Source organism: Clarias gariepinus, chromosome 21, assembly GCF_024256425.1.
Source record: "Clarias gariepinus isolate MV-2021 ecotype Netherlands chromosome 21, CGAR_prim_01v2, whole genome shotgun sequence".
NCBI classification, from domain to species: domain Eukaryota; kingdom Metazoa; phylum Chordata; class Actinopteri; order Siluriformes; family Clariidae; genus Clarias; species Clarias gariepinus.
The window spans coordinates 25,593,263-25,654,210 of NC_071120.1; the positions used below are offsets into that span (position 1 = coordinate 25,593,263).

General features: G+C 39.1%; 2 protein-coding genes and 1 pseudogene across 2 annotated transcripts; all 3 read right to left on the reverse strand.

Moving 5' to 3' along the window:
• Window positions 1-8,909: 8,909 nt before the first annotated feature.
• hscb (HscB mitochondrial iron-sulfur cluster cochaperone) lies at window positions 8,910-14,742 on the reverse strand. Its single transcript, XM_053481319.1, has 6 exons — window positions 14,259-14,742; window positions 12,609-12,705; window positions 10,702-10,791; window positions 9,640-9,784; window positions 9,275-9,322; window positions 8,910-9,141 (listed from the first exon to the last, which is right to left on the reverse strand). Exons 1-6 carry the CDS (start codon window positions 14,504-14,506, stop codon window positions 9,047-9,049), a joined length of 723 nt encoding a protein of 240 aa, XP_053337294.1. The 5' UTR covers window positions 14,507-14,742; the 3' UTR covers window positions 8,910-9,046.
• A 5,264-nt stretch (window positions 14,743-20,006) lies between these two features.
• On the reverse strand, window positions 20,007-29,099 carry LOC128509087 (uncharacterized; annotated as a pseudogene).
• Window positions 29,100-40,615: 11,516 nt separating this feature from the next.
• LOC128509785 (U3 small nucleolar ribonucleoprotein protein IMP4-like) lies at window positions 40,616-60,501 on the reverse strand. The gene is made up of 9 exons (XM_053481621.1): window positions 60,418-60,501; window positions 50,777-50,885; window positions 49,330-49,413; window positions 43,891-44,000; window positions 43,630-43,762; window positions 43,380-43,534; window positions 41,905-41,999; window positions 41,108-41,181; window positions 40,616-40,742 (listed from the first exon to the last, which is right to left on the reverse strand). Exons 1-9 carry the CDS (start codon window positions 60,418-60,420, stop codon window positions 40,630-40,632), a joined length of 876 nt encoding a protein of 291 aa, XP_053337596.1. The 5' UTR covers window positions 60,421-60,501; the 3' UTR covers window positions 40,616-40,629.
• Window positions 60,502-60,948: the final 447 nt, after the last annotated feature.

Genomic DNA, 60,948 nt, shown 5'->3' on the forward strand with positions numbered 1-60,948 from the left:
CGCTGGACTAAAATTTAAGACATTCTTTACTAAATTAAGTATGGTTAAAATTTCATTTCAAATCGGATTTTAATTGTGTAGTTTTCTGGTTGTATTTACTGATAAGATTCAAACTACTGACAGGTAAAGTGAATAATGATGGGTATCACAATGGCCCCTGTCAAGGGGTTGGATATATATATACTGTATTAAGCAACAAGTGAAGCCAGTTCCCAAAATTTAACATCTCTGCCGGCTAGATGACTGAGTCAGAACATTTCCAAAACAGCAGGTCTTGTGGAGTGTTCCCAGTATGAAGTGGCTAGTACCTACCCAAAGTGCTCCAAAAAAAGCCAAAACCAGTAACAGGGTCGTGAGAGCCCAAGGCTAATAGAAAGTGCCCATGCTGACCCCTGTACACCACCTACAATGGGCACATGAGCATTAGAACTAGAACATGGAGCAATGAATGAAGATCCATGATTCTGATTTGATGAATCACATTTCTCTTTTACATCATATAAATGGCCGTGTGTGTGTAACATACCTGGGGAAGAGATTGCACCTTGGGAAGAATCTGAGCCGGTGGAGGCAGTGTGATGCTCAGGGCAATGTTCTGTGGGAAGACCTTATTTTCTGGTGTTTAGGTGGATGTTACTTTGACACTTTGACACATACCTTATCAATGTTGCAGACCAAGTACCCTCCTCCATGCCAACATTGTTCCTTAATGGCAGGGGCCTCATTGAGTAGGATAATGTGCCATGCCACACTGCACAAAATTTTTAGGAATGGTTTGAGGAATATAAACAAGTTCCAAGTCCCATGTTTAATTTGCAACTATGGAAACAAAAATTTACTGTAATGAGCACAATGATTCAAAACTTGCATTATGTTCTACAGCTATCACAGAAAATTAATCAGCACCTTCAGACTAATCAGGATCAAGAATTCGACACCAGTGCTAAATAAAGAGAAAATAATAGATGGCCTAAAACAGAACCTTGTGGAACACCTTGAGATGCTCTACAACAAGAACCACAAACATGCATTCAGCCTGTAAGATATGAAGTTTTCATCCCTAGATTTGACTCCACCCAACTATAGGATCAAGACCGACTCCAACCCCTAAACACTTTTGTTCTTAAATTGACTATAATGGTCCAAATTTACACATTTATTAAACCAGAAATGTATTATTCTTTTTTTATTATTATTATTCACCTGGATCCACACAAGTCCTCAAGCTTGCAATGTTGCATGTAATGTCTTATTTTTATAGCTGTAAATGGAGTCAGAATATGACATTTGCACATTTTAAGGATATTACAGATTACTACAGAAATCTGGATATTTTTCAAGCCAAAAAAAGAAACAATGGTCTATGATTTTTAATCAAATTTTATGAGTCCTGAACTGCTTGTGTTAATGTCTGAAAAGAAGAAAAAAAACATCAAAACACATTCAAATTAAAGGAAGGATTTTGTAAACCTCCTAAGCCCACTGTCTAAAAAGCCAGAGTAGAAAAAGAAAAAAAAAAAGGTTGGAGATGAAAGCAGAGATTTTGCAAGGGGATTTGCATTGAGAGAAATCAATCAAGGCAAATTGAATTAAAGGATTTAATTTTTTTTTTCAAGAATACATACCCCTAAAATACTCTGAATGTGCTTTGCATTCGAAAGGTAATAAGACGACTGATCACAGAATGCCACACAACACACTTATTATCCTCTTTTCTTTAGAGAAAGGCTTTTCATTTTCATCTCCTCGAGTCCCAGATATAACCAGAGGCTGGAGAAACGCTTTAATTTCTTTCATAAGTACATCTTTTTTTCTTCCCCCTTCATTCTTTCCTCCTACAGTTTTAAAAAAGAAAAAAAAATCTATGGATATTCATCTGATCCGTTAGCAGCTTGGTGCTCTGCCAATCTTTAATTAAAATCAGGGACTGCATTCCTCAAGGCTCGTGCACACACAGGAAGGGGTGTTTCCCTGTCACATTTCCAGATGTTTCATACTTTTTTGCCTCTAAACGCTGCATTTCCCCACCGGATTGTCGTCAATCGATTTTGCGGGCTGTTAATTTCACTTTGCAACCCCGCCGGCTTAGGGTTATTGATTAACGTTACAGTTCAGGTGAGTAGGTGTAGCTTGCTCCGGGATCTTTTTTAATAAAAAAGGAAATGGATCTGGAAAGCGTAAATACTAATTTATTATAAAAAGAAGAAAAAGTCTAAGACTGTCTTTTAATATTGAGAGAAACTAGTGCTGTTAATCGATTTAAGATTATTTAGTTAATCACAGTCAGACTGTAATAATATATCTTAAGACTGTAATAAAATAATCTTAAGTCAGACTGTGATTAATCACAATTTTAAAATACTTAAATTTACTTGTATTGTAAACATGCAATGTTCAAATAAGAAAATACATGACAAACTAGTTAGAGGAAACAGATTATGCAGTTTTATAATTATCTTAAGGCCCTGAGTCACTGATCAGAAGGTCGGTGGTTCGAGGCCCATCTCCACCAGGTTGTCTGCTCCAGGGGCGCCATAAAAATGGCTGACCCTGTGTTCTGACCCCAGCCTACCAATAAAGCTGGGATATGTAAAGAATAAAGAATTTTACTGTGCAGAAATTTAAATCTCTCGAATAGTACCAGCATTGGCTGGGTAGTATAGGCGGGCATGTGGCAAGCCCCTGACACGGGGCTCGAACCTGCATCCTCAGATATAAAAATTAACAACCTAGAGCCTTAGCCATCTCACCTACCACTCCCACAGCTTACATTTAATGTACTCTTGTAAAAATAGTGTCCCTTGAAGGTAGCTCGAGCACACACCTTTAGTTTTATCCAAATTTCTATCCAGTTTTTTTTTTTATAATGAAACTTGCCATTCAGCACCTGGTGATGTTTCCTCAGTCATCTTATTATCTGCGTTATAAAAATTAGGTTAGGGTCAAACTTGGACATATGATTAATTTGCATAAAAAAAAACTTGCAATGCATTAAAAAAAATGTAACAATCACATGCGTTAACACAACTTGTATTGATTCACGCAATTACAGTAAAGCTCATCTTGAGTGAAGTCTAATCATGGCTTAAAAATGAAACCTAACAAGAACATGATATGGAGGAAGACTGAGATTTGTGCTCGTACCCATGCCTATAAAACCCTCGCTGCACTCTTGTCAAGCTTCTCATTGCCAAATCCTTCCCAGAATCCCTCCTGCCGTCCTCATTTCGCAGGCTTCGGGGGAAAAAGTGCCACAGTCAGACAGACATCTACAGGAGGAACGTTACCTACCACAAAGCAGAGAGCGTCCCGGTTTTCCTCGATATATGCGCGTCAAGACTTCATGAATCTTTAAAAGGTGGAGAAAAACATCTTTATATAAAAACACACCTCACAGAAAGAAGAAAAGCACGTCCTTATCATCACATCTACCGGTTTTTAAAGGAGGCGCAGGATACCTTCGCCTGTCGAGAGTCCGTTATTTCTTGCTTAGAAACTTCTCTGATGCCAATTAAGGGTGCTTGAGCGCTGAAATGAAATACTGTGGAAACATTTACCCAAACTCTGGACCTAAAGTATGCTAATCTTTACGCCATGTTTGTGAAACAAAATTAAAGATGAGCTTGATCTTTTTGTTTTTGTTTTTAAACTGCACCTCATCAGATCTATAAAAATATCAGACATGTATGTAATTTTAATCATCCCGAGAAGTATTAATGGCGAACTTCAAAAAGGCAGCATAAAGGAGGAGTTCTGAGTGCTCGGCTTTTCAGACGCTAAATCGCCTATTAGCATTAATAGCGCCCCAAGCCTTGAGCTAGCCGCGGTGATCCGTGATATCTATATATTTATATGTTAAATATTTAATGTGCGGTTTCTCACAGATGCATGTAGAGCTCAGATCCAGGAACGCTGTCTGGTGCTGAGTCACCCACAGATCCTCAAGACTAATTAGGACTTCTGGCAGCATTTTAGTCACTGTACCACTTAAAAATTTTACTTTTGAAATAAAAAATAATCATTTAAAACTGTCTTGAGCAAACATGTTGGGTTGAGTTTTACTTTTAAATAAGTAACAGAGATTTAGTATATAGCAAAAGCACAAAATGTGGTTGTATAAAACAAGTTATTTTAACGTTTAAACTTTTTTTTTTTCTTTTTTTTTTTTTAATTCAGTTGAGGAATTTACTGCATAACTAACTATATGTCATACTTTCGATGTGACCTTGTCAATGGGTGTTATAATCAGGAAACTTTTCCTCCCATGATCTTTAGGAAATCTGTACAATCCTATGAACTTCATGTTTGAACTTGTGATATGTGGAAAAATAATAATACTATTTAATAAAAACTTTTATAGTTGAATGTTATCAAGTAAAAGAATTAGTTTAAATAAAATACTGTATAAATGTCTCAAACTATATATTTGTAAAATTAGTTTCAGATAAATACTTTAAATATAACAAAAAAAAAACTTTTAAAGAACAGAAATGTAAAATTGTGCTATATATAACTATTTATTTTCATGCTTATATGCTTATACAGGGTTACAGGGGCCTGGAGCCTATCCCAGAGGACTTGGGGCATGAGGGCGGAGGGCATTGCCAGTCCATTTCAGGACACTCACAAGCATGCACACACCCTGCCTGCAATTTGGAAAGTCCAATTAGCCTAGTCTGCAGGTCTTTGAACTGTGGTGGGAATCCTGAGCAATTAAACCCACCAAGTACGGGGAGAACATGCAAACTTCCACGCACACAGACCTGAGGTGGGAATCGAACCCTCGACCCTGGACCACAGTGCTAATCACTCTGCATCCAGGCCACCTATAATTATTCAATATGATAATCTTATTTTTTTCTACTGATTGTGCTTAAAACATTACAGTATGTTATTTGTTAGTTGTTGTTTATTTTTTTTAAACAATAGTTAAAAACACGCCTTGTGTAAAAATCTTTTAAATATTTTAAGATTGCTTGTATTGCAAATATAATACATGTTTTTAGTTCTAACTACAATAAATGTAATACTCATACTCGGTTCATTTGTATTTTTTCCCTTCACTTTCCAATCAAATCATGACTGGTCTGATGAGTATCATTAATATAAACAATAAATAAATAAGCATAAGCAAGATTGTGTAAAATCTTTGGTTAAAGTTCACCTTAAACTCATTTACTTTGCTCTCCCTTCAAATACACCATTTCAGTGTCTATGTAATTAAGCTACTGCTAAGCCCCTCCCCCTCCAAGGCTGGGGGAGGAGCTCTTCTTATGACATCACAATAGGCGGAAAAACAATCAGCTTGTACAAAAAATGGACAAAAAGCAAGAACGTTTTTTTTTTGTTTACACTGGAGAATCATCTGATTTGTTGAAAAAAAATAACAAAAAGTGAATTCTGCATAACAGGTGATCTTTTTAAGGCAATAGTTCCTTTTTTTTGTTTGTTTCATCTATGGTAATTGGACTAAAGACTACAGATGCACCCTTGTTCGTTAGGTTAAAATTGACTCCTCAGCCTGAACCCTGATTTATTGCCCTGGCGCACTGGAGGTGGACATAAGGACTGGTTTAAGGTTCCTGAACAAACCGGAGGCGCAAAGTAGATGCCATGAAACAAACGCAGTCGAGCCCGAGGTTTCTTGGGGGCCCTTTTTATGATACTGCCAACATTTTATTCTTGTCTCTTTTTTTTCCCTGTATCTGTCTGTCTGCCTGTTTTGATACATTTCTATCATGTTGTGATGGACAATACGGTTTCCTGCATGTTCATCTGAGTCAAAGTGAGAAGCTTAAACAAACACACCCTCCTGCTCGATGTCCTCCTGAGCGCCGTCCAAGTCAATTTCTGTTCTATGCACTGTTTTTTTTTCTTCTTCTATAAAGCTTGTTTTCTCCAGTCTCTCTTTCCGTACGCTGCTGCTGACAGCTCTCTCTCTCTCTCTCTCTCTCTCTCTTGCTGTGTCTCTCTGTGTGTCTCAAACTCAATTTCAAAGAGTCGGTAGAGCAAAGCGGCGGCTCCAGAATTGGTCAGTCACATTTTCTCATTAATTTGGTAGCGTCGTACACGTTCCCCGATTACAGCTTGAATAATAAATAGGCCACATGCTTCTGTCTTTCCTTTTCTCTCTTTCTCTGTCTCTTCACTGGCGTGGGTGGGCGACGTTTAATTCCCAGCCAATCTGCATGCATTAAGGAAATGGGGTCTCGCTGAAGGAAAACTCGGCTACGTGACGCAGACGTTCTGTGCTTTAATAAACAAGCGGCCGAGGCCTTATTACCCCAAGACCGCCGTCTTCGAGCACCGATCCGGTCGAGATCTCAAAGGCTTTCCCGTATCCTCAGATGTTTGTTTTTTTGCTCCTTCTTAATTAAGATTTTAATTAGTGATTTTAAATTAAATGTCATCTTGACAGGTTACATGTGACAGATACAAATACAAAAGGAATCATTTTATTTCATCCCAAACCCTCGAATCGAATTTTGGTACTTTTTAATTGTGCTTTTTATTTAATTACACATCTTATTTGTTTGTTGTTGTTGTTGTTGTTATAAAAAGGGGGAAAATTTTTTTCAAAGATGGTGCTGTGTGTAAATAAAGTCTTACTGCGTCATTTCCAGGTGACTTGGTTCCCTCTACAGTTTGACCGAGGTATTTAAATACACACATAGTATATACTCGTGCTTTTTTTCCCCTCTCTCTTTCTTTCTCTTACACACACACACAAAAAAAATCATAAATCCTTGAATTGCTAAGTGGATTTCTACATAATTTAGTTTATCCCTTACCCTAAGCGACGCTACAAACTGGTGCAATAAAACAATTTGGCTGAGGCTGTATCTAATAAGGGTGCAATGTTTTACTGTGTGTCCGGAGTAATGACACAATCGAGCAGAAACTTGCTCCAATTACGGCCTAATGAATCAGTTCGCATTACAGTGTAATAAGACGCATTAATCACAGCGCGCAAAGCGGGAACTCTCCAGCCAAAGCTTTTTTTTTTGTATACATTATTGATCTTTTGCAATCTCAAGACTAACATGACATCAATCAGAACACTGGACAGCAGAAGCACCGTTAACCGATATTAGAGGTGTATTTCAGAGGCAAAAACAAAAAGATGACGTACCAGATCACCTGTCACGCAGATAAAACAGTGACCTAACAAATCACTCACTCATCACCTATACCGCTTTAAACTTTAGTGTTCCGGGAGCCTGGAAACTTAGATTTCAGGAAACTTTAAAGCACAAGGTGAGGTACACCCTGGACGGGGTGCCAATCCATCACAGGATTAAATTTTCAGAAATTTGATTAATCCTCACATGGTTAACTCAGACGCTGTACAAATATGTGATTCCTTCTGGATTTGGTGGCGGTTGCTAGTGGAATAAGTTGCATGAGCGTATTCAGTGCTTCTGTTGCAAATGAAACTAAGCTATGGGATACGCTGTGTTTATTTTACGCTCCATAAAATGATGAGCAGGTAACCTTAACTAATACTCTCAATTCAACAAGCTTTCTAATGAACAGCCAAGTAACTGTTTTGTGGTTTAATCCCAAATTGTATAAAATGAAAAGCTAGTGCACTTGTTCCCTACACTTAGAGAGAGGGATTTGGGATTTAGCCTCCGCTAGAAGCTAATGAAGCTAGAAGCTCGTTAGTCATGAAACTCAACACGGAGACGATTCAGAACAAAACAAGTAGATACTAAGAGGACAAGGTGATGCTTCCATGACTGGGTTCTGACACTGGAATCCAGTAAGTAACATCCTTTTTACCATCCAGAAGTGGGCGGGATCATGGTGGGCAAGAGTCATGTTCATATTAATACGCTTGTGATGTAAGTCACAGCTCGTTCACAGGGACTTGTACAGCAAATACTTTACAGGATAAAGTTCTGTAAGAAAAGAATTTAAAAAGATATTTGTTATTATTAATAAATACATTATTTAATATTTGTAGGAGGTAAAGATGGAAGACTACCTTGCACTATCTACGCCAACCTGACAAAGATTAGTTTATCAATTTATACTCCGCTTCAAATCATACAGCTGCTCTCATATTCCACAATATAACCTTTTAAAATTATATTGCTTACACTTTATTTTTCAGATGGAATTTTTTTTTTTTTTTTGCAAATTAATTTACAGATTTATTTTTTTATTTTTTTATGCCAGATTGTCCGTGCACCTCCAGGGTCCAGGTTCAAGTGCAGTCTTTGGTCTGTGTGATGAGAGTTTGCATGTTCTCCCAGTGTTCGATGGGTTTCCTCCGGGTACTCCTGTTTCCTTCCACAATCCAAAGACATGCAGATTAGACTAACTGGTGTTTCCAAATTGCCCATAGTGTGTGTGTGAGCGCAAGATGGTACCCTGCAATGGATTGGCACCCTGTCCCTGGCGTACCACAGCTCTGGATATAAGTGGTACTGCGTAGTTCCAAAGGTTATTATTGTTTTGTTTTTTTTGTAAATTTTCATTTGTCGTGTAATAATATATTAAATTTGGCTCAAGGACTTCCAGCACAGGTACAAATTTTTTTTCAAAATAAACAAATTTACTTTTAGAAAGTGAGCGTATCTTAAATCCAGGTAATATTTTCTACAATTTCTCTGATAAGTAACAAAAGATTACTAGGCCTACTTCTAGAGAAATTTTAACTGAATTTCAGGTTTCTATTAGCAGAAAATTTCACTTGGTAATCGTGTTTCTTAAAAGAAGAAAAAATATCAAAGTTTACACCTATAATATTCTCAAAATCTGTTTAGAAATAGGTTTAATAATCTTCTACTTAGTAACAAGTTGCCTTTAATATTTGTGATTTTTCAGTATTTGTATGGATTTGATCAAAATTCTCACAGTGATGAGTTGTTTCTCCTTAAACTAGGACTAAATGTTCACACTGATTTTAAAAATACATTTTAATTCATCACATATTTACACTCAAAACCATTTCACATCTCGAAGGAACAGATAATTTAAAACTGCAGCATGTATAAGGACAGTGTTTTAACAGTCCGTCTCCTCCTCTCCCTCCACGTCACATGTTCTCCCTTAGTTTCTCCTTCACCTTCTCTTCCAGATTAGCGAAGTATTTCATTCGGCCCAGGATCTCTCTGGCTGACCGCAGGTCTCCTGAAACAGATTGGGGTTAGGACATGAAAAATAAATATTATTTTCAAAAAGTGACTGGTTTCTCCGAAGAGTCAAGGAAACACTTCCCTCGAGTAAAGATGAAGAGAAAGAGGGGAAAAAAACAGGAGCGTACCTTTGTTTAGTGCCGCATTTATCTGTTCATTCAGGGTTTTCAGTGTCTCTGGAGGAGGACAGAAAAGATTACATGTATTTACGGCATAATGATTTTCTCGCTTAAACTGGTGGAAATAAGAATGCTGCGGCTTTTTTTAAGCTGTCTTGTCAAAAAAACATTTAAAAAGGAGCACGCTGGGCACGAATGAATAACCAAAACTGATAAGGATAGAAGCATTTAAAAAAAAGAAAGAAGTTTAGCCTTGAGCATTTCTATAAAGCGTGCACGAGAAGTCAAATAAACAAGGCCTGCGTGTGGGCGCAGAGATGTTCGCTGCGTCTAATTTCTTATGTATTTATTTATTTAAATCCTGCTGTGCTCACCTTGTACTTCCTGGCCTACAGTATTGACCTCGTCGACACTCTGGGTTCCTGCCAGCTTCTCGTTGACCTCCATGACCTTTAACAGCAACGCTGGATCTGCTACGGAGTCCGTGCCTGATTCCAGCTCGACTCCTCGTAACTGCATCTGCATTCCAGCACCATCATCATTCATTATAAAGTACGACAAATGTCTTTAGACAGAACAAACTGACTTTAATACCACAATGATGCAGAATTCTTCAGTCCCATCTTTAATGCAAATCACATCGTTAACATTAAATGATGAGTCTCTATAATAACGGCTTATCAGCTGTGACTTCAGCCATGTCGCACAATCTAGGACTAATGACTAAAGAAACAGGTTAACGGAGGAAAAAGGATAGTGAGGTTTTCTGCAAGTTTATTTAAAGGTCATGGAAGGAGTCTCCAGTGTCTAAGCGGAGTGCTTTAAGGGGATGACTTTGCCTTTTGTTTTATTGAGAGAGACAAACACTGCCTAAGATCTGTGCAATCTTAAACTTCAACAAGATGTAAATATGGTCGGTATTGACATGAAAGGATATGCTGAGTGTGAACATAAAAAGCTAACAAAATTAAATGTTAAACATGACTGGCGATTTTTGTACGATTCATTTTGTGATCGAATTCTCAAACAAATTTTTTTTTTTTATGCATTTCTGCAGGAAGATACATTTGAGGTTTTGCAAAAACACCAATCAGCCTTAACAGTAAAACCACCAGTAAAAGTTTTGGGTTCTTCTTGTACCACTCCCAGGCTCCTTGGGGCATGTGTGCTGAGTTGGAGGGTACTGGGCAGTGGTGTACTGGGTGTTCTGGTGCCTTTCTATTGTTACCAGCGTTGACATTTTTGTGGTGTGCTACATTGGTTTTTCTGCAGGATTGGACCCAACAGGCCGGGAATGTGTGAGCCACAGGTTCCCATAATCCTGTCATGAGTTTACTGCTATATACTTGCTAATGAGTGTTATTCGATTCACCTGGCAGAAATGTTATGGCTGCTTTGGTGGATCTAAGAAAAAAAGAAAATAAAATTCTTCGTACCAAATAGACGCTCCGTGTGACCGGTTTCTGTAGAGTCCTGTAGGCCCTGTTTACCAAGGCCGATTGCTCTTCGGAATATTTCTGTTCCGTCTGAAACACAAAAAAAAAAAAAACATTGAAATTAATGAACTACGCCTCGTTGTGTTAAAGAATTCTGACAAGCACCCGGTTAAAAATAGCTCGTCAGGCGAACGCACGGTGTCAGAAGGAAATTGCTCCTTTTGTAAGTTCACAAAAGCGGGGGAAAAAAGTAATCTAAAACTCTCACATTTTGCTCAAAGCTAGTCATTCTCAACTATCACACGGCTTCAGAACAATCCCAAAGCACACAGCTGCTCTCTTGAATCACGAGTCCTCGGCCGCGTCGATAATTGGATTTTTCTTCATCTTTCTCAGGTGTCTCTGTGTTGGGGGTAACGGCGAAGGGACCGGGAGTTCGTCAGCTCTCTCTGGGGCGAGGACGAGGCGAGAGGGAAATAGCGTGTAGAATAAACAAGAGGGAAATGGAGAAGGAGGTGTAGAACCGTTTTAGCCGCTGGAGGTTTGTACAATCAGTGGCACCACGTGGAGCTTTGTGGTGCGCACACCTTACTGAAATTTTATGAAGGATCAAAATGCCCCAAAACCTTTTAAGTCATGAGTGTTTAATCTTTCAGGAAGAGTAAGAGGATCTTTAATTATCCTTTAAAAAAAAGGGGGGGGGGGGCTTATAAACCACATGAGGTGGTCAAACGAATGGCACTGGAAGCCATTAAACGATTTGGGAATGGACCAGTGAGAAGTCTTTCTCGGGATTTTCACACAGAATGGGGAAAAAAAACATAACAAAGGTCTACTGGTACAAACACTTGGTTGTTAAGAGACTCAAGGTTTTAGAAATTTGAATAACTGCTTTTTACAACTTTAAGTAGAGTTGGGTGATTTTTTTTATTAATCTTTTTTATCGATTCAGAACCAAATAAACTTTCTAAAATTGACGAAGTCCTTAAAAAGTATACAGTGGAACCTCGGCATACAAACGGCCGCCAAACGCCGGTGTGTACATCCGGGAGCCATTCAAAACTTGTGGAAAGCTGAGCAAAGCGAGTTTTCATTTTGAAAAATGAAATTTTTTTTTGCATTTTGTGCAAGATTTAGTGAAAACATACCGTGGGTATAAAGAATGTTAGCAAGAACAAGTGGGAGCCACTTTCAGTTTGTCTTTTAAAGCAGCCGTGCCAAGAGGAATCATACATTAATGTTCAGTGAGGTTTAATGTCTATTAAATAGTTTCCAAAAGTCTTTTAGAACACACGTCAAATCTAAAGCTGGGGACGTCTTGGGGACATGGAAACTGAATCTACAGTGGAGAAACAGGGTCATGAAAGTTTTCCGTTTTAAAGAGGGGAAAAAAATAGCAGGATAAGCATGGCACCAACCTTCCCTGTATCAACACCTTAGGCTGGTGGTGGTGGTGGCACAGTGTGGGGAACGTATCCTCTGGGACATTTTTACCACATGTCACAAACTAGTTAGAGTGTCATTAATGACATGGACAGGACCATGGACACCTGAATTCAATAGTTCAACTTCAGGGTGTGGTGACATTAGAGATTTCACTGCGTGAACGTACAGCTGGGGTTTCAAATATCTTGTAGAATAAATACTAGGAGAAACTAAGGCCTTTGAGAGAGAGAAAAAGACACATTCCAGTCAGGATTAGTAATAATTGTAAAGAATCCTCATTAATAAAGCAATCAGGGTGTACAAACATAAAAACAGAAAAATTAAATTGTGCCAAGACTTGCTTCTGGAAAAAAAGTGCCGTGTTCAGACTTGACTGTAATTCCCTAAAGCAGCAGCAGAGGGCAGGTTTTTTTTTTTCCTCTTGGGTTCAGTGATATGATCCTCTATAAAAAGTTAATTACCTGTGATTTCTGGGTGAAGTTGTCAGGATGCAGAGATCTCTGAAGCTCGATGTATTTTCCCTGAAGCTTCTGAGTGTCCAGGGAAAACGTTTGATCACTAGAGGAAAAAAAGAGAAAAAAAAAGAATATACAGAACAGGTGAGGAAATGTGATTAGTCTTGTATATATATTTTAGCAGTTCAGTGCATTAAGAATTAGAGTATTAAGAGTAGCTCAGATGGTGGGATGATGAAAATGTCACCCTAGTGTAAAAAAGAAAAGCTAACGGTGATATTTAATACATACATTCTTTATATGTTCGAATACATTATTGTCTTCATAGTAACAGATTACAAAAGGACTTGTACAGCAGGTGCTTTGGCCCACGTAGTCTAACGAATACTAAACAGATTTTGGAAAAAAAAAAAATATCCGTTTGGCATGTTTTTGTAAGGAGTCTCCAGTTTCACGACACTGGAACGGCCCTTAGGTATTCCACCATGGGGAAAGTCTAGCAAGGTCAAGCAAATTTAGACGTACACCTAACATGATGCTAACAATATGCTGTTTTTTTTTTTTTGGTGTCAAAACAAGAAACATGAGTATACTATATGACTATAAATGGATAAAAACTCATGTTGTTCTTCACTGAATACAAATGCGTAAGTGCTTATGTGTAACCTCTGGTGTATAAAAGGAACAAAACACTGTAGTAAATGCTGTCGAACATCCTGACATTTGATTAGATTTACCTTTTCTTAGTGGAAATGAAAAGTTCAAATGAATAATGCATGTATGTATTTATTTAATGCACTCAAGACTTTTTTTTAACATTATGATGAACAAGTCTGTGGATTTTTCTATCATGTTAACTTTTAAACACTGAAGATCTGATACGTAGGTTGAGCATAAAGTCTTGGCTATAGGTACGAACATTATGAGGGATGTTCAAGTAAATCCAGGACTTAGGAGTGAGGTAATGTTTAGTCTTTTGGCAGGTCCCATTGACGGGTCTCCACGGCAGACCATCCGATTTGCACACAACGTGACACAGATTTTACACCAGATGACCTTCCTCACTTTTATCCGGCCTTGGGACCAGCACTGCATCCAATTTAACCCGTAGCGGGCAGGAAAAAACCCACTGAGCCACCGATGATGAAATTTCTTGTGAATGAAGCTGTAAAACAGGCGACTGACATTTACAGAAGCACAGTATGGTGATGAGACTCGTCGTCGCAGTAAAACATTTAAACGGTGCTAATGTTTTTTTTTTAAGAAACACGGATGTCTGTGACTGACGATCCCGAAGCAGTCGAGAACATTCAGCGAGTGGAACGCCTGATCTGAGTGGACGCATATGTCTGTGGGAACTGTGCACACAATCATTCACCAAAACCATTTAGGAACTTGCATCCCCCCGTACAGTCCTGACCTTGTTTCAGGACATTTACACATGTTTAAGGAGTTCCTGGGAGGCCAGCGTTAAAGACATGAAGCATCATGGCGCCAGCGTACTGACAGTGATGGTATCTAAGAACTAGTGAAACGCATTATTGTAGCAGGAGATTATATAGAGAAATAAAGGGAGTGTGCATGTGTTCCTGGTTGCATGCATTTTCTAGTTTTAATCAGGACAGGGTCATGACGTAATCATTCTCTTAAACTTACCAGTTTAAAATCTCAAAATAAGTGGCTTGTTCATGAGGAGGCTGTATGCTGTTACAGGAGGAGCAGAAGAACAGCTGAGCAGAGGAACCACAACACCAGCACTTCCTCACGGATGAACCCGAACACACACACCGGCTCAGGCTAAGGGACTGCGGTTTCCCAGGGGCTCGACACGACACCACGGCCCTGCAGATGTTCGGGACACATCTGGATGCTGCACACATCATCGCCACGCGCACACACTGCATCCTAACCCTCAGAAGTCAACAACTCACAAACACGTTACAGAATGTTCAGCTTTCCGGAAGACGTCACAGTCTGACATCACTTCCGCCATGTGTTACCTTGGTAACGTAAACAACTTCCCAGGCGAAGTGATAAACTCATTGTTTACTTGTTCCCTACACCCTTTAAACCGAGTATTTTACTCCCGGTGGCTGTTTAGAATTGTGTTTATCGTGACTAAACACTCTGCACGAGCTACAAGTAACGCAAGTTACTTATTTCGACTCGACGCCACTTCCGGGTTTGGTAGTGCGCATGCGTCCTTAGATGAGGAAGTGTTCGTGCTATGCATTTCAAAATAAAAGACATAAAAAAAAAAAACTTTAAACAATACGACAAAAAGCCCTTCAAATGAGTATGTGTTTTCAAATAACTGTCAGGAAATGCAGTGATGTGACCTAAAGCATGTCTATATAATAAATAGAGGCACTAAATTGCTGTAAGTCTAATACAAAACATATTTGTACCAACTAAATTATAAATCCATAACAAATCTAAAATAACATCCATCTTGTTTTGGTAATTTTTGAATGACATGATCTTTTATCCCTGGCTAATTAACGAACCACTTACGGTCCATTTCAAACCGAGGTCCGATTTCGGTCAACTCTGCGTTCTCATGGTGGGTTTTCCTGTAGACATGGTGCCTGTAATATGTAAAATAACAGAAATGTGTATTTTTTTCAGTCACTGATCAGAAAGAATTTTTTGCAATACTAGAAATATAGCTACATAACTCCAAGCAGCAATTATGGGGGCCAAGCACTTTTGGCCCTACCTCTTGTTTAGAGAGGAAGACCAGAAAACATCAGCACTTGTTGGAAGAAGATGTGCTAAATTTGGGGGGCAAGCCTCGCAAAAAATAACAACTAAAAGTTGCAATTTCAGTATTAGTTACAAGTTGCAGAATTCCAAATTGTTTCTGGACAAGCCTATAAATCTCTTGTATTCGGAAAAAAGCAGCTTCTAGAAGAACAAGCTTTCTTACAATAAAAAAAAAAATATAAAACTCCTGCACCTTTCACGAAAATCAAGATTATGACTTTGAGGTCGAGTTATACAATGTGAAATAGAGCTCCACCTAGAGGCACATTTAGCCAAAACGTTTTGATGTTCTCATTAGGGTCCTGGTCTTTTAATTAAGTAAACATCGCTAATTGCTGTTCAGCTCTGCTGAAATTCACCTTGACCTTCTGTCGGGTGTCTCATTTTCGTGTTTATAAACAGTTCCATATAGCAAAAGCCAGATTGGTTTTACATTGCTGTCGCCCACATTTTGTGATATCTGGACAAACTTTTTCCCCAAACTGTTTCCACAAAGTTGAGAGCATGAATTTGTCCAAAATGTCTTATGGTGTTGGGTATGCTGAAGCATTAAGAGTTCCTTTCACTGCAGGGAAGGGGCTGAGACCAACTCCTGAAAAACATCCCCACATTAGTTCCAACATGACTGCGCACCAGTGCACAAAGCAACGAGCATAAAGACATGGATAAGCGAGTTCGTTGTAGAAGAACTTGACTTGACCGTAGTTCCGTACATGAAGTAAAGTGTATTTTTGCCTGAGGAATAAAGTAATAGTACCTTTTCCTTTTTTAATCCATTGTATTATGACATAAAAGGCACAGTTTTTCTTTCCTCTTTAATTAATGTACTTTTACTGTGTTCCTATTATTGATTTATGTATTGAGTTCTTAACCGGATGTTTTTTTAAACATGATTTTATTCATAAAGGCAAAAGCTTATTTATATTTCTGAAAAGCTAAGTTAAATTTCACCTACCACACCCAGGCCTGATAGCTGCCAGACTTGAATTAAGAAATCACTTAAAAAGAATGTGTCTGACGTGAAGCACGCTAAATTATCTTTTTTGTTAAAAACTATCTAAAGAAATTGAACAACAGATGAGAAACAATGTAATTGACATGCATCCGTCTGCAAGGGTTAAAAACCCATTTTTAAGGCTTCGGGACTCCCATGAACCACGGTAAGAGCTTTTTTCCAGAAATGGAGAAAAAAATGGAGAAACTGGAAAAAACAACTTAATTATCCCCAAGACTTTTGGGCAAATATTCTGAGTGATGAGACAAACATTTAACCTTTTGAAAAGTGTGTGTCTCGTTACATCTGGGATAAAACTAACAGAATATCATGTAAAGAACATCATACCAACATACCATGTAGTGTAACGGTCTGAGGCTTTGCAGCTTCTGTCACGAACTAACCGGAATGATCAGAAGACTTAGCACTTAGCGGTTAGCCCTTTGTAGCGTGGATGGTAAACCCAAACGCGGAAGCACGCGAGTAGGCAGGATAGCCACGCGATTTAGTCTGAGGACTCTCACGAAAGGGGAGCAAGGGAAAAACACAAATTTAACCCGCGTCCTATAAACACACACTCGAATCAGAAAGTAGACCCAAGAAAAGTGAGTACTCACAAAATGGCAGACAGGCGATCTGAACCAGCATCGGGCGAACTCAATGACTGAGTGATGTGAAGCGCCATCTTGTCTCCTTTTATGCTTCCTGTTTTAGCGACCGTTCTACTTCCGGGTCCTAGTGCCGGTCGCAAAACGGGTGTGTGTGACAGTACCCCCCTGTCCAGGACCGACTCCCGACGGTCCTGGGGTGGAGGATACCCGGCGACGGTAGTCCCTGATAAGTTCTGGGTCGAGAATAAACCGGGCCGGAATCCAAGATCGCTCCTCTGGGCCGTAGCCTTCCCAGTCTACCAGGTATTGGGTGCCTCGGCCCCTAGGGCGCGAATCGAGGATCCGACGTACGGTGTAAGCAGGACCACCGTCAATGATTCGGGGAGGAGGAGCAGGGGGGGAGGGTGTAACCATGGGAGAAGTGGTGAAGGGTTTCAGCTGTGACATGTGAAAAACCGGATGGATTCGGAGCGCCGCAGGCAGCTGGAGCCGGTAGGTGACAGGGTTGATGCGGAGTGTGATGCGGTATGGGCCGATGAATCTGGGTGACAGTTTCTTTGATTCTGTGCGGAGATGCAAATTCTTTGTTGACAGCCATACCTTGTCACCTACATTATACATTCGTCCCGGTGGGTGCCGACGGCGATGTTGTGTGGCGTAGCGGTGGTTGGCCCTTTGGATGGCTTGATTGGCCTGTCTCCACAGCCGCCGACACCTGCGAACCAACTGTTGGGCCGACGGTACGTCAACCTCCGGTTCTTGATGTTCGAACATCGAAGGCTGGAAACCGTGGCATACCTCAAATGGACTGAGATTTGTGGCTGAAGAAACATGGAGGTTGTGAGATAGCTCAGCCCATAAGAGATAGCGGGCCCAGGAGCGCTGACGATCGGCAACAAAACATCTGAGATAGCGCTCCAGTTGTTGGTTGGTCCGCTCCGTCTGACCATTAGTCTGAGGGTGGTATCCAGATGACAGACTGCAGGTGGAATTGATCAGACGGCAGAAGGCCTTCCAGAACCGGGCAGTGAACTGGGGCCCCCTGTCCGAGACGATGTCTTTAGGGAACCCATGCAAACGGACTACGTGCTCTAGAATCAGCTCGGCAGTCTCTTTAGCTGACGGGAGTCCGGGGAGAGCCACCAGGTGCACAGCTTTGGAGAACCGATCCACGATGGTCATAATGGTCGTCTTTTCTTCTGAAGCCGGCAGGCCCGTGATGAAGTCGACGGCAATGTGCGTCCAGGGTCGGCGAGGAACCGGTAGTGGCTGGAGCTCACCAGGTGTCGGCTGGTTGGTGGTCTTGGCCCTGGCGCACACTGGGCACGCCTGAACGAACTCTTCGATGTCCTGGGTCATGGCGGGCCACCAGAAGGCGCGTTGGACGAACTGGAGGGTACGTCTGGTGCCGGGATGTCCAGAAATGGGTGATGAGTGGCCCCACTCCATGACATCGCTCCTGACCGCTTGAGGCACGTAGAGACGTCCAGGCGGCACACCTGCCGGTTCGGTCTCCGCTGCCTGTGCCTGGCGGACTCTGGTCTCTAGATCCCAGCGGAGAGGTGCGATGATTTTGGAGGAGGGGAGGACAGGCGCGGGTTCCGCCCGGGTGGCTGCCCCCTCATATTGTCGGGAGAGGGCGTCGGCCTTGGTGTTCTTGGACCCCGGGCGATAGGACAGATGGAAGTTGTAATGTTCGAAAAACAGGGCCCACCGCGCCTGCCTCGGGTTAAGCTGCTTGATGTTCTGGATAGTGATCAGATTCTGGTGGTCGGTCCAGATGATGAACGGCTCGCTGGCGCCCTGGAGCCAGTGTCGCCATTCCTCCAATGGCCACTTTATGGACAACAGCTCGCGGTCCCCTACCCCGTATCGCTGTTGAGTGGGATCAAATTTTTTGGAGAAGAAGCCACAAGGGTGTAACTTCTGATCTGGACCTCGCTGGGAGAGAACAGCTCCGGCGCCCACATCCGAAGCGTCCACCTCCACAACGAATTGTTTGTTGATGTCTGGATGGAGAAGGATTGGAGCGGTGGTGAAACGTCGACATAATTCATGGAAGGCGGAGATGGCGGTGGAGTTGAGGTGGAAGTGCTGAGATGATGGACGGGTCAGGGCAGTTAGGGGTGCTGCAACTGTACTGTAGTCCCTGATGAAGCGACGATAGAAATTCGCAAACCCGAGGAACCGTTGAAGCTGCTTGAGGGTCTTGGGTAGGGGCCAATGACACACAGCTTCTAGTTTCTGCGGGTCCATGGCCACACCCTGGGGCGAGATAACAAAGCCCAGGAACGTGGTGGAGCGCTCGTGAAAAGCGCACTTCTCCAACTTACAATACAGTTGATGGACGAGCAATCTCTTAAGGACTGCCCTGACGTGTTGGGTATGTTCTTCAACTGTTCGTGAGTATATGAGGATGTCGTCCAGGTAGACGAATGCCCACCGCCCCAACATGTCTCGAAGGACATCATTTATGAAACTTTGAAAGGCGGCGGGAGCATTGCAGAGTCCGAAGGGGATAACAAGACTTTCATAATGTCCAGTGGGAGTGATGAAGGCCGTCTTCCACTCATCACCCTCTCTGATACGCACCAAGTTGTAGGCGCTCCGAAGGTCCAACTTTGTGAAAATGGTGGCACCAGAGAGGGCGTCCAGGGCAGAGTTGGTAAGAGGCAGAGGATGTCGGTTTTTGATGGTAATGTGATTTAGCCCCCGATAATCGACACATGGGCGAAGTTCACCCCCTTTCTTCTTTACAAAGAAGAACCCCGCGGCGGCGGGCGAGGAGGAGGGCCTGATGGTACCTTGGCGAAGGGCATTCGACACGTACTCCTCCATCGCCCGTGTCTCGGTGGGTGTAAGAGAGTATAAATGGCCGCGGGGGGGGGAGTGGAGCCCGGCTGAAGGTCAATCGCCAGGTCGTAGGGGCGATGAGGTGGAAGATGGGTGGCGCGTCTCTTGCAGAACACTTCAGCCAGGTCTCGATATGCTGGAGGGATGGCGTTGGTGTCGACGTCGGGGGCCTCGGACCCCCTAGAGCACGTCCCAGCCGATGCCGGTAGGCAAAGTTCGCTGCAGGCCGGTCCCCATTGTAGAATCCGGTTCTGAGTCCAGGATATGAGAGGGTCATGTTGTAACAGCCACGGATGTCCAAGGATGATGGGTGGTGATGAAACGGATGTTAGATGAAATTGAACCTGTTCGTGATGTTGCTGGATGATCAGGGTAATGGGTTCTGTCTGGGTGGTGATAGGGCTGGATGATAGGGGCCGGCCATCTACAGAAGTGATGCGAACGGGCTGGGATAACGCCTCAGTCTTTACCCCCAGTTCTTTGGCATAAGAAGAGTCAATGAAGTTACCTGCGGCACCGGAATCGATGAACGCGGTGCTCCTGACTCGTTTGTGGCCAAACTGGAGGCTTACTTGAACCGTGAGACGGGAGATATTGGTCGTGGTGGCGAAGAGTTGGAGGCGACCCGGTGAGCTCTTCCCCTCGCTCGCCGGGTCTGGGCGTTTCCCGGCCGGAGAGGACAGATGGCTCTGTGGTGGGCTCCTGACCCGCAGTAGGCACAGAGTCCCTCCCTGAATCGCCGTTCCCGTTCTGCAGCGGTCAAGGAGGCGCGTCCTAACTGCATGGGTTCCCCGGCTCCGGTGTCAACCACGGCAGGAGGTGGAGAACCGACAGGTCCATGAGTGGTGGAGGTGACTGTGGTTGGGGTTCGTGGAGTGGAAAACGCGAAGGTGGATGTTGGCGGCAGGGTTCTCTGGGCTGGCTTCGGGCGAGATAGGAGGCGTTGGTCAATTCGGAGGGCGAGTTGAATCAAACCCTCCAGGGTGGCAGGAAGCTCCCGCCCGGCTAGCTCGTCTTTTATCCTAGACGCCAACCCCTCGTAATAGGTGGTCCGGAGCGCGGCGTCTCCCCAGGTGGCTTGTACGGCGAGAGTGCGGAAATCAGCCGTGTAGCGGCTCACGGACGAACTTCCCTGCCGCAGGTGGTCCAGCTTGGTGTCGGTCTCCACCTCGCCCGCAGGGTGTTCAAATGTTAACTTCAGCTGACGGGTGAATTCATTGTAGGAATGGGCGGTATCCGAGTCAGCGCGAAGAACTGCCGTGGCCCACTCAGCTGCCTGCCCCGACAGCAACGAGACAAGGAGAGCAATGCGCAATCGATCGGTGGAGTATTTGGTGGCATTAAACTCGAACACCAGATCGAGAGCAGTTAGAAAAACACTGCATCTCCCATCCGTGCCATCCCACTTATCCGGTAGAGCAAGAAAGACATCAGGAGTAGGAGGGGGGAGGGGGGGCGGAGCTGCGGCCGCCGCGACGGGCGAACGGTTAGCCGCGCTAGCAACAGCCTCGCGAAGGGCCGCGTTCTCCCGCCGGAGCTCCGCCACCTCGCGGCGCAAGGCCGCAACGTCTTGGACGCTCCGGCGAAGAGTAGCGAGCTCTCCGTTTAGCTTGTTGATTAGCTCGGCGTGCCGATCAACCACGTCGCAAAGGTGCGCATAATCCGCTGGGTTTACCGCGGAGGACTCAGTCATTCTGTCACGAACTAACCGGAATGATCAGAAGACTTAGCACTTAGCGGTTAGCCCTTTGTAGCGTGGATGGTAAACCCAAACGCGGAAGCACGCGAGTAGGCAGGATAGCCACGCGATTTAGTCTGAGGACTCTCACGAAAGGGGAGCAAGGGAAAAACACAAATTTAACCCGCGTCCTATAAACACACACTCGAATCAGAAAGTAGACCCAAGAAAAGTGAGTACTCACAAAATGGCAGACAGGCGATCTGAACCAGCATCGGGCGAACTCAATGACTGAGTGATGTGAAGCGCCATCTTGTCTTCTTTTATGCTTCCTGTTTTAGCGACCGTTCTACTTCCGGGTCCTAGTGCCGGTCGCAAAACGGGTGTGTGTGACAGCTTTGGACCCTGGACCACTTGCCATAATTGATAGAATCATGAATTCTCAGCTCTACCAGAAAATCTTGCAGGAGAATGTCCGGCTATCAAGTGTACTTGGGTTATACAGCTGAACAATGATCTGAAACACAGCAACAAGTCCACCTCTGAATTGCTCAAAAACACCTGACTCACCATCTAATTCTGTTTCTTTTCCTGTATGGAGCGCAGTCTGTCCTCCTGGGGTTGTGTGGATGGATGGATGGATGGATGGATGGAACACTCACACATGCATTACCAGTCAAAAGTTTGGATATCTTCTAATTCCATAGTGTTTCCTGATTTTGTATTTCTTTTTACTGAAGGCAACCAAAATATACAATAATTCCCTTTGAACAGTTGATATTGAGATGTATCTGCTACTTCTGCTCTGTAATTCCTTCATAACAGCTCTAATCTGAGGTGCTGGTTGTTAATTGGTGATTTCTGAGACTAGTGACTCTAAATGAACTTCTCCTCTGCAGCAGAGCTCAGTTTTGGTCTTGCTTTCTTGGGAAGGTCTTCATGAGAGCCAGTTTCATCATCATGGGGCTTGATGGGTTTTGCAAACGCACTAGACACAATACTGTTCTTGTAAGAACTGTTCCAGAACAACTGACCTTTATGTTTGCCTGTTTTTTTTTGTTTTTTTTACAAAAAACAAAACAAAACAAAAAAACAGTGGTGTGTTCGTGGTATTCATGCTAATTAAAAAAAAGAAAGAAAGAAGTACTTCCATATAAGTAAACTTTTTTTTTTATTTAAGAAGACCTCCATTATTGGTATTTATTTATTCATCTCTTTGAACTAAGATAAGAAAAACAGATTTTTGGCATGTTGATGAAAGTTATTAAGCAATTAATACATGTGAGTTTTTTTTATTTTTATTTCTTTTACATAAATGTCCTAATGGCAACACAACCACATTTCCAAAATTCCAAAAACCTTTTATTTCTGGTCACACAAGCTAATGGAATATAAGAATTCTGTACTGTTAGTGAAACCTGAGCTTAAAAAGTCTTCAAAATATCAGAAAGCATTCATTCTTAAAAAAAAATCATACACTTTTCTCTTAAAAATTCTACTAAGAGCCCCGCCCACCAGAATCCAAGCCAACTTGTTTTTAATTCACACTCAACACTTTCCTCTTTTTGGCTGTGCATGTGTCATGATGATGCCACTCCACATCCGCCGTGCTCTCGTTCTCCAGAGTGCCCAGCTTGATCATGTACACTGTGGACGAGACATAAAGGACAAAACCACCGGCGTTAATGCTCTTTGTGTCTCTATTTACAACAGGATTCTGAATCTTCATCTTTACCTTCCTAATTTTAAATATAAAAATTTCAACACGGGCATTAAAATAACACTCTTTAAATGTAATGTGCACAAATGGGGACATTTTAAATACTTTTTAGGACATGCAGCCATGTGACCTAAATCTATGTCTACTTTAATCTATGGCTAATTACTGAGTCACTTACGTTTCATGTGGAACCGAGGTCCGACTTCAGTCAACTCGACATCCTCGTGGTCGGTTTTCTTGTAAACGTGGTGCCTGAAACGTGCAGAACAACAGAAACGCGTTTCTCGTTAAAAGGGTCGTGTTTTGGAAGAAAAAATCTGAATTTTTCAGGCACTGATCAAAATGAGTTTTTAGCAATTACTAGAAATATAGCTACATAACTGCAAGCAGCGATTGGGGAGGGAACTTTTTGTCTCTACTTCTTGGTGAGAGAGGAAGAGCAGAAATTGGAGGTGAAATGGAAAGATATGGCTGTGGTCTTACCTCACTTTCGGTAACCCCAAGTCTCTCTAGGAACATCAAGTCACAGAAATCCAAATATCCTGATTTCTGGACAAAATTTTGTACTTATGCAAAGCAAATAAATAGGCTTTCTTACAATTTGAAAACATCTACTATTTCAGTAAAACTCCTATAACTTCCAGGAAAACAAAATTATGACTTTGAGGTCGAGTTATAGAATGTGAATTAGGCAAATTTAGGTTAATGTCCCTTAGAAATCTTTTACTCAAACAAAGTACAGCACAGCCCTGCTGAAATTCACCCCGAGTTCTTGTCTGACGACTCATTCGCATGTTTATTGACAAACTGTCCCATATAGCAAAAGGCAGAGAAACTGGTTTTGTTCAGATTGGTCTTACATTGCTGCAGCCCACATATTATAGGGGGGAAAAAAAGCAAATTCCAACATGAACATCATGGTGTACATTAACTCGAATTACCATGACCTTAAAAAAAAAAAAAAATGGATCTCTCTTTCTCTCTCTCTCTCTCTCTCTCTTTTTACAGTTAGTTGTTATTTTAAGACACAGAGGTCAGCCTTTCTGTAATAGGCACCATCAAGTGCATTTGCAAAATCCATCAAGAACCATAATGAAACTGGCTCTCATGAAGGCCGTCCCAGGAGGGCGAGACCAAAACCTACCTCTGCCGCAGACCAGAAGTTCATTTAGAGTTATCAACCTGAAAAATGACCAATTAACAGCACCTCAGATTAGAGGCGTTATGAAGTCTATATATATATATATATATATATATATATATATATATATATATATATATATATCGGGTTTTGGACATGCATATATAAATGCATGTCCAAAACCCAAAGAAGGGGGAGAAAGTAACAAACTGAGAAATCTGGCGATCGGCGGCACTACATGGGATCTGAATGCTGAATGTGATCTGTACCGACTAACTCTAAACCACATTAACACGACATGAAGTGTTCAGATTAAAATTTTTGTCACATACAAATTACCTGAAGGCGATGAAATCATCTTGATTGGCAAAGGTAATAACACGTTTGCTGTCCTCTTTGGGAACGGGAAACAGGTACTTAAGGATGTTGGAAACCTTTTTGAGGGAGGAGAATCACCATGAGCTTTAAAACATACATACACCATTTCAGCTTTCTATAAACTTCCCAGCATGCAATAGAAAGCTTTATGCTTCTTTGAGTTGTATTTGTTTTGTTGTACTAATTTCCTCTGACCTCTGAGGAACACTGATAGACAAACTGTTATTTATAAAAGTTTTTGGTTTTGTTGATGAAGATACACGAGGTTCTGGTACAGTACGCGACTCACCCGTCTCCCGAGTCGGGAGGTGAAGTTGTTAAAGATGAGGTGAGGGAAGGCCTCGGGCATGGTGCCGATATCCGGGATGTCGTGCCTCATCACTACGTTGTACAGAGTGAAATACGCCGTCGGACCGGAAGGCCAGTGGGACACGATCAATCCATCTAAACACACACACGGCACACAGATGCTCAGGGAACATGCAAGAGAACATGATTAAAGGGGGTTTAACGGGTTCGTGACTCTTTTATACGTACCAGGCTGTCCTCTGGTTTCATGCACTATCACCAGATCGGTCACGTTTTTAGCCTTGCACGCATGTACGAGTGTGTCGACTTTATGGTTTCCTCTGTTCATGCGCTGGGCCCCGGGGAATATCAGCTTCACTTCCTGTGGTTCACAAAGACTTAAACATTAGGTGTAAGTGTGTGTGGTGAATTTAATGTATAATGTGTGAGTCTTTGAACCTCAAGCACATCAACAAATCCAAAAAAATAATCCTAATAGTAAGAACCTTGGCGAACATCTTGAGTCTGGGGCTCGGGTCTCTGGATGTCGTCACCATGACTTTCGGGTCTTCCACTCCGGCCCACTTGTACTCGTCGTCCACATGCGTGCTGACGCCTAGAAAGAATGTACACACACATGCACACACAAGGATGGAATCTATTCATTTAGGATGGCAATGGAAATAAAATATTTTACTTGCATCACATCAGACTTTTATCTAAACTGACACATCCACTGTGAAGAGAACTAAACAGGGGACTAAACAGACTAATCAGAAAAAAAAGGCTTTAGTTTTTAAGGGAGCATAAAGATTGTCCTTTGGAGCAATGGAAAAAGGTCATGTGGTCTGATGAGTCCAGATTTTTCTTATTACAGGATGATGGGGGCATCATGGTGAGAAGGGGGAGTCACTTCATCCACGTTGCTACCGTACAAGCCTTTAGAGGCAGTGTTATGATCTGCGGTTGCTTTTGTAAGTTAGGTCTAGGCTCAGCAATGTTGTGTGGCATTAAAATGAAGTCAGCTTAAGACCTGAATGTACTGAATGACCAGGTTTTTCCATCAATTAAGTTTCTCTTCCTTGACGGTACGGCCATATTGCAAGATGACAATGCCAGGATTCATCAGGCTCAAACTGTGAAAGAGTGGTTCAGGGAGCATGAGGCATCATTTCCACTCATGAATTGGCCACCAGAGAGTCCAGACGTTAACCCTATTAAGAATCTTTGGCATGTGCTGGAGGAGGCTTTACGCTGCTGCCCGAATCTCTCATCATCAATACAAGATCAATGTGAGAAATAAATGCTGACATTGCTTCTCATAAGCTTCTCGAAATGAATGCCTCAGTGAATGTGTGTCGTAATCACACAAGAAACCAAAACAATCCCAGGTTCGTATTCAGTACAGTGGCTAGACTAACAAAACCTAAGAGAGTACTCTATCACAGTTTAGTAAAGAAGATAGTATCAGAAAAAAAAAATGGTCGTTCAACCTCTAATGGCATCCCGTGTTAAAATCCAGCCTAAAGCTTTACATTTAGAACTTCAATGCTTTACAGGTTTAGGACAGGAAGAGCTGGACAAACTTATCACCACGGCTAAATCAACAACATGCTTGTTAGATCCAGTCCCAACCAAATTTCTAAAAGAAGTAAGATACATACATCCCTACATCCCTACCACACTTGGACTTCCACTTGAATAAAAGAGAACGCCTGGCCAGGAGTGTCGCAAAAGATAGTATTGAGACACACCCCTAGCGTTGGCCTGAAAGGTCGAGTGGTAGTGCTGCCCTCCCCAACGCCACATAAGGCGAGAATTATCAGAACTGCGAATGTGAGTTTCTTGTAAAAATGTGATTGCAGTGTTAAGTTGTTTAAGGTGTGAGAGCACCTTTCTTTTCTTGACCGGATGGTTTAAACCCTTAACATTCCAGCTCACAAAGTTTAAACAACTATTCATCCTCTCTGAGAGGAGATGCAGGTAGATAAACATAAATAATACTGAAATGCCTAGTGTCAGCCTTAAAACAAAAGTGTAAAACACAGAGCAACCTATTAAAGATACACGCGCTTCTTCTACTGAGCGTAACCACTTCTTCTGTCCGGTAGTGAGAGTTATCCGGAGCTGTGCTGGATACAGGAGAGAAGGCCGGAGTCCACGGTTGTATAACTCAGTCATAACGTCTCTATACTCTGCTAGCTGGCTTAAAACTTCAGGAGCGAAGTCTTTCACGATACGAACCTGCTGACCGCGGTATTCCAGCTTCCCTTTCCGCCATGCCTCCCGAATCAAAAGGTCTTTAACCTGGTACCGGTGTACACGGAGAATGACCGGCCGAGGACTCTGTCCTAAAGCGGATTTGGATGCAGGTATATGGCAGGGTCTATCAATCTCAGGCGGCGGTGGCAGCGTTTCACTCCCAACCACCTCGCACAGAAATTTCGAGAAGAACTTGCTAGGGAGTCCACCTATTTTCTGGAAGACCTAGGACACGCAGTTTTTGTCTCCTGCTCCGGCCTTCTTGGTCGTTGTTAACTTAGAGTCGTTATCCCGAAGTCCGGAGCAGATGTTCTCCAACTCACTCACACACTGGCTCAGGTCATCCGTAGTGAGTTCTGACGAAGGTAAGCGCTGTCCATGGTCCTCTTCCTGGGCTTGAATTTGGTCTAGTTTACTTTCCAGTAAAAAGAAAATTTTTATTCAGCCGCTAAAGCTTCACGGTGTTTGTCTAACAGCGCAGAAATAGCCTCGACTGTTAGAGCGGTCGCAGTGTCATCTTTTTTCCCGGTTTTAACACTACTGGTAGCCATTATAAATTTCATTTCATTATAAATGAAAAATAGATTACCGTGGGGTAGACTACAAAGTTATTGTATCCTAAAGATTTAATTTAACATTTAGAGATGGATATTACTTAATGACCCAAAAACCAGTACAGTACAGTACATCACAGCTCTCACAATTCAGCTTGCGTTTAGAAGGATGTACTGTTACTACCAGCTCGACAGTAAAAGACCTGGGCAGAATATTAGACAGTAACTTAACCTTTAAAAATCATATTTACAATATTACAAAAAAAAAACTTTTTTTCACCTTAGAAATATTGCCAAGCTTAGGAACATTCTGATGCAGAAAAGCTGGTTCATGCATTCATGACCTCCAGACTTGATTATTGTAATGCATTACAAGGTGGTTGTCCTGCAACCTCAATAAACAAGCTACAGTTAGTCCAAAGTGCAGCCGCCAGGGTTCTCACTAGATCACGAAAATAAATAAGATCATATAACCCCAATATTATCATCCCTGCACTGATCCTGAGGCATCCATAGAAGGACCACCTCCAGTTGCATTCTGCTTCATGATGGTTTGGAGCTACACATGCTTCTCCTAAGCCCTCAGTGATCCAGACCCCCCTCTGTCCTCTGTACCTGCTGACTCATCCCTGTGCTGAACTGGACTTTATGATAACTTGGACAAATTTTGTTGTACTGAACTTCCAGCAGCATAGCACATGAGGTTGTTATATAGTTTTTGTTATCTGTTATCAAACAAATGAGGATGGGTTCCCTGTTGAGTCTGGTTCCTCTCAAGGTTTCTTAGGAAGTTTTTTTTCCTGCCACTGTTGCCTTCGACTTGCTCTTCAGGGACAATCACACAATCTCATTACTATCTAAACATGTTTTTTTTTTCACACTCATACACACTTCCATACATTTTCTTTTTCATTTTGTGAAGCTGCTTTGAGACAATGACTATTGTTAATGGTCATCATTAACTAAATCATTAACTAAATATAAGCACATGGTATCATGTACCAAACAAATGTCTTTAAGTATCACAATACTTTATAATACTAGGTAAAAGACACAAGTTACACTTCCTAAACTTAAATTCTTTTATGCTTTAAATTTTATGACAAATAAGCGCACGTATGAAAACCTGACTGACTTTCTAATGCAGGTTTAAGTTTCCGTTTCTTCTTCTTCTCTATAAATCGTCGTCTGTCCTCCTGGGCTTTCCTGTACAGGTACTCCTTCCTGAGCCGAGCCTCTCGCCGTAACTGGAACAGAACATGAAATACAGGAGCGACGTTGAATAATTAACACCGCGGCACAACAGTTTATCTTTTTAGAACATAACATTCCATTCCATTTCATCTCCACACTAAAGTTTTCTATATTTGTACAGAAAAAAAATTCCCCCGTATTTGTTAGCTAGGTTTTTCTTTATTTTATATTTTGTACTTGTACTGCTAGGTTTTCTTATTTTGTATTTTGTTTTATCTTCTATAGATATTTTTCCTTAGCTAAGTTTTTTTCTATTTTTTTATTTTTATGTGACATAAAATTCCAATTTGAAGATTTAAACAGAGCTCTACACTGCAGGAGGTAGTGTCCTACATATAATCAGCCATAAGTTCCACCTATCGTACCACTCCGATCGTGCATTCTCACACACATATGATTCCTTACAGTTCACTTTTACATGAGCTCTGTGACTTTGGCTTTAAATGCAAATGATTTACTGTAACTTGCGCTTCTTCACGGAAGCATATGTGGACTTACTACCTGGCGGCTGTTGTTGTTGTGTTTACGGAATAAGTCTCGCTGAATAGGGAAAAGAAAAACAAACAAACAAACCAGAGGCACAAAGACTGGAATTTCAAACACGGGGCTTCAATCTCTAATGTCTGATCAAGGATCATGCTAGAGTTTTGGTATGTGTGTGTATTTTGCTATGGAACATGTAACAATAAAGGTAGTAAACACCTATTAAACACCTATCGCTACATCTCCGTTTTTGGTCACAGAGTCGACTTTAGCGAGAAAATCACAAAGTAAAATCAAATCTGTTCTGTCATGTTTTCCCGGGGGGAGCTGAGCTCCAATTTGCAGGCAGCTCTATTCAAATTACTTTTCAGCACCAGGACACGCCCATATTCTGTAGAGATTTTAACCGGTTGAACACAACACTAGTTCAGGTTTGGTCATTTTATCTTTTTTCTCGTTTTCCCAAAACATACAGACTTTAAATGAAAATATTTCCAAAACTATTTTCCTACAGTAGGTATACAGTCATACTGGTGTTCATAACACTAAGAGATATCAGTATATACAGTACATACAGATACTGTTTTGGTTTCAGAAGCATTTAGATCACTATGTAAATTAGCTAAGGAATAATAGTTTGTGACGAATCGTTAGCATCTAGTTTAGTAATATATATATTCATAAATATTTTAAATTACATGTTATCTTGCCAAATTCTCTACCCACCTGTAACAATTGAAAAAAAACATACTTATTACCATAAACACTTGTTTATTGAATATTGTGAAAGGTAAAATTTAAAATGAAAGGAAAATGAATATACCTTACCATGTTAATAATAAAAAAAATATATATATATGTATTCTGACGATCTCGACTGAGGATACGTTTGGCTCCGAAGCTCCGAAGTTTGTGTCTAGCAAAAGGGTGGTTCCAATAATAGCTTAGCACTTAGCACTGGGTAGCACTTGACTAATAACACATGGGGCATGGCTTTTGACAGAAACACGTGTCCCGATTCGTTCGGTGTTTCAACTGGCTTACTAAAAGGTGCAATCACATGGATGTTTCACGGTTATAAACTCTCTACTTACTATGAGAATAAATAGATATTTTTACTCATACATCAAGATTCAGGAAAACTTTGCATTTTAACTTTGCATTTACTGCACACAGCAAACTTTCGGTTTGCATTTATGACCTCAGTCTCATCATATCATTTTTTTTCTTTTTTCTTTCACTCTTCAATTAATGTACTTTTACTGTGTTCTTATCATTGATTGATTTATGTATTGAGTCCTTAACCGGATGTTTTTTTAAACATGATTTTATTCAAGAAGGCAAAATATTATTGATATTTCTGAAAAGCTGAGTTAAATTTCACCTACCACATACAGGCCTGATAACTGCCAGACATGTTGAATCAAGAAATCACTTGTCTGATGAGAAGCACGCTAAAATATCTTTTAAAAAACTATCTAAAGAAATTGAACAACAGATTAGAAACAAAGTAGTTGACACGTATCAGTCTGAAAAGGGTTACAAAGCCATTTCCAAGGCTTTGGGACTCCAGCGAACCACGGTGAGAACATCATACCAACATACCATGGTGGTAGTGTGATGGTCTGGGGCTTTGCAGCTTTGGGACCTGGACGACCTGCCCATGAAAATCCTGAAGGAAAATGACCAGCCGTCAAGTTCAAACTTCATGCAGCAGGACAATGATACGAAACACACCGGCAACTCCACCTCTGAATGGCTCAAAAACACCTGACTCAACATCTAATGTAGATTTGAGTTTCTGTTTCTTTTCCTGTATAGAGTGCAGTCTGTCCTCCTGGGCTTGTGTGTATGTGTACAGTATGTGTCTATATATACAGTATACAGTACACTAAAACATGCATTACCAGTCAAAGGTTTGGACGCCATCTAATTCCATAGTGTTTCCTCATTTTGTATTTCTTTTTATAGAGGGCGATCTAAAATACACAATCTCCTTTGAACTGTTGATATTGAGATGTATCTGCTACTTATGCTCTGTAAAGCTTCATAACGGCTCTAATCTGAAATAATAATGAGGCTGGAAACTCTAAATTAACGTCAGCAGAGGTAAGTTTTGGTCTTGAGAGATAGTTTCATCACAGTGCTTAATGAGTTTTGCAAATGCACTTGACAATACTTTTTTTAAAACAGTATATATAATTTTAGTTTTATTTATTTTTTTATCAATGTAATATTGGAAATTTTCCATTCAGAAGGAGCTCTCTTTATTTCTTTTCAAACAAGCTAATGGAATAGAAAAAAATAATTACATCTTTATATACTGTTAGTGCAACTGTTAGTGTACTGTTTGTGTCTCTATTCAATTCAATTCAATTCAATTTGTATAAAGCTTTTAACAGTTGTCATTGTCGCAAAGCAGCTTTACACAATCAAAAGCATTATTGAAGTTTGTATGGAATGTGAATGTGTATGAATCAAAATGGTCAGTTTGTCCCTGGTGAGCAAGCCGAGGGCAACAGTGGGAAGGAAAAACTCCCTGAGATGGTAATAGGAAGAAACCTTTAGAGGAACCAGACTCAACAGGGAACCCATCCTCATCTGGGTGAAACAGAGAGCTAGAATTGATCTGCATTTTCTACTGTGTGTTAGGTGGCAGCCAGTTCAGCTATAACAGCTGATGTTAATTGATGTTAATATGGAGTCCAGGTAGTTACTTGAGGCTCAGGTAGATCCGTAGAAAATTCAAATCCTGAACTATCAAGCAACTGCAGCCAAGTCAAGTCCTTAGAGAAACAGCTGTCAACATCAGTCAAGGCCAGAACCGTCTTCATGGTGGAGTAAAACCATCCCCAGACACACGGGGCATCTATGTGATGAGATCTCCAACCTACTGTATGTACAACAGCATTCTGAATCGTTACCTTCATAATTTTTATAAAAATGTGTAAAACACAGGCAATAAAATAACACTTTTCAAACATAATGTGCATAAATGGGCACACTTTAAATATCTTTCAGGAAATGCAGTCATGTGACTTACGTTTCATTTCAAACTAAGGTCCAACTTCTCGCGTTTCTTACAAACGTGGTGCCTACAGTACAATGTGCAAAACAACAGAAATGTGTTTCTCATTGAAAGGCATGTTTGGGAGAAGAAATCAGTATTTTTCATTTTTTATTGATCAAAATGAGTTTTCAACAATTGCAAAAAATATACAGTAGCTTCAAACTGCAAGCAGCGATTAACGGGGCCACAACAAGCACTTTTTGGCCCAACCCCTTGGTGAGAGAGGAACACCAGAAACCATCAGCACTTGTTCGAGGATGAGGTACTAAATTTGGAGGTGAAATGGAAAGCTATTGCTGTGGTCTTACTTCACTACCTGGTTTCAGAAATCCAATGCCTCTCTATTAATACTAAGTCATAACTAAGTCATGTTTTTTTAACAAAATTTTGTACTTAAGAAAAATAAATAAATAGGCTTTCTTACAACTTTAAATCTATTATTTCAGTAAAACTCCTGTACTTTAAGGTTGAGTTATACAATATAAATTAAGATCCAATCAGAGGTTAATTTAATCTTGATGTGCCTCTTGGCCTTTCAGTCATACAAACATGGTCATGGTGATGTTCACCCAGACTTCTTGTCTGACGACTTATTTGCGTGTTTGTAGACAAACTGTCCCGTATAGCAAAAGCCAGAGAAACTGGTTTTATTTAGATTGGTCTTTTTGCGCTAATTCCACATAGGTGAGATAAGAGTATAACTCTAAATCACATTAACACGACATAACCTCACTAACTTACCTGAAGGGGATGAAACCATCTTAATTGCCAAAGGTAATAACACGCTTGCTGTCCTCTTTGGGAACGGGAAACAGGTAGGATATCGGACCTGTATGAGGGGGAACGATCACCATGAGCTTCAAAATGTACATACAGCATGAAGACCCCTCCAGCTTTCCATGAACTTCCCAGCATGCAATGGAGAGCTTTGTGCTTCTTAAGTTGCATTTGTTTTGTTGTACAAATTTCAATACGTCTGGGGAACACTGATGATGTTTGGGTTTGTTGATTAGATGATACACCATGTCCTGGTGTAGTACGTGTCTTACTAGTCTGACAAGTAGAGCGGTGAAGTTGTTAAAGAAGTGAGGAAAGGCCACAGACATGATGCCGATGTCTGGGATGTCCTGCCCCATAACTACATTGTACAGAGTGAAATACACCGTTGGACCGTAAAGCAAGTGGGACACGATCAATCTGTCTAAACACACAAACAGCACACAGACACATCAGTCAGGAGAATGTGATTCACAGGTTTTTACGGGTCTTTTATGCATACCAGGCTGCACTATCACCAGATCAGTCATAGCCTTGCACGCATGCACGAACGTGTCAACTTCATGGTTTCCTCCGTTCAGTCGAGCTGACACCTAGGATGAATGTACACACGGTGGGAAGGATTATATTAAATTTGGATGGGGATGGGAAAAACTTATTTTACAGTACACACACCTTGTGTCTCTCAAACATCAGCATCAGACTTTTGCCGAGACTGACGCGTACACTGCATTAAAACATTTTTTTATTGTTTTTAAATCTAAATAAATACCTTTTTAAAATGTTGTCCCAGATGTTCTAATGACCAATAATTACTTGGTTATTAGAACCATGTCGGTTGCAGCATAGGTGAAAGTAGGTCTGTACAATTGGGTTCACAGTACTGAAAGGAGGGTAGCTGCCTGCCAAAACCCACATTCACAAGCACTATCAGCAGGTACACAATTAAAAACACTGTCATCTTAAACACTCTGTCTACTTAATAATTGCTTTTAAGTCGTTCCAAATCACCTCTGAACTGTCGTTCATTTAAACACAAAGCGAGCTACAAAGCTACCATAACTAGCTTCTAACAGAAGGCTGAATCCACATTTCCAAATCCCATTCTCAATCCTAATAACTAATCAACCAATAAACACACCACTACTTGGTGTGTGGAACAAGGGATTATACTCCCTACATAGCACACTAGCTTTCCATTTAAAGCTATTTGAGATTTAACCCTGGAACTATGAAGTTAACGGAGCTGATGTTCTAAAGCGGAATGAGTGGAAATATAAAGTAAATCTCATAACAATACTCAGGTAGATTGTGGTATATAAATGATGCTCAAGTGGCACTAGGGTGCCCAGAGATTGCCTTTTAAACCGTTGGTACAAGGCAAGATGGATCCAGGATTTCATGTTGTTTACACCAAATTCTGACCCTACCATCCGAATGTTGCAACAGAAATCTCATCAGACCAGGCAATATTTTTCCAATCTTCTAGTGTGTAATTTTGGTGAGCCCATGAGAATTGCAGCCTCAGGTTTCTGTTATTTGCTGAAAGGAGCGGAACCCGGTGTGGTCTTCTGCTTCAAGGTTTGACATGTTGTGCATTCAGAGATGCTCTTCAGCCCACCCTGGTTGTAAAGAAGTGTTATTTAAGTTACTATTGCATTTCTATCAGTTTGAACCAGTCTGACCATTCTCCTCTGACCTCTGGCATAAACAATGCATTTTCACCCAGAGAACTAAACAGAACGTACCCCTAAAAACTAAAAAAAAAAAAAAAAAACAGACATCCACTAATGTCTAGTTTTGGTGAACAGATGTTTAAGTGTATACTTGAAATGCACCAAGAATGGTTTTATTAATGTTTTATGCTGAAACCCAGGAGCTTCAGTAACTTTATATATATATATATATATATACAGGGGTTGGACGATGAAACTAAAACGCCTGGTTTTAGACCACAATTCATTAGTATGATGTAGGGATTCTTTTGCAGCCAATACAGCATCAATTTGTCTTGGGAATCACAGGTACAAGTCCTGCACAGTGGCGAGAAGGATTTTGAGCCATTCTTCTTGCAGAATACTGGCCAGGTTACTAGGTGATGCTGGTGGAGAAAAATGTTTCCTGACTCGCTTCTCCAAAACACCCCAAAGTGGCTCAATAATATTTATTTTTCACATCTGGTGACTGTGCAGGCCATGGTGAGATGTTCAATATATTTTATACATTTTTTCATATTTTTCTTGTTTTTTTTTAAAATATTTTTTGGATACAATCCAGCTTAGCACCCGGACATCCCTTTCAGACAGCTTCCTTTTACTTCCACAGTTACTCCTGTTGGATGTGGTTTATTCTTCTGGGTGGTACGCTGATATTACCCTGGATACCATGGATATGTTTTGATACATCACAATGACTTGCTGTCATGACTTGGTCACAGATGCGCCAGCGAGACCTGAACTAACAATTCATTCTCTTTTGAACTCTGATATGTCACCCATAATGTTGTGTACATTGATCTCAAACTATATTCATACATAGACAGGCTACTTGTAGTCTACATAGGGTAAAGCAGAACAGAGCTGTACACTACTGTACCTAATGCATTGCATGTTGTCAGTCACAAAGTGTATTTTTGATTGAGTATAAAGTAATGGGACCCCTTTTTTTGTTTTTTATTTAAGTTGTGTTATAACATTAATGAGTGTGTTTATTTAAAAAAAAAAAGAGAGAGGTTTTGTCTGTACATCAGTCAGAACACACTCTATCAATGATATCTTTACGTTTCATACATTAGAGGACCCGAAACCAGTCTCAGAAACTTTTCTGTCTGTATACCCGTCTGTCTGTTATTTTATCTACAAAAGCGACCGTAATTTTTTTTGTACCACTGTTCAAATGATTTGTTTGAGATTCTCTTTAAATCTTGAATATCCAATGGGAAACTTTGCATGAGCAACATCTTGCACAACAATAATGACGTATTTAACTTTGAGTTTTGCCTAGTCAGAATGAATTATAGATAGGCTACACATATGGTTTTCCTAGTCATGATGAAAAGTATATCAGATATATTCAGATATCCACAATGGCATTCCTTCTGTCCACAATTGCCCTGGGACGAATGACATCACTTTTTCCATTCTTGTCTATGGAGTTTCTCATTACAAATATCTTCAGTTGAATTTCATAATATAATTCCAGTTAGGGTTATCTACAATGTCATTCCGACTAGCCACTTTTCCCACTCAAAATATCTTCAACTTCCCTAAATTAAGGATACCGATAATGCCTTTTCAGATATCTTAAATTCGATTTTAACTAGTCAAAACTGCATTATAGACATACTGTATTATAAATAATCATAATTTATAATCAGATATCTGTTATCAAATTATCAATATCTTCAAATTAATTTTGATTAGAGATATCTCAAATTAGAAATATACAGTATTTAACTTTCATTCTGCCTAGTTAAAATGTAATTACTGATATACTAAACAGTTTTGACTAGCTGAAATAATGTTGCAGATTTCTGTAATGTCAGAAGTTAAAAAAGTAGTGGGAGGGCTTTGCTATGGATATTCACCCCACAGGAGAACGTCTCTATAGACTCGTGAGCATGTCGGAGCAGCAGGAACGGTCAGCAAGAAATGAGACTTCAACAAGACGAATACTTCGCCACCAAATTCAATGATTACAGGCATCTTCTAATTATCTTATCTACAACAGCGACCGCCATACAATACTTCTGCTAATACAACATGCTCAATAATAGTGATGAGGAAAAATGATGATTGCGATATCTTTAACTTTAGTGTGTTACTCATTGATTTAGGTATGGAATCCTTAACACTGACTATTACCTTTATATATTTTGTTAAAAAATTCCAAACAGTGGCATATTCAAAACAGATTATTACATACAGTTAAACCTTGGATTACGAGCATAATTTGTTCTGAAAACATGCTTGTAATCCAAAGCAAATTTAAAATAAATTTTTTTTTGTCACATACACAATCATACACAGTACGATATGCAGTGAAATGCTTAGACAACTGCTCGTGACCTAAAAATAGAAGACTATGAATAGTAATAGGAAATAAATATGATAATTAAAATCAAGGGTAAATAAAACTAGGAAAGAATAAAATAAAATATAAAAATTAAAGTTAAAAAAATTAATAACTGTACAACAAAAATACACAATATAGAAAATATTTGATATCATATATTTGAAAATTATTTTATTATATATCAAAGCGAATTTCCCATAAATATAAATAATGGAAACTCTGATGATTTCTTCCACAGCCCAATAATATCCATATAAAAATTATTAATACAAACAAAATAGTAAAAAAAATAAAAATAAAAAAAAAGTAAAAATAAAATAAATTAGCCTGCACCTTACCTTCTGAAAAATTTTTTATTAGCATTAGGAAGACGAGAATGAGGGGAGGTTTATTGGGTAGGATGTGTGAAACGGATGTAACGGGTTAGTGTGTGTGAAAGTTGGCCTACCCATTAACCCCATTAGCAAATGATAAGAACATTTGATAAGAACATCGCACCATAAATATAGACAAAAACAGAAACTGTGTAAAGATAATTGCCCAGAGCTGCTACAAACATTTTAAGTTTTGGCATATCTTCAGCTGCAGAAGGGTTTCGTAATGCAATATCCCGAACACTGAAAGGTCTCTCTGACATATAAATTCTTAGTGATGACATAATAGTCTGTTACTTCATAGCCTTAACATAATTCCTGAGCACTGTTCAACAAGCCTAAAGATAGCAGTCTAACACTCAATCGTGAAAAATGTGAGTTCAACTGGTCCAGGCTTAAATTCTTTGGCTTCATCTTTTCAGCACAGGGTGTCTCAGATGATCCCATAAAGGTTGCTGCAGTTCTGCAAGCAACAGGACTTCTCTTCTATTTAATAACCACTATGTTGACTTGCAAGACAAGTAAGACACTGATGATGGTCCTCCATTTAACAGTGATCAATTCTTTCATTTTGCAGTGTATATAAAATTTCATCACTTTCAAATCACCCTTGTTTAGCCTCATATCAATGAGCCAACTGAAAGGGTAAGCACTTACAAGGAGCCCATGGAAGCAATATCTGAACATATTTCTGCGCAAATACAGTTCTAATCCACACAGAACATAAGATCACAAAGCTAAAGCCAAGATGAAATCTCACGAAGTCCCCCAGTGTCATGCCCTGCCACTAGTTCAAGGGCTCTACAATAACAGCAGCCAGAGATGGAAATTGTATGACTTGAAACTCTTCATTCTTCATGAACATTACTCCTGACATGCAAGACATTCATCCAGATTAATGGGTTCGCTTATCTTTAGGATTATACTTGATAATTGTTGATTTGCTACATACATGGACAGAAAATGCTCTTAACAGTAATAACCTTTAAAGTGCTGTCTTTTGTTTTTCCAGTTTCATCTTGTTTTAAATGCTTGTAGTGAGCATTTCATTATGTTGAGTTTACAACAAGAGACATTCAAATGTAATAATGTACCATAATGGCATAATGTGCCATATTTTAAGCATTTAATTTGGTACGTGTGTGTGCGTACATGTGTGTGTGCGTACGTGTGTGTATATATAGTTTCAGGTGAGCTTCAAGTTTTATGGTCATGCACAGGAAAAAATAAAAATGAAATAGAATAAAATATACTTCCGGGTTGGAAGTGTGTATGCATAGTATTAGTATATAGTATACTATCTATATAGCATGTATCACTGGTGCACCACCCCATTTTGCTTTTACTGTACGTGCACAGTTAAATCAGTATTTTCCAGGACATTGACCGGGACAATGCAGACCTCATGAATGGCCTCCAAGAAGTCTAACTCTCACTCAATGTGATTTTTTTTTCTTTATGTGCGGCGAGGTCAAGGGTGGGGTGTACATAACAAAGCCTTGCACACTGGAGGACTTGGAGGCACGGATTCAGGAGGTTCTCAGCAATATCGCAAACGACTTTCTTCGGAAGACTGGTTGGCGCCACCAATGTTTAAAGATTTGCTTTCATTTTCCTATGTAATAAAGCACAATATATTTAAATAAATTTGTATTAGAAAAATGGACATTACCAATTTTATTGCCAACTTTTAACTTACCCTGTCTTACATTGTATTTTATGACTTTTGAATTCCGGATTCTGTTTGGGCAGAAGGTGTTGATTAAGAAACTTGTACAATAAAGGCAGCACATTAACAGATTGGACAGGTTTAATCTTTGATGATGTTTATTGCAAAAAAGACAAATCTTCACAGTCAAAGATTTCCAAACTGGAAATGTATCGTTTTTCTGAGGTAAAAAAAAAAAAAAAAAAAAAAAAACGTACATTTCCCATAGCAAAGAAACTCCAAAATGAGATCTCATCTTAATCTCTTCTTCGTCTCTTAAACAAAAATGAGTTATCTTTGAGACTTGAATGAGATTAAGGCATTGCATCTTCTTAAAGGTGTCTAAAATGTCTCATTACCTCTAAATTTTAGAGATAGTTTACATTTGTCTTGTGCGACTCACATATTTTGTTTGTTTCCCCAAAGCAATGTTTAAAGTACACGAAGTATAAAGTACTTGTAAACTGTGCATTTGGGTTTTCTGATATGTTGTGTAGAATTAAACTCACTTTTTAAAAAAAAATGTACATTTGACTACTGACAATGCAAAAATGTAGAACTCACAAAATGCACATATTGATGTATATTATGTCTTTGATACAAAGTGCATGTTTGCTGACGGAGAGGGTTATCACGTGTCACTTTATTTGAACCTGCGTAGTTAATGTATGCATTTTTATTAGTATTGTCACACGTGATCTTATAAATCTGTTCTATTTTTTGCCTATATGATCCTTTTAAAGAATTTTGCTTAGTCGTGTGTGTATAGTTAGTTAAAATGAAGAAAATTTAGTTCTTTATATTGAAGAATATATTGTGCTGAAAAAATGTCATTCAATATTGCACAACCCTGACTCATATACAGTATATTTATTAGAACTTTTTTTATATACTTCATCTTACTCTCTTAGGGGATGGTTAGTAGGTTGGATCTCTAAAATGTTTTTCTGTGTCTCGGTTTGTGTCTGTTATGTCTTTGTTTCTCCTAAGTGAGCTTTAAAAGAAATAGAAAAGACTGTTTAAAAAAAAAAAAAAAGTTTATTTACTCCACACTTAAAACTTTCCTCTTTTTGGCTGTGCGTGTGTAGGCATGATGACGCCACTCCACATCCGCAGTGCTCTCGTTGTCCAGAGTGCCCAGCTTGATCATGTACACTGTGGACGAGTTAGAAAAGACAAAACCACTTGCGTTAATGCTGTTTGTGTCTCTATTTACAACATAAAACTGGATCTTCATATTTACCTTCCTAATTTTAATTTTTTTTAAAAGCACACAGGAAATAAAATAATACGCTCTCTAAATACAAAGTGCACAAATGTGACTGAACTTTACCAAGTCTACTTATACTTTTTACTTAAAATAAATACAGCTTCTGAATTGATATAATTTCTAATACAAAAAAAAAAAAAAAACTGTACCAACTACATAATAAATGTGTTACAAATCTAAAATAAAAATTCTTCTTGTTGTTGTTTAATGATGCAAACTTTAATCTACGGCTGGTAAGTGAGAAACTTACGTTTCATTTCAAACCGAGGTCCGACTTCAGTCAACTCAACATTCTTGTGGTCGGTTTTCTTGTAAACGTGGTGCCTGAAACATACGTAACAACAACTGAAATGCTTTTCTCATTGAAATAGTTGAGTTTAGTAGGAAAAAATCTGTATTTTTCAAAAAGAATTGAACAATTTCTAGAAACATAACTGCAGGCAGCAATTACGGGGGCCAAGCACTTTTTTTTTAAAAACCATAAGCACTTGTTCGAGAAAGATATACTAAATTAGGAAGTGAAATCGAAAGCTATTGCTGTGGTCTTACCATTTTTCAGTAAAACCCAAAGCCTCTTTATTAACATCAAGTAACAAAAATCCAAATTTCATGATTTCTGGACGAAATGTTATATTTGAGGAAAAACTAATAGGCTTTCCTTCAACTCAAAAAATATATTCTCGAAAATAATCTATTCCTTCAACAAACTTCTGCACCTTCCAGGAAAACAAAAATCAAGACTTTAAGGTTGAGTTATGCAATGCGAATTAGAGCTAAAATTAAGCTAAAACATTTCTCTCTCTCGTATATATGCTTGAAGGACGTACATGTCATGTGCACGGGCAACCTAGACAGTCCGTTCGTTAATACACAAGTGTACAAGCAGTTTTTTTCCCCATAGTTTAAATAAATTAATAGAAACTAGAGACACCTTGTCAATGACAATGACAAAAGAAGAACGGTGAAAAGCGTGAACAGTTGAACTACATGTGAACTTTACTGACGAACTCCAAACCATATTACCGCAACAAGACCACACTTGATTACCTGAAGGAGATGAAATCATTTTGATTGCCGAAGGTAATAACTCGTCTGCTGTCCTCTTTGGGAACGGGAAACAGGTACTTGAGAATGTTGGACACCTGTATGAGGTGAAACATGAGCTTCAAAGTGTACAGACAGCATGAACACCACTCAAGCTTTCCTTAAACCTCAATACATAAACATCATTGACAATACTAAATGAAAACCTTCATGGATGGAAAACGAGTTTCCTCTTAATAAATTACCCAAGTTCCTGAGGTGTCCCAGTGGTCCATCAGCCTCAAACACCAGTCGACACAAAGATTCGGTTCTAAGGACTCTACACTTGTCATGTTGATTGATTTGATGGTAATATTTTATATAATATTTTATATTTTGTAACATAATATTTTCCCATATTATGTATTTTGAACTCAAGACATTATTAAATTTACCAAAAACAAACCCTATAAAACTATTTGAGTTTTTAGCACATATTAACCTGCACCATTGTAGTTCCAACCAGCCTCAAAGACAAGCAACGATTTTAATACAGGTAGTCCCCGACTTACAAACGAGTTCCGTTCCAAGAGCACTTTGGTAAGTCCGATTTGTTCTCAAGTCTGACAAAGTGAGTCTTGTACGCCTGTGGCACGAATATACAATGTAAGGCATACCAATCCACTTGATTAAATCTATGTTCATTTTCCCCAAAAACTGTAACTGCGCCTAAGAAAATGAATCTCACATGTGAAATGTAACAAGTGTTGTCTCTGGACATGTCTCTGTAGTCCCCGACTTACGAACGTAACAAGTGTTGTCTCTGGGAATGTCCTGACTAATCCCTGACTTTTGATCGTACACACAATATATCCGACTTTATACATTTACTTAGACACTAAAAATATTGTATATAATTGTAAATATTATATACAATGCATGGTCTTTTTTCGTACAATACACGTGAGCTACTTCCGCAGTTTATTCACATGTACGATTGTCCGTAAATTCACAATCCGTTTTTATCTGCGGAAAGTCGTGACTCAAATGTTCGCAAGTTGAGGACTACCTGTAGTCGTTTGCTTTTCTAATATTTTGTTAAAAGCTAGACCGTCCTTTGACAGACTTTGGTTCTTATTTTGCATTATATCACAGCTTTAATGAATTCTTGATTCTGATTGGTTAGTCGATTAATTGTTAATAACAGCAGCTCTGACAACTAATTAGAAATAATTTAGTACATCATTTTCGTAGTACCAGCTTACATAGGAATTATATGGGTCGCTTTCTGTATGGAGGATGTTTACTTTAGGGGATTTTAAGAAAGGAGTCTCCAGTGTCAGCACTTGCAATGGAGAACTTCATGCTTCTTAAGTTGCATTTGTTTTAAGACCACTGGGAAACGCTGATAGTCAAACTGTTATTTTATAAAATGTAAAAATATGTTTGGTTTTGTTGATGAGATGACACACGAGGTTCTGGTACAGTACGCGACTCACCCGTCTGCCGAGTCGGGAGGTGAAGTTGTTAAAGATGAGGTGAGGGAAGGCCTCGGACATGGTGCCGATGTCCGGGATGTCGTGCCTCATCACTACGTTGTACAGAGTGAAATACGCCGTCGGACCGAAAGGCAAGTGGGACACGATCAATCCATCTAAACACACAAACGGCACACGGGCGCTCGGTGAACATGCAAGAGAACGTGATTCAGGGGGGTTTTACGGGTTCGTGACTCTCTTTTAAACGTACCAGGCTGTCCTCTGGTTTCGTGCACTATCACAAGATCAGTCACGTTATTAGCCTTGCACGCATGTACGAGTGTGTCGACTTCATGGTTTCCTCTGTTCATGCGCTGGGCCCCGGGGAATATCAGCTTCACTTCCTGTGGTTAAGAAACACCAAAGACTTAAACATTAGGTGTAAGTGTGTGTGGTGCAAGTGTGTGAAACGTAAGCACATCAACAAAATACATATCGTGCTTAAAATAATTAAAATTCATATAATAGGAACCTTGGCGAACATCTTGAGTCTGGAGCTCGGGTCTCTGGACGTCGTCACCATCACTTTAGGGTCCTCCACTCCGGCCCACTTGTACTCGTCGTCCATATGTGAACTGACGCCTAGGAAGAGCAAGCGTGTGCGCACGCACACACACACACAGGTTGGTTTAGGATGGTGATGGAAAAAAAAATAAATGTTTCACCTGCACCTTGTTTGTGTCTCTCAAACATCAGCGTCAGAGTTTCCTCTGGACTGACGCATAGACTGCATTACATGGGGGGAGTACACACAAGTTTTTATTTTTTTAATAAAATAAATAAATCAAATTTTAAACACACCGATGAATCCAAAATCCCTCTCTAACCCCTGATCTGGTGTGTGTGAAACAACTGACTGCGCACCCTACAAAGTGCACCAGCTTTCCATTTAACAAATCATAATCGCACTCAAAGTTGTGCTGTTGTACTGAATATCGGCATGGCCGTGGTGTCTTCAGTACCCGAGCTGCGTCCTTGTGTCCACGATCACATTGCAGCCATACAACCATATGTATATTAATACAACAGCACAATCTTGAGTGCGTGATATTGCTTAAATACGAGCTACAAGATACACACAAAAAAAATGTTTTTTACAATCTTATCTTGGTAAACCGTATTAGAAGCATGAGATTTCTTTTCTGTTAATCTTCACCACATCAGTAGAGAAATCTGGTTTCAGGCGTCATGTTGAGATGAAGCGTTTACCGACGTTCAGAGATGTGAATAACTGTTGCTTTTAAAAGTCAAGTCAAATTTATTTCTAGCACATTTGAAAACAACCGAAGTTTGATAGGAGTAAAAAAAAAAAAACAACCAGATTTAAACAGCATAAAATGAAAGCAAACAAAATTAATTTAAAGATGTAAATAGTAAATAAAAATCAGTTAGCAACAGTTAATAAACAGTAATCGAATGAAATAATGCATAAATAATTAAATTAAATGAGTAATCAATTAAACTTAAATAACTAAAATAAATAATTTAAAAGAATAAAAGGGATCAAATATCTCAGCCAGGTGTAAAAGCCTTTGAAAAGAAGTGAGCTTTCAGTCTGCAGTTAAAAGTTTCTAATCTAGACCTTGGGACAGAGAGGAGTAACTCAACTGGTCTGAGGATCTGAGATTTCTTGATATTGTACGTGGTTGTAAAAGCTCAGAGATGTACAGAGGTGTAAAGCCATTTAGTGACTTAAAAACAATCACCGGGAGTGAAGTGAAGTGACTTTAATACCAGAGTGATGTGCACCAGTTAAAAGTTTAGCAGCAGAATTTTGGAGAAGCTGTAGACGAGAGAGAGATGACTGACTGATTCCTGTACTGTATATAACACATTACAGTAATCAAGTCGAGATAAAATGAAAGTGTGAATTAATTTCTTAAAATTTGTGAAAGATAAAAAAGGATTAATCTTAGCTAAAATTCTCAGCTGGAAGAAACTAGATCTAACCACTGAGTTTATTCGTTTATCAAATTAAAAATCATCAAATACAGTATTACGCCTAAATTCTGTACAAATGGTTTACAGTACAGTTAAAAATCTTCATCAATTGTTTACAAAGAAATGACCAACTGATCAATTTTTAACACCCAACTAGAGTTGTTACTACAGCTTGCAGCTACTTATGGTGGGTTTAAAACCCTTTTGCCTTTACAACTGCCTTAAGTAAATAAGGTGCTGGAAACATTCCTTAGATATTTTGGATAAAACCGGTGAGACCGACTCGTTTTTCTCGCACCCCCCACGCTGATTTTAGATACGTGCGTTTAACAGGTGTACTTAATGAAGTAATGTAATTATTAACTATTTATTTTTTGTATTTTCCATTCAGGCCACCTTTTTAGAAAAACATTAGGATTGTTGTGTGTGTGTAAAACATTTGGATGTATTTTGGGGAGAAAAAATAAATAGCTTTATAGTTATAAAAATAATAGCTTTATAGTAAATAAAAGCTTAAATAGTTATAAGTTTTAATGAGATGAGTATGTAATGGGGATATGGGATTTAAGGGAACCTGTTATGAAACTTATTATTATTATTATTATTATTATTATTATTTTTTGGACAGTCGCACAGGCCGTGTGTATAGATGCAAAAAAAATTAAACACATCCCTGGCCTTTTTTTTCTTCTGTAAATGTGCATATCTTATCATTGGACGAACTTGAAGAGCATGTTTCTACTGTTCATGAAATTTATTCCTGAGAGAGGAACAATATGGAAGGTGATAAGAACTCCACTCCAGCCTGGCGCTAAGCCCCACCCAGATTTAGAGTTAAACAGAGGCGTTGGTCTACAGGAAGCGATGCGATGCAACAAAAGAGAAAATGCAAATCATCTGTAAACAATAAGGCACCTTGATTTCGCCGTAGTCTTTTTTAAACACACCCTAACGGATTAAAGAAGCAATGATTTTATTTTATTTAAATTAGAAATGTTTACAAGAGCTATCCAGGAAGTTGCGCGCATGTGTGTTAAATACGTCATACTGGAAATTTTCAGAAAATGGACGACTGGATGAAGATATTCCGACAGTGGCTCGACTATTGATTTAACTGTGAGTTTCAGTATTTTTAAAGTTACTGCTTGTCAAGCTAGTTTCTTGAATTCAGCCACACTGCGAGACTAACGTTGCTAACTGCAGCTTGTATTGCAAGTCAAAGCAGGATAATTCCTCAGGCTAATCATTTTAAGAAAGAAAATACCAGAGAACCGATGTGACCTGTTTTAAGCAAACGTTGAATAATAAAAGATCAAATGCAACCGATCTAGAGCTAAATCTTTGGTCTGGGTTTGTTGAGGCAGGATAAACTGTTGTGTCATCTTTTGTGTGGGTGATTTTATGCTAGCCATCTTTGATTCAACCTGTTTAGTCAGATAAAGTTAAAATGTGACAGATATAAAGCTAATTGACCAATGTAGAATGTTTTTGAAGAGCTAAACAAATAGTTGTGTGTGGATGAGTGGTGTGGTGATGTTTTTGGATTGCTTTTTGGTTTTCAACGAGAACTTCCTTGTTATTGAGAAAACAAAAGCAGCGGCAATGTAAAGATCCCAGATGTCACATTATCATGCGAGTAATCGGGAATGCAAATTCTACCATTCTCGTTCCGTGCGGGGGGGAAAAAAAAACGTTACGGTGTATTTAGTACAAATATAAACTCTTATTTCTACCGGAAATGTCATCTTAAAGAACCTAATCTTCTACCGGGTCAACTTACTCTTCTACCGGAAATACGTAGTGGCTAGTTTTAGTTAGCAGACACGTGCGCCGGGCGACAAACTTCAAGGTCATGAGCAGAGCAGGCCATTTTAAAAACGAATAAGACCTACTGTAATGTACTTATATGCGCCTTATTTCGGAGGAAAGACAGATGTTGACCCAAACTAACCCTTTTAAGCTGGATTTGCAATCTGAACCTCCAATGGTGGATTCTGAGCTCAACTTGAGATCCTGTGGCTGTAAGTCTTGCTATTTTATTATTTTCCTGCTTGTTTATCAGATTAGACTCTTAAACTTATATACATGACTTGGAACTCCTTCGATAGTCTTCACTCAACCTTAACCATTTTTCAGGAATAATTAGACCATAGTTTATGAAACTAATTTCACAAGGACCTCATAAGTTTAAAGCTTTTTTACTTATTTAAAAGTACTCCGTACTCCTTAAAAAAACTATAGAGCTAAATATTCTAGCTCACTCATTTTTTTAAAAAGCTAAAGAAAGCTAGGCTAGCTAGTAAAATCTTAATGACAAAAAACTTTTTTTTGTGTTTTGTCTGAAACAAAAAGTGAAAGAGGGGGGTTTGTGGAATGTCAGAATACGAGCTAAAACGTCGCTAAGATCTAAATTTATGTTAGCTTGTTAAAACTTGTTAGGAGAAGCTTTTAAGTTGACCTCCAACAAGTTTAAATTGAGTTCCAACGCGTTCAAGCTGACCTCTAACACGTTTAAGCTGACCTCTAACTAGGGCTGGTCCGAATACCATTTTTTGAGCTTCGAGTATTCGGTAGTGATCAACATCGAATATTCGAAGCTTCGGTGGTCAGTTGTCATGAACTAACCTGAGTAGACCATAACGACGTAGCTTTAGCGGTTAGCCCTTTGTAGCGTGGATGGTAAACCCAAACGCGAAGTAACATGAGTAGGCAGGATAACCACGCAATTGTTTTAAGGATTTTCTCGAATAGGGGGATAAACACAATTTAACCTGCAGCCTATTAACACACACTCAATCTAAAAGCAAACCCAAGAAAGTAAGTACTCACAAATCGGCGAAAGCATCTGAAACGACATGGGCGAACTCAATGACTGAGCGATGTGCCGTGCCATCCTGTCTTCTTTTATGCCTCTGGTTTGCAACAGTATTATTTCCGGGTCCTAGTACCGGTCGCGGACCCAGTGTGTATGACACAAGTTTGCCGCAAGGGCTAGTCATTTACGTGCGAATGAGAACCGTTTCGCAGGGATTGATGTCACGGGTTAAATTTTTTTAGTTTTTTTCCCCCGAATATTCAAATCTGCAAATGAAAAATCGAATGCCATCCCTCCAAACGAAAATATTTAAATATTCTGGTCCAGCCCTACCTCTAATACTTACTCTTTTTTAACCTTTTAGGTAAAGATTCACCTAAATGCCAGAGACTCAATCCTGTGGTGGAACCTATGTCATTTTATTTTATTCAAATAAACACAGCTGTATGATACAAGATCAAATGTATTATTTTGTTCACAACATGATAATGAATCAGTTCATTTACTGAATTTTCAAAGAGAAAAATGGTGTTATGATTCTCTCTTTTCTTTTTTTGCAATTATGCATACATATTTCTATTTTTTATTAGATAAAAAGAAACACAGTCGTTAAAAACTAGTTAATTCCCTTTAATGTCCATTTAAATTTAAATCTTTCAATGATCTTAACTGTCATTTTTGTCATCAAAATTGTAAAAATGTTGCAACATGAATTTGATATGGTTACAGACACTAATGCTTTAATTTAAGCAACAGCTTTTACAGGTCATATGCTTCTAGAAGTTTACACCAATTTTAATATCAATACCAATATCTTAATATCAATAAATTTAAATAATTTGCCCTTTAAATAATTATTGTTTAGAGCGAGACACTGAAATGACCACAAATAATCTTCTCTCAAACAGTTAAAGTTAGCAACTTTTAATTTTTCAGGAAGCAAGATTGGTCACTTCCATGTCGCATAAACTTTAGAAGTAGCTACACACATTTTCTGTAATATTTGTATAACAATATATATATATATATATATATATATATATATATATATATATATATATTTCCAAATGTAAAAAGTCTGGTCACGTTAAAATGTAAAAGCTTACAAATGCAACAGACATGCGAGAAAAGACAGTAACAGTGATGAAGCTTTACCTTCTCCGCCCTCATCATCGTACTCCAGAAGGTTCTGCAAATTTAAGGCCTGTTTGCGGATCTCGGTAGGAATCAGGCGATTATCTGTGGAGAGAACGAGGCAAATGCATCATTTATCAGCTCAAGATTAGTACGTCAAAGTATCTGATATTGAAAAGGTTACATTATGGACGGGAATCGCCTGGATACAACAACACTTTACACGATATCACAATATCAACGTGCCGATTCGATCTGTATTGTGAAGCAAGAGGAATCATAAATTAAAGTGAAGTTTAATGTCCAATTATTTTATATTTTACTACTTATTTTACATGTGTTTTCTAAATGTTTTGATTGTTTTTATATACCAAAATATGATTAAAGTGTTTGAAATTGGTAATATTTTTGGGTGACTGGAACAGATTATCTGCGTTTAAATGCGTTTTTCTGTGGAAAAATGCGTTTCACAATACGTAATTTCACCTTAAGAACTCGCCTCAGGAACTGATTAAATTCATATCCAGAGGTACCGCTGTACGATATACTTTTTTTTCCCGTTAAATTCTGAACAAACGTTGGAAAGAATTTGCTTCTACCACACACATTGTCAGTGTGTATGGTTTAGAGCACCTGTAGGATAATACAAGATCAAATCTGTAACATTTCACGCAATTCAAATGCATACATATTAAAATAAAAAAATATATATATTGTTTTTTAATCCATATTTGGAGTCAGAGTGGCAATAGATAAATTAGCACGAAAATAAATCACACTATGAGGAAAAAAAAAACAAGTCAGGAAAGAAAAATCACTTTGTGTATACACCAAATGAACCGAGATTAGTTTTATAAAATCATTTATGACACACTGAAAAGAAATCAGGTCGAACTGTCAGATTTAGGGCTCAAGATATATCGATATCAGGGTGAATTAGGTCATGGTAGTTTTCTGAGATATCGTCTGAAACTGGCTGAACTCGACTGAAAATAACTGATGTAAAAAAATAATAAAAACATTTTAAATACAGTGAAACCTTGGCGAGTGTTCTGCAAGTTGAGCAAAGATTTTTAATAAATTTTTACTTGAAAAACGAGCAAGTTTTGGTTAACCGAGTATCATGCATCACGCACGCATGCGCTTCGTTTTGACGCCGAGCGTCATGTGATTGCAACTGAGCCGATGGTTTTTCTCTCTCGCGCGCTGCGGAATTGTGGGTAATCGTGGGTAAAACACACACACTGCTCTGTTGCGATTCTTTTCAAAGATAAATCGTAGGTTAATTTCTTTTTCTTTTTCCTTTACAGCAGTGATGCTGTTAGTGTGTCGCTCACGTGAATGTCATTAGCATAGAGAGGTCTCATTCTTCCTCTCCTTTTACTTCCGTGTGCTTCACACACAAACATACATTACACTTCCTGAATATAAAGTGAAAAATAAGTGCATGTAAGAAAACCTGACTTACCGTCTAATGCAGATTTGAGTTTCTGTTTCTTCTCTTCGATGGAGCGTAGTCTGTCCTCCTGGGCTTTCCTGTACAGGTACTCCTTTCTGAGCCGAGCCTCTCGCCGAATCTGGAACAGAACATGCAATACAAAAGCAACATTAGATAAATAACATCGCACCGAGGCACGGCTCAACATTTTACACAAATATTCTATTATCTGAAAAGATGTCCGACAGAGATGGCACGGTGGCGTAGTGGTCATCACTGTAGCCTCACACCTTCAGACTCTAGGGTTTGATTTCGGCCTCCAGTTTGTGTGTATGGAGTTTGCATGTTCTCCCCTTACTATGGCTTCCTTCCACAGTCCAAAAACAAGTAGATTAGGCTCATTGGCGAACAGTAAAAAGCATTCCGTTGTAGAATTACTGCAGTAATTAACAGATTCTTTATACTTCAACAACCATATGAGAAGGCATGTCCTGTGCCTTGCGAAAAAATACCTTTAGTTTGCTAGGAAGCATAAATAATGAACTGTTGGAGCATTGGAAAAAGCTCATGTTTTCTGAGTTTCTGAGAATGAAGCATCTTTTCCACACATTGAAAGGCCTCCAATTTGCCTCAGCATATGAAGCATTCTCAGCTTACGAGCGAACGAATGCAAACAGTGGCTAAACTGTGCGTACGTCTGAAAACTTGTTCTTCCGTATTTAGTTTTTTATTTAGATTTAGGTCACATGGGTCCCAAAAATGTTATCAAGGAATATAGCAAGAAGAAAAGGGAGGTGTTCTTAGTTCGGTTTTTAAAGCAGGTGATGCCAAGAGGAATCATAAATTAAGGTATAATGTCTATTTATTTCATTTGCGTGTCTTTTCTAAATGTTTTGATTGTTTTTGCAAGCAAAAAAAAAAAAAGATTATAGTGTTGGAACTTGGTAAAATTTTTGTGTGGCTGGAACAAATTACCTGTGTTTCCCAATACAAAAATCCACCTTAAGAACTCGCCTAAGGAATTTCATATCCATTTATATATAAAACGTGCGTGTGTGTGTGTGTATGTATACATGTGTGTGTAATAAACATATTTTATATACGTATATGTAATTATAGGTATACATATACACACACGTTTTATTTATATATAAACACCCCAATTCAATTAAAGATAACTCCTAAAATGTAAAAAAAAAAAAAGAAAAGATTTCTTACAGTTCACATTTACATGAGCTTTGCGACTATGGCTTTAAATGCAAATTATCAACTCGCGCTCCTTTCGCGGAAGCGAATGTGGGCTAGTTGCTTTAAGGTGCAGCCGCTGTTGTCGTTGTGTTTATGGAACACTTCTCGCTGAATAGGAAAAAGAAAAACAAAAGAAGAGGCACAAAAAACTGGAATTGCAAACACGGGCTTCAATCTCTAACGTCTGGTCAAGGATCATGCTCGGGTTTTCCAGGTATTTGGTGCGTGTGTTTTGCTATGGAACGTTGTAGCTATATTAGCTATAGAGCTAGTAGTAGGCGGGTAGTAAACTACCCGCTACTGTAAGGAAATCATAATGGCGGAAAAATCAAACCTGTTTTAAAGGTTTTATCAGGCGTTGGCGGCGGGTCTGAAGCGCACAGAATGAACGTGTGAGATCCCGTTTATTAAGTAGATCTTAATCGTACACTTATAAGCGCGTATTAAAAAAAGGACAGCGCCATCCGTTGGATTTCGAGATGAATTAATGATTTCTTTTTTAATGATATAAGGGTGTTTTTCATTAAAATTTCAAAGTGGACATATCTTCCTGTGGGCCGACTGCGATAAAATAAAGTCTGTATGTTACCTCAAGGTCGACCGAATACACCTTAAAAAAAACCATTAAAATCTGTTCAGTAGCGTTTTTTTTTTTTTACGTGATGCGTGCACAAACAAACTGAGACAAAACTTCAAAACCTTTCCTGAGGTGTTCTATTACTCATCTTACATTACAAATTTTTTTTTTTTTTGCAAATATCTTTAATGTACAGACATGCCACTTTTACAGTTTACTTCTATGTATATATGTGTAAAAATGAAAAGAAAAAAATTAAACAGTCACTATAGCAAACACAATGTGTTGTATGAACATTGCACAAACTCTAACCTCTCCTGTGGCTGAAAAACTACAAAAAAAAAAAAAAAAGGAAAAACTTCTCGTCCAACATCAGTGTCTGACCTAGGTTCAAAGTTATAGTTGATAATTGCAACAAGTATAATATGTGACATACTATGTTTGTACTAAGTGCACTTGGGATACGTTAAACTTTTACTTTGTTATTGTTCATGTCAATTTCAATTTTTTCTATTAAGAGGTATAAGAAACCAACGGAAAAGTAAATCTTTATTTTTGTATTGTCAAAGCAAAGGTGCAGACTTTTATTTTATTCAAGAGTCTCATGCTTGTGAAGCAGATGTAACGTTCTGGAGAAGTCAGTGGGGAAGTGAAGTTTGGTTCTCATTTGGTTCTAACAAATCCGCAGGGGTAGTTATATTAAAAGCTAAATTCAAAGGACACATTCACAGTAAGCATACAGATACTGAAGGAAGATGGATAATTCTACATGTTAGTATTGATTTCTCACAATTTATTATAGTAAATGTTTATGCCACAAATAATAAGCAGAAAAATAATAATCTATTTTTAACAATTGAGGGTAAAATTGAGCAACTGTGTTCTAAATTTCCCTGTGCAGTGATTATTTGGGGTGGAGACTTTAATACAGTTATGGATGAAGAAATAGACCGATGGCCCCCAAAAAGAAAGGAAAAAACATGTGTACTAAAAAATATATGTACAAGATTGGATCTTTTAGATATCTGGAGATATACTTACCCACAGCAAAGAATGTATACCTGGGCTAATAATGATTCGACTAAACAATCTCGTATTGATTTTTGGTTAATCTCTGCAAATAGTGCTAATGATGATAAACTAGTGGGATTTGAAGTTTCAGTGTTAACAGATCATAAAGCTATAATGATTAATATCAATAAAGATGCTGCAAGTCTGACTGGTCCCAAAACGAATTATTGGAAATTAAACAAATCCCTATTAAAGAATGAATTATTTAAAAATAATGTTGCTAAAATTATAGAGAAATATTGGAAAAGGGCATGTGCACTTAATGAATTTGGTCACAACTGGGAACTAATGCAATTTGAAATAAGAAGCACAGCTATAGTTATAGGTAAAACAATTGCTAAGGTTAATAAAGAGAAAGAATACAAATTAATTGAAGAAATAATGAAATTATGTAGTAACAAAATCTAATGAATGAAGAGCTTAAGCAGTTGGCTTACTTGCAGTAACAATTAGACAACATTTATGAAGAAAAAGCTAGAGGTGCCTTTATAAGGAGTAGACAGAAGTGGCTTGAACACAGTGAGAAAAATACGAAATATTTTTTTAATCTAGAAAAACGTAATAATAAATTATCATCTGTGCGTAAACTTATGATTAATAATAAAATATGTGAAAATAATAAAGAAATTGCTAAATATGTCACCCAGTTTTATAGGAATCTTTACACTCCAGAACCCTATGATGACAAAAAAACAGATTTGTTTTTGAATAAAATAGCTGATACAACAACAAAAAAGATAAATGATGATTTTAAACTATTTTGTGACAAGGATATTAGTTATGAAGAGATTAAAAATTGTATAGTAGGCTTGAAGGAGAATCTCCAGGGAATGACGGGCTTACAAGCGAATTCTATAAGATGTTCAATGTTCTTTTAACTCCTTTTTTAGCAGCTATGTTTAAAGAATCAGTTGCATGTGAGGAATTACCTGTAACTCTAAGACAAGGTCTTATTACATTGATCCCGAAGCCTAATAAGGATAAACTTTACATCGATAACTGGAGACCAATTACCCTCCTGAATAATGATGCTAAACTTCTTGCTTTAGTTTTTGCTAGAAGATTAAAAAAAGGTCTGAATGAGATTATTGACGAAGAACTATCAGGGTTCATGACTGGGAGGCATGTAAGCAATAACATTAGGTTAATTTTAGATATGATTGATTACAATTGTTATATACCAACTGATTCATATATCTTATTCATAGATTTTTACAAAGCATTTGATACTGTTGGTCATGAGTTTATGTTCAGATGTATTAAATATTTTGGTTTTGGGGAATATTTTCAGAAAGCTGTTAGAACTATTTACAATGGATGCAAAAGGTCAGTCAAATTATTAGGAGGTACTAGTGGTAGATTTAAGATCAATCGAGGTATACAGCAGGGTAGCCCTTTGTCTCCATTTTTGTTTTTATTAGTTACACAAATTATGGCCCTACATATAAAAAAGGTGAATTTTAAGGTATAAACATATTTGGAAGAATATTCAAATTATCCCAATTAGCTGATTGGAAATATCAAAAGCAATTAACTGTATCACAGAATTTTCCTCAGTGTCAGGGCTTAAAATGAATGTAAACAAATCGGTGCTGTTTCCAATTAAAACATGTAGTTTAACAGAATAACATGGTATTCCTGTTAAACACATAGTTACATACTTGGGTGTTATCATAAATAAAGATGAAAATGAACGCAGTGTGCTCAATTTCCAGCCCATAATAAACAAAACTAAGACAAGATTTAATATCTGGCTTCAAAGAGATTTATCCTTGAATGGGAGGGTTTTACTATCCAAAGCAGAAGGGATATCAAGATCTGTCTATGTGTCTTTAGCTTTGGATATGCCATCTAAGGTGTACAAAGAATTAGACAAATTGTTGTTTAATTTTTATGGAGGAATAAGCATCACTATTTGAGAAAAGAAATAATATGTAAACAAAAGAGCCAAGGTGGATTATCTGTGCTCAGATTTGAAACTTTAAATAATACATTCTAGGTTAATTGGTTAATTAAATTTATGAAAGAAAAGGATAGCATGTGGTATACATTTCCAAAACATGTGTTCGACATGATGGGTGGCATAGATCTATTATTGAGATGTGATTTTAAAATTGATAAACTACCTGTAAAGTTAGCCAACTTTCACAAGCAAGCTTTATTGGCCTGGATGCTGGTATATAAACACAATTTCTTCCCGAATAAATATATTATTTTGAATAATAGATGTCTTAAATATGAGTCTCTTTTCTATAAAAATTGGTATGAAAATGATATTGTGTTTGTTAAACAACTTTTAAATTCAAATGCTAATTTATTAGCGTAAAAACGAATTTTTGGAAAAATTTGGTTTCTCTGTTACTCCAAAAGAGTATGCAATTGTGTTTGATGCCATACCTCACTCAGTTATACAGTTTGTAAGATCTTGTGGAAGTAATTCTTTTAAGGTAATGTATGTTAAAGAAAGTTTTTTTTTAGGAGGCATAGATATTCTTAAACAAAGTTATACAAATAAATTTCTAAGAAATATTATAACAGGAGATACAATTACTCATAAGTGTGTAAAGTGGACCAGTGTCTTTGGAGAGATAGATTGGAATAAAGCCTGGCGTGTCTGTGATATGTTCTAGACACGCCAGGCTTTATTCCAATCTATCTCTCCAAAGACACTGGTCCACTTTACACACTTATGAGTAATTTTATCTCCTGTTATAATATTTCTTAGAAATATGACTATGATATCGTGTCTGTGATATGTTCTAATGCAACCACGGGGGGGCGCAATCCAGTGTCTTCTTGTGCCAGTCCCAAGTCTGGATAAATGCAGAGGGTTGTGTCAGGAAGGGCATCCGACGTAAAACATTTGCCAAATCAACAATGCGAATCAAGAATATAATTCCCATACCGGATCGGTCGTGGCCCGGGTTAACAACGACCGCCACTGGTGCCGTTGACCTACAAGGTGCTGGTGGAAATTGGGCTACTGTTGGTCGAAGAAGGAGAGGAGGAAGGCGTGTTCGTAAGCAGAGAGAGAAGAGGAAAGGCAGGAGTTTAGAAGTGATAGTAGGGACTTTGAATGTTGGGACCATGACAGGAAAGGGAAGAGAGTTAGTTGATATGATGCAGAGAAGAAAGGTGGATATACTGTGTGTCCAGGAGACCAGGTGGAAAGGTAGCAAGGCCAGAAGCTTAGGATCAGGGTTCAAATTGTTTTACCATGGTGTGGATAGGAAAAGAAATGGAGTAGGAGTTATCCTAAAAGAGGAGTTTGTAAGGAATGTTCTAGAGGTGAAGAGAGTATCAGATAGGGTGATGAGTCTGAAGCTGGAAATTGAAGGAATAATGTTCAATGTTGTAAGTGGTTATGCCCCACAGGTAGGATGTGAGGTAAAAGAGAAGGAGAAATTCTGGAGTGAGTTAGATGAAGTGATGCAGAGCATCCCCAGAGGTGAAAGAGTGGTGATTGGTGCAGACTTCAATGGACATGTTGGGGAAGGAAACAGAGGTGATGAAAATGTGATGGGCAGGTTTGGTCTTCAGGACAGGAATGTAGAAGGACAGATGGTGGTGGACTTTGCAAAGAGGATGGAAATGGCAGTAGTAAATACTTTCTTCCAGAAGAGGCAGGAACATAGGGTGACATATAAGAGTGGAGGCAGAAGCACTCAGGTCGACTACATCTTGTGTCGACGTTGTAACCTGAAAGAGATCAGTGACTGCAAAGTGTTGGTAGGGGAGAGTGTAGCCAGACAACACAGAATGGTGGTGTGTAAAATAACCCTGGTGGTGAGGAAGGCGAAAAGGACAAAGGCAGAGCAGAGGACAAAGTGGTGGAAGCTGAGAAAGGAAGAATGTTGTGAAGTCTTTAGGGAGGAGTTGAGACAGGCTATGGGTGGTCAGGAGGTGCTTTCAGTTGACTGGACAACTACAGCCAATGTGATCAGGGAGACAGGTAGGAGGGTACTTGGTGTATCATCAGGTAAGGGGAAAGTGGACAAGGAGACTTGGTGGTGGAATGAGGAAGTCCAGGAGTGTATACAGGGAAAAAGGCTAGCTAAGAAGAAGTGGGACACTGAGAGGACTGAAGAGAGTAGACAGGAGTACAGGGAGATGCAGAGTAAGGTGAAGGTAGAGGTGGGAAAGAGGCGGACTTGTATGCTAGGCTTGACAGTAAGGAGGGAGAGGTGGATCTGTACAGGTTGGCAAGGCAGAGAGATAGAGATGGGAAGGATGTGCAGCAGGTTAGAGTGATTAAAGATAGAGATGGAAATGTACTGACAGATGCCAGGAGGGTGATGGGAAGATGGAAGGACTACTTTAAGGAGTTGATGAATGAGGAAAACGAAAGAGAACAAAGAGTAGAAGAGGTGACTGTTGTGGAACAGGAAGTAGCAAATATTAGTAGAAGTGAGGTGAGAAGGGCGTTGAAGGGGATGAAAAGTGGAAAGGCTGTTGGTCCTGATGACATACCTGTGGAGGTATGGAAGTGCTTAGGAGAGATGGCAGTAGAGTTTTTGACAAGTTTGTTTAACAACATCTATGAGAGTGAGAGGATTACAGAGGAATGGAGGAGAAGTGTATTGGTGCCAATTTTTAAGAACAAGGGAGATGTGCAAAGCTGTGGCAATTATAGAGGTATAAAGCTAATGAGCCAGACAATGAAGCTGTGGGAAAGAGTAGTGGAAGCTAGGTTAAGGGCAGAGGTGAGCATTTGTGAGCAGCAATATGGTTTTATGCCTAGAAAGAGTACATCAGATGCAGTATTTGCTTTGAGGATGCTGGCGGAGAAGTACAGAGAAGGTAACAGGGAGTTGCATTGTGTCTTTTTAGATTTAGAGAAAGCGTATGACAGGGTGCCAAGAGAGGAGCTGTGGTATTGTATGAGGAAGTCTGGAGTGGCAGAGAAGTATGTTAGAGTGGTGCAGGACATGTATGAGAGCTGTAAGACAGTGGTAAGATGTGCTGTAGGTGTGACAGAAGAGTTCAAGGTGGAGGTGGGTCTGCATCAAGGATCGGCTCTAAGCCCCTTTTTGTTTGCTCTGGTGATGGACAGGATGACAGATGAGGTAAGACAGGAGTCCCCATGGACTATGATGTTTGCAGATGACATTGTGCTCTGTAGCGAGAGCAGGGAACAGGTGGAGGAAAATTTGGAGAGGTGGAGGTATGCTCTGGAAAGCAGAGGAATGAAGGTTAACCGCAGCAAGACGGAATACATGTGTGTAAATGAGAGGGACTCAGGAGGATCGGTGAGGCTACAGGGAGCAGAGGTAAAGAAGGTGCAGGATTTTAAGTACTTAGGGTCAACGGTCCAGAGCAACGGAGAGTGTGAAAAGGAGGTGAAGAGGCGGGTACAGGCAGGTTGGAATGGGTGGAGAAAAGTGTCAGGTGTGTTGTGCGATAAAAGAGTATCAGCGAGAATGAAAGGAAAAGTGTACAGGACAGTGGTGAGACCAGCGATGCTCTACGGCTTAGAGACAGTGGCGCTGAAGAAAAGACAGGAGGCAGAGTTGGAGGTAGCAGAGCTGAAGATGTTGAGGTTCTCTTTGGGAGTGACAAGGATGGATAGGATCAAGAATAAGTTTATCAGTAGGACAACCCACGTTAGATGTTTTGGAGATAAAGTCAGAGAGGCCAGATTGAGGTGGTTTGGGCATGTTCAGAGGAGAGATGGTGGATATATCGGTAGAAGGATGCTGAGGTTGGAACTGCCAGGCAGGAGGTCTAGAGGAAGACCAAAGAGGAGATTTATGGATGCAGTGAGAGAGGACATGAAGTTAGTTGGTGTGAGAGAAGAGGATGCAGAGGATAGGGTTAGATGGAGGCAGATGATTCGCTGTGGCGACCCCTGAAAGGGAACAGCCGAAAGACAAAGAAGAAGAAGTGTCTGTGATATGTTCTGTTTAAACAATAAAGTAAAAGAGGTTACATTCAAAATTTTACATGATATATTCCCAGCTAAAAGTGTATTAGAGAGATTTAATTTGGAAATTGATTACTCTTGTGATTTTTGTTAGGGGGAAAAAAGAATCTATTATCCATCTGTTCTGTAATTGTGCATTCACAAGGATTTTCTGGGTGGATATGGAAAATTTTATTAGAAGGAAAACAAATATTATTTTCATGTTAAATAATTTTGATATATGAATGTATTATTCTAATGAAATTAATAATAATAATAATTTCATTTTGCTTGTACAACTCCTTATTATTGTGGAAAAATTTCACATTCATAAGAAGAAATGGTCAGGATCCAAGCCTAACTTCAGTCACTTCCTTCAAGAAATTAAGGACTACTGCACCAGTTTGGAAAACATTATTAACAAGAAAGCAATAAAGACCTGTGGACTTTTTCAGAAATTCACAATTTTTTGATTAAAGAAGAAATTATCTATCTGACATATATTATGTAAATAGTTGTATACTGTTGTATATTTTGTTTTGTACGTAATAAAAAATAAATAAATAAATAAAAATAAGAAAATCAGTGTCTGACCTCACAAATGCCCTTTTATAGATGCAAAGGGGGCGGGGCCAACCTTATATTAAATCAGATGCTACTCAACTTCAAATGCACGTGAAGGCCGGCGAGCGAATACTTTTGGCAATAGTGTATATATTCGCAACCTACGCACGGCGCTAGTACACATACTCTCACAATCGTAAATATCAACGGGTAACGACAAAGATACTTAAAGACCAACAACAGTTAGCTTCTTAAACGAACATCGTGCAGGTTAACGGTTAACATGAAAATTTAAACTAGATATCGTACCATTTTTGTAAGTTTGTTTCTCAGCTCGCCAACACATGCGGATCCACGCTACGACCTGGTAACTTCCTTCCGGTGCGCTTCAACCGGAAAAGGAATATACGTCATAGAATTACTCGATTTATGTTTATTGTTGATTGTTGTTTATGTTAATTTATGATTTTATATATATGTTTCAGGTTGCTTCCATAAGTGTGAGGAAAATTAACTGAAGCCGTGGCAAAACTTTGGGGTCTCCCCCATGTCCCTATCACAATGGGATTTGTTGAAGGAGGTCCATTGATATTGCTAGCAACATGCTAATCACACTAGCATCATGTTAGCAACTTTCTAATGATGTTGCTAGCAACATGCTAATATAGTTAGCATAATGCTAGCAATAGGCTAATCAGCTAAACGTCATGCTAGCAACATGCTAATCAATCTAGCATCATGCTAGTGACATGCCAATCGTGTTATGCCAATATAGTTAGCATAATGCTAGCGAAGGGTTAATATAGTTTGCATAATGCTAGCGATGTGCTAATATACAGT

Coding starts and splice junctions, on each gene's coding strand:
- hscb (XM_053481319.1), bottom strand. CDS start 14,506: ATGCAGTGTGTGCGCGTGGCGATGATGTGTGCAGCATCCAGATGTGTC. Junction 12,706..14,258: donor TATTTTGAGATTTTAAACTG/GTAAGTTTAAGA, acceptor TTTTTCCTCTAG/TGATCAAACGTTTTCCCTGG. Junction 9,785..10,701: donor TCACACGGAGCGTCTATTTG/GTACGAAGAATT, acceptor GCTGGAATGCAG/ATGCAGTTACGAGGAGTCGA.
- LOC128509785 (XM_053481621.1), bottom strand. Junction 49,414..50,776: donor ACTCAAATCTGCATTAGACG/GTAAGTCAGGTT, acceptor TTCTCTCCACAG/ATAATCGCCTGATTCCTACC. Junction 43,535..43,629: donor CGAAACCAGAGGACAGCCTG/GTACGTTTAAAA, acceptor TTGTGTGTTTAG/ATGGATTGATCGTGTCCCAC.